At 41.2% G+C, this 72,089-nt stretch overlaps 1 protein-coding gene across 1 annotated transcript; it reads left to right on the plus strand.

The window, feature by feature from the left end:
- The first annotated feature begins 18,333 nt into the window (after window positions 1–18,333).
- On the plus strand, window positions 18,334–57,024 carry LOC132394948 (trichohyalin-like). The gene is made up of 11 exons (XM_059971296.1): window positions 18,334–18,353; window positions 20,032–20,070; window positions 24,111–24,149; window positions 28,916–28,954; window positions 30,502–30,540; window positions 32,325–32,363; window positions 39,450–39,488; window positions 43,565–43,594; window positions 47,848–47,892; window positions 56,773–56,838; window positions 56,948–57,024. The coding sequence occupies exons 2-11, from the start codon at window positions 20,037–20,039 to the stop codon at window positions 57,022–57,024; spliced, it is 447 nt and encodes a 148-aa protein (XP_059827279.1). The 5' UTR covers window positions 18,334–18,353; window positions 20,032–20,036.
- The last annotated feature ends 15,065 nt before the right edge of the window (window positions 57,025–72,089 follow it).

A 72,089-nucleotide genomic window follows, 5' to 3' on the forward strand; every position in this document is an offset into this window, starting at 1 on the left:
ACTGAACCTCTGCAAGGGTAGCCCCAGACCAGCAAAGGAAGATAACTCATTTAAATGGAATGCAATAGTAATTATAATGTATAAACATTTTCAATTGTATGTTTACTTTAATATTTAAAGTATGTAAATATGAAGTTATTTCCAACCATGCTGTATCATGCAAAGTCTCGTTGTGTAGGATCCAGAGCAAATCAATGTTGGGAATCGGGGAAAAAAAGGCTGTGAGGTTGAAAATGAGAAAATCATCTTTCTGAGCAGGTTCCAGCTCACTGCTTCTCATTTTTCTCTGTTAATCTCTAACTAAGATATATAAATATCTACATATTTCACTACTCTTGTGTTTGGTAGTTTCAGCATATTTGTTTTTCAATTGTTTACCATCAGGGAGAATGCACAGTGAATCTACTAATATTAAAAGAAGTAAGTAACAGAAGAGCAAAACAAGCATCATTTGATTTATAGTTTGATCCATGGTCAACCCACATTAACTTTCATTCATTCAACTTTAAAATTCTATTCCGTTCATTTGTTACAATCCATGTTTTTGCATTTAAATAACCCACATCATTTACAACATTGTAAAATTTGTCCAATAAAAATAACAGGATGAAGTAGTAGCACACACCAAATGCGGGAGGAACTCAGCAGGTCAAGCAGTATGTAGGAAAAGAGTACAGTATGGTCCTTTTGTAGGGTTTCAGCCCGAAACATCAATGTTTCCAAAGGTGCTGCTCAGAATTCCAGCAGCTGCAGATTTTCTTTTGTTTTTTTGAGGTAGATTCAACATTGGCTTAGCAGGAGAAGCAGAGTCATAGAAGATGACTGCTTCTCTTACTGGAGGCCTGTGATTTGAGTATGCCACAGGGATCAGTGTTAGGTCCATTGCTGATAGTCATCCACAGTAATATGTAATTTGGATGATAATGTAGTGAAGTGGAAAAGCAAATTTGCAGATGCCACCAAGTTTGGGGGTGTAATGGACAGTGAGGAAGACTATCAAAACATACAACAGGGTTGGGGCTAGCTGTAAAAATGGGTTGAAAACGGCAAGTGGAATTTATTGCTGACATGTGTCAAGTGTTGCACTTTGGGAGGGCAAACCAGGTTTAAACTTAAATAGGCAACAGCAGGGCTGAGGAGTGTAGAACAAAAGGAATCTGGGAAAACAGATCTGTAATTTCTTGAGAGTGACGTCACAGACAGATAGGGTCATAAAGAGAACTTCCGGCACATTAACATTCATATACCAAAATATCTATGTACTTATCCAAACTTCCTTTAATGTTGCAATCGAACCCACATTCACCAGTTCCACTGGCAGCTCATTCCACATTCACACCAACCTCTGAGTGAAGTTCTTTATCAGATTCCTCTTAAATATTGCTCTCCTAACCTATGACCTCAGTGGAAAAAGCCTGCTTGCATTCACCCTATCTATACCACTCATGATTTTGTATACCTCTATCAAATCTCTCCTTATGTTTCTATGCTCAAGGGACTATTCCTATTCCTTCCCCAGAGCTCAGGTCTTCAAGTCCCAGCAAAATTCTTGTAAATTATCTCTGTACTCTTTCAATCTTATAGATATCTTTCCTGTAGGTAGGTGACCAGAACTGCAAACAATACTCCAAGTTTGTCCTCACCAATGTCTTATACAGCTTCAAAATAACATCTAAATTCCTAATGTGCCAAAAGTTCTTTTACAAATTCTCTTTACCACTATTTCACCCCATCCAATCACATTTTATATAAAGTTGCAAATCTGATTAAAACATGAAACTGTATGGCTTTTTAGAAAATTGTTGTATCATACGTGGAAACACTTGCAATGCTCTTTAATTAAGCAATTTTATTCTTAAACAGAAAAGGTACAGGAACAAAAGAGTGTTCAAGGTAAGCTCAACATCAGTTAAAATTTTACCAAAGTTGTAATTGCAGGCATTTTATCTGAATACCTTTATTCAGATAATTTCAGATCTGCCTAGATTAGAGAACACGTCTTATGAGGACAGGATGAGCAAGCTACAGATTTTCTCTTTAGAGCAAATAGGATCACAGGTGACTTGTTACAGGTGTAAAAGCTGATACGAGGCATAGATAAAATAGACAGAGGTTTTTTCCACAAGTGGAAATGGCTAATAAGAATCAGAATCAGGTTTATTATCACCAGCATGTGTCATGAAATTTGTTAACTTAGCAGCAGTTCAATGTAATACATATTACAGAAGAAATTAAATAAATTACAGTATACATATATTGAAAAGATTGTGTGTGTGTGTGCAGGCCTCCATTAGTCTCACTAGACCATGGATTTGTGCCTTGGGAAGTTTCCAGGGCGCAAGCCTGGGCAGGGTTTTTTTTAAGGGAGACCGGCAGTTGCCCAAGCTGCAAGTCTCCCTCCCCTCTCCACACCACCGATGTTGTCCAAGGGAAGGGCATTAAGAATCGTGCAAAAACAGAAATAATATAAATTTTAACAAGGATGGTAGTATTCATATGTTCAATGTCCATTTAGGAATTAGATGGCAGAGGGGAAGAGAAGGCATAGTTTTAACATAATTGGAGGAAAATATTGGAAGGATGTCAGAGGTAGGTTTTTTTCTTAACACAGAGAGAAGTAGGTGCACGGAACATGCTTCCAGGAGTGGTAGGATCCATCAGGGACATTTAAGAGACGCTTGGATAGACACATGGATGAAATTAAAATGGAGGGCTATGTGGATAGAAAGGGTTAGATTGACAGAGTAAGTTAAAGAGCTCCAAGGAGTCCATACTGTACTGTAAAGTTCTATGTTCTAACTTCAGCAGAAAAGGCACAAGAGCAAAGACTCATTAAAGGTTAGTTCAATATAATGTATTACAATGTAAAATTCTTGTTTGACTATCAGACTGTTATTAACCACTTCACAGACACACAAAGTGAGAATATTTTATATTCTAAGATAAATATGTCATGAAAGTTTAATATTTTGTTCAGAGAGGACATGATATGCATAATTTCATTGATTATGTAATTTCTTATCAACAGAGAAGGCACAAGTTCAACGATACGAAAAGGGTAAGGATGCCAATAAGTTCAAGTTCAATTTATTGTCATTCAACCATATACTTGTATACAGCCAATCAAAACTACACTCCTCAGACCAAGGTGCACAACATAGTACATACAGTATAACTCACACACAACGCAAAGAAATGTTACCACAAATAAATTAACAAACAATAAGGTGCATTTACGACACAAGTTAAAAAGTAAACAGTACAATGCTACTGGCACTTCATGCATGACAAGATCTGGGTGGTGAAGAGGCTGAGGCGGCACATGTTCATAAGATCTTAGTTAGGAATCAAAAGGATGAGCATTGTGTGACTAGTGTCCTGAGCTGCATATATTTCAATGCAAGAAGTATCATAGGAAGGGTGGGTAATTGTGCAAAATGACGTAGCTGGTTTACAAACAGAGACAATGTGTACTGAGGAGAGGCTGTTGATAGGGTAAAAGTGTAGTCAACAGGATGAGTTGCAATGTAAAAGGTGGAGAAAATCAAAAAGGATGAATACAGGGCTGAAGGTGCTATATTTTAATGAACACAATACATGAAATAAGGTAGATGAACTTGTAGCACATTTGCATATTGGCAGGTATGATGTTATAGGTATTATTGAATCATGGCTGAAAGACGATTATAGTTGGGTGCTTAAGGTCCAAGGGTACATATTATATCGAAAGGATAGGCAGAATAGCAGAGGGGGTGGTGTTGCTCTGTTGGTAAAAATGATATCAAATCATTAAAAAGTGGTGACATAGGGTCAGAAGGTGTTGAGCCATTATGGATACAGCTATGGAACTGCTAGGGTACAAAGACAAGACCCCTAACAGTAACAAGAATATGGCCTACAAATTACCATAAGACATAGGAGCAGAATTAGGCCATTCAGCCCATCAAGTCTGCACTGCCATTCCAACATGGCTGATCTCAGATCCCACTCAACCCCATTCACCTGCCTTCTCGCCATATCCTTTGATGACCTGATCAATCAGAAAACTATCAACTTCCACTTTAAGCATACCCATGGACTTGGCCTCCACTACAGTCTGTGGCAGAGCATTTCACAGATTCACTACTCTCTGACTTTAAAAAAATTCTCCTTACCTCAATTTTGAGGTTACGCCCTCTAGTTCTGAATACCCCCATCACAAGAAACATCCTCTCCACATTCACCATATCTAGTCCTTTCAATATTAAGTAGATTTCAGTGAGATACCCTGCATTCTTCTAAATTCCAGTGAGTACAGGCCCAAAGCTGCCAAATGCTCCTCATTTCCAGAATCCTCCCTATGAACCTCCTCCGAACTCTCTCCAATGGCAACACATCCTTTCTGAGATATGGGGCCTAAAACTGTTAACAATACTCTAAGTGTGGCGTGACTAATGTCTTAGAAAGGTTTGGCATTATCTCCATGCTTTTATACTTGATTCCCCTTTTAGTAAATGTCAACATTGCAATTGCCTTCTTTACACAAGACTCAACATGTAAATTAACCTTCTGGGAGTCTTGCACGAGGACTCCTAAGTCCCTTTGCACCTTTGAATTTTGAACTTTCTCCCCATTTAGATAAGTCCACACTATTGTTCCTTTTACCAAAATTCATTATGATACATTTCCCAACACTGGATTCCATCTGCCACTTTTTTGCCCATTCTTCCAATTTGTCTAAATCCTGCTGCAAGCGCATTGTTTCCTCAGCACTACCTACACCTCCAACTACCTTGGTATCATCTGCAAACTTTGCCACAAAGCCATCAATTCCTTTATCCAACTCATTGACAAACAATGTGAAAAGCAGCGGTCCCAATACTGACCCCTGAGGAACATCACTAGTCACTGGCAGCCAACTAGAAAAGGCCCCTTTTATTCCCTTTTACTGCCTCCTGCCTGTCAGCCATTCCTCTATCTATGCTAGTATCTTTCCTGTAACACCATAGGATTTTATCATGTTAAGCAGCCTCATGTGTGGCAACTTATCAAGTGCCTTCTGAAAATCCAAGGACATGACATCCACTGCCTCACCTTTGTCTACCCTACTTGTTACGTCCTTGAAGAACTCTTAACTGATTTGTCAGACAAGATTTCCCTTTACAGAAACCATGCTGACTTTGACCTGTTTAATCATTAGTCTCCAAGTACTTCAAAACCTCATCCTTAATAATAGACAGTATCCTCCTCCAATCCAGCTGGGCAAACTCCTCTCTCATGCCTCTGTCATTCCCTTTATTTCATTGTGATACTGATATATGTGACTTATGTTTCTCTCCCTGAAATTGCAGTATGAATTCAATCATATTATGATCATTGCCTCTGAAGGGTTCCTTTACATTAAGCTCCCTAATAAGATCCCAGCACCCAATCAAAGAAAGCCTTTCCCAAGTGGGCTCAAGCACAAGATGCTCTAAAAAGCCATCTCCTAGGCATTCAACACAATTCCCTCTATTGCGATTCAACACTAACCTGATTTTCACAATTCTCTTGCAATTGTGTCGTTACCTTTATTACACACCTTTTCCTGCTTCCTTTACAATCTCAACGCCACATCTTTTAGCCATTACTCAGTGGTGCCCAGAATATCATACCAACCAAATGGAGAAAGAAAATGCATGTCAAAAGGGGAATTGTACAATAGTCATGGGGTCTTCAAAATGCAGGTAGACTGGAAAAATTACATTGGTGCTGGATTCTAGGAGGGGGAATTTCTAGAGTCCTTAGGAGATGGCTTTTTAGAGGTTGACCCTACTAGGGTATCAGCTATTCTAGAATGGGTGTTGTGCAATGAAGCAAAATTGATTAGAGAGCTTAACGTAAAAGAAGCCTAAGGGGCAAATGATCATAATATGATCGAATTCACTCTGAAATTTGAGAGGGAGAAGCTAAAGTCAGATGTATCAGTATTATAGGGGAGTAAAGGGAATTACAAAAGTGTGAGAGAGGAATTGGCCAGAACTGATTGGAAAAGAATACTGGCAGAGATGACAGCACAGCAGCAATAGTTGGAATTTCTGGAAGTAATTCAGAAGGCATAGGATACATACATCCCAAAGAGGAAGAAGTATTCTAAAGGAAAGTTGAAGCAACTGTGGCTAATAAGAAGTGTAAGCCAACATACAAACCAAAGAGAAGACATATAATAGAGCAAAAAATAGTGGGTAGTTAGAGGATTGGGAACTTTTAAAAACCAACAGAGGCAACTAAAAAGTCATTTAGAAGGTAAAATGGATTATGAAAGTAAGCTAGTCAATAATAAAGTGGATACAATGTTTTTTCAGATACATAAAGAGTAAAAGAGAGGCTAGAGTGGATATCAGACCACAGGAAAACAATGGGGAACAACAAAATGACGGATGAATTGAATAAGTATCTTGCATCAGTCTTCACTGTGGAAGACACTAGCAGTACGATGGAAGTTCCAGGTGTCTGGGGACATGAAGCGTGTGAAGTTACCATAAGTTCTTGAGAAACTGAAGGGTCTGAAGGTAGATAAGTCAGCTGGACCATATGGTGTACATCCCAGGGTGCTGAATTAAGTGGCTGAAGAGAACATGGAGGCATTAGTAATGATTTTTTTTTAAGAATCACCAGATCCTGGAATGGTTCCGAAAGAATGGGAAATCGCAAATAACACTTGACTCTTCAAGAAGGGAGAGTGGCAGAAGATATGAAAACAATAGGCTAGATGGTCTGACCTCAGTGATTGGGAAGATGTTGGAATTGATTATTAAGGATGAGGTCTCAGGTTATTTGGAGGTACATAGTAAAATAGGCTGTTGACAGTATGATTTCCTCAAGGGAAAATCTTGCCTGACAAATCTGTTGAAACTCTTTAAAGAAATAATAAGCAGAATAGACAAAGGAGAATTGGTTGATGTTGTGTACTTTGATTTCCAGAAGGCCTTTGACAAGGTGCCACACATGAGGCTGCTTAACAAGCTACAAGCCCATGGTATTACAGGAAAGATTCTAGCATGGATAAAGTAATGGCTGATTGACAGGAGGCAAAGAGTGAGATTAAAAGGAGCCTTTTCTAATTGGCTGCTGGGGTCTAGTGGTTTTCTACAGGGATCTGTGTTGTGACCAATTCATTTTACGTTATATGCCACTGATTTGGATGATGGATTTGTTACAAAATTTGAGGACAATTTTGAAGATAGTAAAGAGCCAAAAGAAGGACTTAGACAGATTACGAGAATATGCAAAGAAATGGCAGGTGGAATATAGTGTTGGGAAGTGTATGGTCATGCACTTTGGAAAAGAAATGAAAGGGCTGAATATTTTCTAAATGGAGAGAAAATACTAAAATCTGAGAAGCAAAGGGACTTGGAAGTCCATGTGTAGGATTCCCTAAAAGTTTATTAGGAGGTTGAGTCTGTAGTGGGGAAGGCAAATGCAATGTTAGCATTCATTTCAAGAGAATATAAATGGAAGGATGTAACTAATGTTGAGACTTTATAAAGCACTGCTGAGGTCTCACTTGGAATATTGTGAACAGGACTGGGCCCTTTATCTTAGAAAGGATGTGCTGAAACTGGAGAGGATTCAAAAGAAGTTCACGAAAATGATTCTAGGATTGAATGGCTTGTCATATAAAGAGCGTTTGATGGCTCTGCATTCACCAGAATTCAGAATAATGAATGGTGACCACATTGAAACCTATGGAATAGTGAAATATCTTGACAGAGTGGATGAGGACAGGATGTTTTCTATGGTGGGAGATTCTAAGACTGGAGAACACAGCCTCAGAATTGAGGAGTATCTTTTTAGAATGGAGGTGAGGAGAAATGCCTTTTGCCAGAGAATGGTGAATCTTTGGAATTCTTTGCCACAGGCAGCTGTGTAAGTCTATGCATATTTAAGACAGAGATTGATAGATTCTTGACTGGTGAAGCATGAAGAGATCCGGGGGGAAGGCAGGAGATTGGGGCTGAAAGGAAAATTGGATAAGCTATGATGAAATGGTGGAGCAGACTCGATGGACCAAATGGCTTAATCCTGCTCCTATATGTTATGATCTAATGGTTTCTCATCCTAATAGTTCTTGTCGTAATGTTATGGTTCATCTTGCCTGATGGTAAGGGTTGAAAGAAATTATGGGATTGGATGCAAGGCATTATTGAAGATGCTAGGGGTCTTACATACGCAGCTCTGGTAAGTGGAAGAAAGACCCCAATGATCCAGTCAGCAGCCCTTGTAATCCTTTGTAGTTACTTGCAGGTCCTGAAAAGAGTCCAATGTCAATAACAAGACTATTTAAAGGATTAGAGTATTATTAGCATGGATGGGATGAGTGCACACAGATTTTTCCCCATAGGAAGCAGGACTAAAATCTAGAGAACCCTGTTTTAATGTGAGAGGTGCAAGATTTAAAAGGGACCCAAGCGATAACTTCTTCATGCAGAGTGATGCGACTATGGAATGGTCTGCCTAAAGAAAGTGGTTATACAATAACATACTTGGCTAACTACACAAGAGGGATTTAGAAGGATATGGGCCAAGCATATGCAAATGTAACTAGCTCAGTAGGCACCATGTTTAGCACAGATGAAATGGGCTAGATTGCCTTTTCCATGCTTTATTACTCTATGATATGGGTACTTATAAAGAAATATTTTCTATATTAGCAGACAGTTGTTGCTTTATTTACTGATCTGTAACATCATTAGCATCATGGCTAAAATAAGTGACAAGGCCTAGATACTACAGTGCACAATACAGAAGCAATGATTGGAGTTGGGCCACATCTGCACCCTTACACTATTATGATCTGAAAGATAATGTATTTCTATGTTTAACATGAACACCTGTTTTCCTTCAATAGACTGGCTGAAGTTTGAAGAGCAAGAGCTTCAACAAAGACGTAAGTTTCAATGGATTGCCTTTGATGCAGGTTGCTCATTTAGAAAGCAACATTACCTATACACAGGTTCTGAACACTCACTGGCCACTTTATTAGATACACCTACTCATTTATGTAAATATCTAACCAGCCAATTATATAGCAACAAATCAATGCATAAATGCACACAGACATGAGCAATAGGCTCAATTGTTCAGACCAAACATTAGAATAGGGAAGAAATGAGATCTAAATGATTTTGACTATGGAATGATTATTGGTGCCAGATCAGGATCATCAGGATTATTCAAAACATAAATTAATACAATGTTGAATATTAAAGGAATAAATGGGGAATAAACCACTATTCAGGTGGTTTGAATATCTTAGAATCTGCTGATCTCCGGGATTTTTATGCACAAGTCTCCAGGAGAATAGTGTGAGAAACAAAGAACTTCTGTAAGCGGCAGTTCTGTGGGCAAAAGTGCCTTGTTAATGAGAGAGGTCTGAGAAGAATGGCCAGACTGTTTCAAGCTGACAAGTTGGTGATTACCTGAAATATCCATACCTTATAACAGCAGCAGAAGAGCATCTCTGAACGTACAACATGCTAAACTTTGAAATGAATGGGCTACAATAGCAGACCACATTAGGCTCTATTCCTGTACTTAATAAAGTGGCCATTGAGCGTATATGGAGGCACAGAGGCATGCCTGTCTGTGTATGTGAGTGGGTAGGTGGGAGAGTGGGAAATGGGCTTAATTTTTGCTGTTATCTTATTTTCATCTGTTGTTGATGCTGCTTGCGTTGTTCTGCCAAGCACTGTGAGCACACTCAATTAGAGCCAGAATATGGCGAAACTTGCAGACTGCCCTCAGCACGTCTTTGGGTATGTCAGATGTTAATACATATGGCATATTTCATTGTATGTTTGATAAATATATCTGAAATCAGCTTAGAAGAATGAGAGGCCATCTGATTAGAGCATACAAGATTTTGATGGGGTTTGGTAGTAAAATGCAAGAGTAATGTTTTCACTGGCAGGAGTGCCCAGAACTAATGGTATTAGTTTCAAATCAAAGGATTAACCAGGATATCCAGTGGCCGGAGAATTTTTGGAATTCTCTAACCAAGATTGTGGGGGCTTCATCATCAGGATTATTCAAAACATAAATTAATACAATGTTGAATATTAAAGGAATAAATGGGGAATAAAGTTAATGCAGGAGTGCACTGTCATGATCAGCTTTGATCTCTTTGGATGTCAAATTAAATATGAGGAAAAAGAGTTCACACCTGCTCTCATATTCTGGTCTGCAACAATCTGTGCTGGACTGCAGACGAAATCTAGTCATTTCAAGATATCACTGGAATCTCTAAAAATTTTATGCTGATCTACAACTTCCTCAATGCTACATTCTTGTAAAACTAAGTGTTCAGATTCAGATTTATTTGTCACATGTACCTCAAAACATAAAGTGAAATGTTCTGTTTCCATTAACAACCAAAGATGTGCTGGGGCAGTTCAGAAGTGTCACCACACATTCTGGTGCTAATAGAGAACATAGAACATAGAATATTACAGCACATTTCAGGCCCTTCGGCTCACAATGTTGTGCCGACCCTCAAACCCTGCCTCCCATATAACCCCCCACCTTAAATTCCTCCGTATACCTGTCTAGTAGTCTCTTAAACTCCACTAGTGTATCTGCCTCCACCACTGACTCAGGCAGTGCATTCCATGCACCAACCACTCTCTGAGTGAAAAGCCTTCCTCTAATATCCCCCTTGAACTTCCCTCCCCTTACCTTAAAGCCATGTCCTCTTGTACTGAGCAGTGGTGCCCTGGGGAAGAGGTGCTGGCTGTCCACTCTGTCTATTCCTCTTAATATCTTGTACACCTCTATCATGTCTTCTCTCCAAAGAGTAAAGGCCTAGCTCCCTTAATCTCTGATCATAATGCATACTCTCTAAACCAGGCAGCATCCTGGTAAATCTTCTCTGTACACTTTCCAGTGCTTCCACATCCTTCCTATAGTGAGGCAACCAGAACTGCACACAGTACTCCAAGTGTGGCCTAACCAGAGTTTTATAGAGCTGCATCATTACATCGCAACTCTTAAACTCCATCCCTCGACTTATGGAAGCTAACACCCCATAAGCTTTCTTAACCACCCTATCTACCTGTGAGGCAACTTTCAGGGATCTGGGGACATGTATCCCCAGATCCCTCTTCTCCTCCACACTACCAAGTATCCTGCCATTTACTTTGTACTCTGCCTTGGAGTTTGTCTTTCCAAAGTGTACCACCTCACATTCTCCAGGTTGAACTCCATCTGCCACTTCTCAGCCCATTTCTGCATCCTGTCAATGTCTCTCTGCAATCTTCGACAATCCTCTACACTATCTACAACACCACCAACATTTGTGTCATCTGCAAACCTGCCAACTCACCCTTCTAACCTCACATCCAGGTCGTTAATAAAAATCACGAAAAGTAGAGGTCCCAGGACAGATCCTTGTGGGACACCACTAGTCACAACCCTCCAATCTGAATGTATTCCTTCCACCATGACCCTTTGCCTTCTGCAGGCAAGCAGCCAATTCTAAATCCACCTGGCCAAACTTCCCTGGATCCCAGGGAATCCAAACTTCTGACTTTCTGAATAAGCCTACCATGTGGAACCTTGTCAAATGCCTTACTAAAATCCATGTAGATCATATCCACTGCACTACCCTCATCTATATGCCTGCTCACCTCCTCAATGAACTCTATCAGGCTTGTTAGACACGATCTACCCTTCACAAAGCCATGTTGACTGTCCCTGATCAGACCATGATCTCTAAATGCCCATAGATCCTATCTCTAAGAATCTTTTCCAACAGCTTTCCCACCACAAATGTAAGGCTCACTGGTCTATAATTACCCAGACAATCCCTACTTCCTTTTTTGAACAAGGGGACAACATTTGCCTCCCTCCAGTCCTCCAGTACCATTCCCGTGGACAACGAGGACATAAAGATCCTAGCCAGAGGCTCAGCAATCTCTTCAGTCACCTTGTGAAGCAGCCTGGGGAATATTCCATCAGGCCCCGGGGACTTATCCATCCTAATGTATTTTAACAACTCCACCAGCTCTTCTCCCTTAATATCAACATGCTCCAGAACATCAACCTTACTCATATTGTCCTCATCGACATCAAGTTCCCTCTCATTGGTGAATACCGAAGAGAAGTATTCTTTGAGGACCTCACTCACTTCCACAGCCTCCAGGCACATCTTCCCACCTTTATCTCTAACCAGTCCTACCTTCACTCCTGTCATCCTTTTGTTCTTCACATAATTGAAGAATGCCTTGGGGTTTTCCTTTACCCTACTCGCCAAGGCCTTCTCATGCCCTCTTTTTGCTCTTCTCAGCCCCTTCTTAAGCTCCTTTCTTGCTACCCTATATTCCTCAATAGACCCATCTGATCTTTGTTTCCTAAACCTCATGTATGCTGCCTTCTTCCACCTGACTAGATTTTTTACCTCACTTGCCACCATGGTTCCTTCACACTACCATTCTTTATCTTCCTCACCGGGTTAAATTTATCCCTAATATCCTGCAAGAGATCCTTAAACATCGACCACATGTCCATAGTACATTTCCCTGCAAAAACATCATCCCAATTCACATCTGCAGGTTCTAGCCTTATAGCCTCATAATTTTCCCTTCCCAATTAAAAATTTTCCTGTCCTCTCTGATTCTATCCTTTTCCATGATAATGCTAAAGGTCAGGAAGCAGTGATCACTGTCCCCCAGATGCTTACCCACTGACAGATCTGTGACCTGACCCGGTTCGTTACCTAATACTAGATCTAGTATGGCATTCCCCCTAGTCGGCCTGTCAACATACTGTGACAGGAATCCGTCCTGGACACACTTAACAAACTCTGCCCCATCTAAACCCTTGGAACTAATCAAGTGCCAATCAATATTAGGGAAGTTAAAGTCACCCATGATAACAACCCTGTTATTTTTGCTCCTTTCCAAAATCTGCCTCCTAATCTGCTCCTCGGTATCTCTGCTGCTACCAGAGGGCCTATAGAATACCCCCAGCAGAGTAACTGCTCCCTTCCTGTTCCTGACTTCCACCCATACTGACTCAAAAGAGGATCCTGCTACATTACCCACCCTTTTTGTAGCTGTAATAGTATCCCTGACCAGTAATGCCACCCCTCCTCCCCCTTTTTCCCTCCTCTCTATCCCTTTTGAAGTACACACACTTTAGCCCTTCTACCTTACTACCTTTACACACTTTATTCTGCTGCTCTTTCCTCAAAGCCTCTCTATATGTTAGATCTGGCTTTACTCCATGCACTTCTTTCACTGTTCTATCGCTCCAGGTCCTATCCCCCTTGCAAATTAGTTTAAACCCTCCTGAACCATGCTAGCAAACCTACCTGCAAGTTCAGGTGCAACCCATCCAATCTATACAGGTCCCACCTTCTCCAGAAGAGATCCCAATGATCCAAAAATCTAAAACCCTGTCCCCTGCACCAACTCCTCAGCCACGCATTCAACTTCCATCTCCTCCAATTCTTACCATCACTATCACGTAGTACTGGCAGCAATCCTGAGAACGCCACCCTTGAGGTCCTGTTCTTCAGCCTTCTGCTTAGTTCCCAAAACTCACACTTCAGGACCTCATCCTTCTTCCTGCCTATGTCGTTGGTACCAACATGTATCACAACTTCTGGTTGCTTTCCCTCTCGTACCAGGATGTCATGCACTGGTCAGAGACATCCCGGACCAGGGCACCCCAGAGGCAACAAACCATGCGGGTGTCCTTCTCACGTTCATAAAATCTCCTGTCTGCTCCCTTGACTATAGAGTCTCCAATGATGACAGTTCGCCTCTGCTCCTTCCCACCCTTCTGCACCACAGGGTCAGACTCAGTGCCAGAGGCCCTGCCACCGTGGCTCACACCTGGTCGGTCATCCCCACCAACAGTATCAGGATGGTAAACTTATTATTCAGGAGAATGGCTACAGGGGTGCTCTGCACTACCTGTCTACTCACCTTCGCTTTCCCCCCTCGGACTGTCAGCCAACAAGCTGCTTCCAGCAGCCTAGGTGTGACTACTTCCCTGTAGCTCTCATCTATGACTGCCTCATTCTCCCTTTTGAGTCAAAGATCAGATTCCCCACACAGTCTTCCAGATCACCCAGCCGCATGCACTTCTGGCAGGTGTGACTGCGGGAGAGGGGAGCTCCCCCAAGTCTGCCACATCTCCTGGAGAGGCACATCACTATCTTAGGAGGCATCGTAAAAACTAACTGGGAACCTCCTCCGCCTCTTCTCATCGAAATCTCTCCTCAAAAGCTCCACTCCTTCACTAGCTGCTTTCCACAGCATGCCAACCAAACTCAGCAGAACAACACAGAACATAAAACAGAACATACCAATCAAGAAAGCAACAAGAGCAAATCTAGCCCCGTGGCTAATGAGGGAAGTTAAGGACTGAATAAAAGCCAAGCCAAGGAAAGGGCATATAAGGTAGCAAAAGTGAGTGGGAAGCTGAATGAGTGGAAAGCTCTTAAAATCCAAGAAAAGGCTACTAAAAAGCTACAAAGGGAAAGATGAAATACGAGGGCAAACTGGCCCATAATATAAAGCAGGATACCAATAGTTTTTTTTCAGTTATATAAAGAGTAAATAGGAGGAGAGCGTTGATATTGGACCACTGGAAAATGATACTGGTGAGGTAGTAATGGGAGACAAAGAAATGGCAGATGAACTTAATGGGCACTTTGCATCAGTCTTTACTGTGGATGACACTAGTAGTGTACCAGAGGTCCGTGAGTGTCATTGCTATTACAAAGGAACAAGTGCTAGACAAGCTCAAAGGTCTTAAGTTGGATGTTACCTGGACCAGATGGACTAAGTATCAGAGTCCTGAGAGAGGTAGCTGAAGAGATAACAGAATCACTTGATCTGGCATTGTCCCAGAGGACTGGAGGATTGCAAATGTCATTCCACACTTTAAGAAGGGAGGAAGGGAAAAAAAAAGGAGGAAGGCAAAAGAAAGGAAATTATATGCCAGTTAACCTAACCTCTGTGGTTGGGAAAGGGTTGGAGTCTATTATTAAGGATGAGGTTTCAGGGTACTTGGAAATTAATGATAAAGTAAGTCAGTCAGCATGGTTTCTGGAAAGGGAGATCTTACCTAACAAATCTGTTATGAGTTCTTCGAGGAAGTAACAAGCAGGGTGGACAAAGGAGAGGCGGTGGATTTCATTTACTTGGATTTTCAGAAGGCATTTGATAAGGTGCCATACATAAGGCTGCTTAACATTAAATCCTATGGTGTTACAGGAAAGATACTGGCATGGATAGAGGAATGGCTGACAAACAGGGGGCAGTGAGTGGAAATAAAAGGGGCCTTTTCTGGTTGGCTGCCATTTGACTAGTTGTGTTCCTCAGGGGTCAGTAATGGGACCACTATGTTTCACATTGTCAGTGATTTAGATAATGGAATTGGTGGCTTTGTGGCAGTTTGCGGATGATCCCAAGATAGGTTGAAGGGTAGGTTGTGCTGAGGAAACAATGCAATTGCAGCAGAATTTAGGCAAATTGGAAAAATGGGCAAAAAGGTGTCAGGTGGAATGTGTGATAATGCATTTTAGTAAAAGGAACAACAGTGTGGACTATTATATAAATGGGGAGAAGTTTCAAATGTCAGAGGTGCAGAGGGGCATAGGATTCCTCATGCAAGACTCCCAGAAGGTTAATTTACAGGTTGACTCCTGGTAACGAAAGGGGACTATGATATAAAAGCAAGGAGATAATGCTGAGCCTTTATATGACACGTATCTCAGAAAGGATGTGTTGTCATTTGAATTAGTCCAGAGGAGGTTCACAAGGATGATTCTGGGAATGAAGAGATTAACATATGAGGAACATTTGGCAGCTCTGGGCCTGTACTCACTGGAATTTAGAAGAATGTGAGGGGATCTCATTGAAATCTACTGAATGTTGAAAGGACATGATAGGGTGGACATGGAGAGGATGTCTCCTATGGTGGGTATATCCAGAACTAGAGGGCACAGCCTCAAAACTGAAGGGCAACCTTTTAAAATGGAGTAAGGAGGAAGTTTTTTAGCCAGAGAGTAGTGAATCTGTGAAATGCTCTGCTACAGGCTTCAGTGGAGACAAGTCCATGGGTGTATTTAAGGCAGAAGTTGATCAACTCTGATCAGTCAAGGCATCAAAGGATATGTTGAGAAGGCAGATATAAGGGGATGAGTGGGATCTGGGATCAGCTTTGATGGAATGGCGGAGCAGACTCGATGGGCTGAATGACCTAATTCTGCTCTTATGTTTTATGGACTTATAGTTCTTCCCTCCCAACCACACATACATCCTCTAACCTCTTTCACCTCCACCCTCCTGTAGACTCATGGATTCGAGAACATGTTTGCATTAACAACCAACACAATCTAAGGGTGTGTTGGGGACAGCCCACAAGTGTCACCGCACATTCCAGCACCAACGTAGTAGGCCCACCATGTTCAGCAGAACAGCAACAAAACAATAGTAAAACAAGCTCCTTTCAGCCATCTCACCTTCTAAGTGATTAAAATTATGTTGTTAAAAGCATCCATCTAATTAATGACCTATATAGCCATATAACAATCACAGCACAGAAACAGGCCATCTCGGCCCTCCTAGTCCATGCCGAACTCTTAATCTCACCTAGTCCCACCTACCCGCACTCAGCCCGTAACCCTCCACTCCTTTCCTGTCCACATACCTATCCAATTTTACCTTAAATGACACAACTGAACTGGCCTCTACTACTTCTACAGGAAGCTCATTCCACACAGCTATCACTCTTTGAGTAAAGAAATACCCCCTCGTGTTTCCCTTAAACTTCTGCCCCCTAACTCTCAAATCATGTCCTCTCGTTTGGATCTCCCCTACTCTCAATGGAAACAGCCTATTCACGTCAACTCTATCTATCCCTCTCAAAATTTTAAATATCTCGATCAAATCCCCCCTCAACCTTCTACGCTCCAATGAATAGAGACCTAACTTGTTCAACCTTTCTCTGTAACTTAAGTGCTGAAACCCAGGTAACATCCTAGTAAATCGTCTCTGCACTCTCTCTAATTTATTGATATCTTTCCTATAATTCGATGACCAGAACTGCACACAATATTCTAAATTTGGCCTTACCAATGCCTTGTACAATTTTAACATTACATTCCAACTTCTGTACTCAATGCTTTGATTTATAAAGGCCAGCGTTCCAAAAGCCTTCTTCACCACCCTATCTACATGAGACTCCACCTTCAGGGAACTATGCACTGTTATTCCTAGATCTCTCTGTTCCTCTCCATTCCTCAATGCCCTACCATTTACCCTGTATGTTCTATTTGGATTATTCCTGCCAAAATGTAGAACCTCACACTTCTCAGCATTAAACTCCATCTGCCAATGTTCAGCCCACTCTTCTAACCAGCATAAATCTCCCTGCAAGCTTTGAAAACCCACCTCATTATCCACAACACCTCCTACCTTAGTATCATTGGCATACTTACTAATCAAATTTACCACACCATCATCTAGATCATTTATGTATATTACAAACAACATTGGGCCCAAAACAGATCCCTGAGGCACCCCGCTAGTCACCGGCCTCCATCCTAATAAACAATTATCCACCACTACTCTCTGGCATCTCCCATCTAGCCACTGTTGAATCCATTTTATTACTCCAGCATTAATACCTAACAACTGAACCTTCTTAACTAACCTTCCATGTGGAACTTTGTCAAAGGCCTTGCTGAAGTCCATATAGACTACATCCACTGCCTTACCCTCGTCAACATTCCTCGTAACTTCTTCAAAAAATTCAATAAGGTTTGTCAAACATGACCTTCCACGCAAAAATCCATACTGGCTACTCCTAATCAGATCCCGTCTATCCAGATAATTATTAATACTATCTCTAAGAATACTTTCATTAATTTACCCACCACTAATGTCAAACTGACAGGTCTATAATTGCTAGAACTTGCAACATAAAATTACTTAATAAATGCTATTGTGATGCAAATTATCAAATCTATGGATCCAACTTTGCAGAGAAGGTTATATACAAATTTAACTACTTTTTCAGCTGACTATTATTGATTCTTTAGGGCAATAAAGTGACAGACAATCTGCTAGTCATATTTATAGAGATAAAAACTTGGACTGTTTTTATATGTAATTTATGGGATGCTTAAGTAATCTCATCACAGTACTGGATGTTTGTCATGAAAGAACTTAAATTCATCTTTGCTAATATTCCTTAACTCCCCTCAGTTAGCACTAGACTCGATGATATTGGTACGTTTTTAACAAGCAAAGTTTCACTTCAGAAAATCTATTATTTATTTACAGAGAGGTTGCTGGATGAGCGAGCTTCACAAATAGGTATGCAGTGGAATTTTTTTAAAGTTTTCTAAAATACTGCAGTCTAAGGCCAGTAGATTGCAATGTAGTTTAATCTTTTGGCTGCAATTCCAGCAATTTCTCCTTGTAGGTTTGTTGGCAGATGGTTAAATTTAATCAATTCTGTTGCATCCTGATGCTTTTATAATCCAAAGGTTCTTTCAAAGTGAAGAATAAAGCATAAAACTTGTTGCTTGAGATCACTTTAAGTCTTATAAAAATGGAAACCAAACAAGAGGTGCAGAGAGGACAAAGGAAAGACAAAAGAAAAAGCAGTTGGGGCTTTGTCATAGTCATAGAACAGATAACAAAGTCGTGGTTCGAAGGGCCAGAAGGGCCTACTCTGCTCTTTATATCAATAATAAATATTAAATTCCAATGATAACAATTAACCTATAAAATAGCCATATTCAAGTATTGTGACACCTGCTACTGTAAACTAACAAGTTTCTAGAGAAATAAAGAAACAATTGTACTGTAATTACTGGAAATTTTACTGAACAATTTCATGTATATTCAGTAGCTGATAATATGCAAACAAGCAAAGGAAAGTTAAACTACAAGAAAAATATAAGGAAAATAAGAATTCTACAGCCTCTTCAAAGAGTTTGTATGTCCTCCCCATGAATGAATGGGTTTCCTTCAGGCTCTCTAGTTTCTTTCCACACTCCAAAGACAATCCAGGTTAGTAGGTTAATTGTTCATTGTAAATTGTCCCATGATTAGGCTAGGGTTAAATCAGGGATTGTTGGCGACTCTGCTTGAAGGGCCATAAGGGCTTATTCTGCACTGAATAAATTAATGGATTAGGATAGGATTAAATTGATGGGCTGCTGGTCAGTGTGGCTTGTTGGACCCGTCCCATGCTGCATCTCCAATAAATAAATAAATAAATAAACAAACAAACAAACAAACAAACACTTCAAGGAGTTAGTTTAAAATTGTTCCCATATATAAACAAACTGTAATTTTCACCATTAAATTTTAGTGTTTATCTCTTCACCTTGTAATCAGCTGTTTATTTTGCTGGAGCAAACATTTTGAAATATTTAAGGCAGTAGAGAATAAAAGCAAAGGCAAAAGAAGTTCATTAATCCCCTTGAGTAGACTGCTGCAGTGAGTTCTGTTGAAAGTCCAGAAACAAGAATGCTACCTGCATTCTTGCTGGATACTTGAGCATGTTCTGTTAGTGTTCCTCATTGACACTGTCTGATCAATTATCCTAACTGCAAGTGCCACTTTTTTGAATTACCACCAAAATGCCCAGAACAAAATTATTTAGTAGTTAATAAACACAAGAAATTTTTCAAGTGCTGGAAGTCCAAAGCAGCACAATCCAAATGGTGGAGGAACTCAGCAGGTCAGGCAGCAGCTATGAAAAGGGAATAAACAGTCAAAGTTTTGGGATGAGATCTTTCACCAGGACTGGAAAAGAAAGGGGCAGAGTCCAGAATAAGGATGGGAGAGGGGAAGGTGTATAAGCTGATAGTTTTTGGTGAAGCCAGGTGGGTAAGTGGAGCGATGGGGAAGGGTGGTGAGATGTTGGGAGATAGTAGCTGGAAAAGGTAAAGGGCTGAAGAAGAAGAGGAGAGCAGTAAATAATTTGCTTATCTTATGAAAATAACATTAATCATTTTTGTATATTTTTCTTTGTTAATAGCAAATATGCTCCAGAATGAAACTGCTGAAATACAAAGTGGTAAGTTCCCATAAAATATTTAGCTTAAGCTGAATTTTTATGCATTATAAGGCATCTTTTATCCTGTTGTATCCATTTTTCCTTTTTACAACAACTCCCTCAGCCTATTCCGCCACTCTTTCCTGGAGTCCTGCAATATTTTTACATGTCTGTCCAGTTCTCTTCTAACATCCCAGATTGATACTGTTCTAATTCTTTACAAGAAGTGAGCTTCATATTCTGATCACTGTTGGCATTTAAAAGGATCCCACACCTTCCCACCTTATATCAGAATCAAATTTATTTTCACTTACTTCTATGAGGTGAAAGTTGTTGCTTTGTGGAAATATTCATGGATTGTTCAAAAATCTTGAAAGTGAAAAGGAAGGAGGATGTGGAAGTTTCAGAGAAGGTACTGAGGAGATTTACCAGTTTGCTACCTGGATTACAGAGCTTGTCTTATGAGGAAAGGTTGAGTGAGTTAGAGACTTTTTCTTTGGAGTGAAGGAGGATGAGAGGTGTACAAGATGATAAGAGGCTTAGAAAGTGGATAGCCAGAGACTTCTACCTGGGTGGAAATGACTAATATAAGGGGGCGTGATTTTAAGGTGATTGGAGGAAAGTGTGGAGAGATGTCAGAAGTAGGTTTTTTTTGAGCGGAGAACATTGTGTTGTGGAATGCCCTGCCAGGGTGGTGGTAGAGGCAGATACATTAGGGAAGTAGATGAGAGAAAAATGGAGGGCTAAGTAGGAGGGAAGAGTTGTATTTATGTTAGAATAGGTTAAAAGGTTGGCTCATCATGGGTTGAAGGACCTGTACTGTTGTAATGATCTATGTTCTACATTCTAAGCTACTCCTGAATAGTTGAGTTTGGGTTTGCAAGTTATTGTACCTCCTGCCTATGGCAGTAATGAGAAGGATGCATGCCCTTGATCTGCTAATAGGAACAGCCTGTTCAAATAGATTGTTGAAAGTTTTAAGTGACTTGGGTGTGTAATCGTTCAAATTTTCAAGTTGAATGACTGCATGAAGCTGAAATTAGAGTATTTTGACCACACTGCTGCAACTATTAGAACAGAATTTCAATTATAGCTGATACCTCTTGGGATTTTCAAACAAATAACTTGCAGAAATGATGGGAGCAACTTCTTAGAACTCCCTCAGTCCAAGTACAGTTTCAATGGTTTGGACTGTAGCACTGCTATTCGCAGAAAGCGAAAGAAACAGCAAATTGCAGGACACTGTTGACAATGTGCTGGAATCCATTATGAAGAATGTGGTGATAATTTAGAAGACTAACAAGATATGATATGGGTGTCAATAGATTTGAGCATAACAGTATTCAAAATATCTAATGAGAGCTTTTTTTGAAAACCTATCAAAAAGGTATATAAGGAAAGTCCAATAAGCTCTCAATCAGTTACCATGTAAAATGTTAAGGGCTCAAAGATGGGAGTAACATAGAGGTGTAGATAAAGATCAGAAACTGGAAAGAAATAAACATTCAGGTTAGCAAGTTGTTATTAGTTGATGCAAGAAGAATCTGAGCTAAGCCATGAGCTATTTGCAAACTATAGTAAAGCTTTGATAAAATGCACAGATATCATAGTTTGCTGGTGTTACTAAGCCTAGTAGAAATGTCTCAGAGGAGAGAATGTACAAAAATTCTGCAAAAGTTTCTAAACAGTTCAAACTTATGATCAGCAGGAAGGTGATCATAATGGAACAGAAGCATTTTGTTTCACATACTAAAAATTATACAATGATATTCTAATATGTTGGTGGAAATTTGTAGAAAAATAGAGGGCTATGGGTAATCCTAGGTAATTTCTAAAGTAAGTTCATGTTCAGCACAGCATTGTGGGCTGAAGACAATAGACAATAAGTGCAGAAGTAGACCATTCGGCCCCTCAAGTCTGCACCGCCATTCTGAGATCATGGCTGATCATTCACTATCAATACCTGCCTTGTCCCCATATCCCTTGATTCCCCTATCCATCAGATATCTATCCAGCTCCTTCTTGAAAGCATCCAGAGAATTGGCCTCCACCGTCTTCCGAGGCAGTGCATTCCACACCTCCACAACTCTCTGGGAGAAGAAGCTCTTCCTCAACTCTGTTTTAAATAACTGACCTCTTATTCTCAATCCATGCCCTCTGGTACTGGACTCTCCCAACATCTGGAACATATTTCTTGCCTCAATCCTATCAAATCCTTTAATTATCTTAAACGTTTCAATCAGATCCCCTCTCAATCTCCTCAATTCCAGTGTGTACAAGCCCAATCTCTCCAATCTCTCTGCGTAAGAGAGCCCTGCCATCCCAGGAATCAACCTAGTGAATCTACGCTGCACTTCCTCAATTGCCAGAGTGTCCTTCCTTAAACCTGGAGACCAAAACTGTACACAATATTCCAGGTGTGGTCTCACCAGGGCCCTGTACAAATGCAAAAGGACATCCTTGCTCTTGTACTCAATTCCCCTTGTAATAAAGGCCAACATTCCATTTGTCCTCTTCACTGCCTGTTGCACTTGCTCATTCACCTTCATTGACTGATGAACTAGGACTCCTAGGTCTCTTTGCATTTCTCCCTTACCTAACTCTACACCGTTCAGACAATACTCTGCCCTCTTGTTCCTGCTTCCAAAGTGGATAACTTCACATTTATTCACATTGAATGACATCTGCCAATTATCTGCCTACTCACACAGCCTATCCAAGTCTCCCTGTATTCTCTTAACATCCTCTTCGCATGTCACACTGCCACCCAGTTTAGTATCATCAGCAAACTTGCTGATATAGTTTTCAATGCCCTCATCTAAATCGTTGACATAAATCGTAAAGAGCTGTGGTCCCAATACAGAGCCCTGTGGTACCCCACTAGTCACCTCCAGCCAGTCCGAGAAACACCCATTCACTACTACCCTTTGCTTTCTATCTGCCAACCAGTTTTCTATCCATGTTGAAAGCCTGCCCCCAATGCCATGAGCTCTGATTTTACTCACCAATCTCCTATGTGGCACCTTATCAAATGCCTTCTGAAAATCTAGGTACACAACATCCACTGGCTTACCCTCGTCTAACATCCTTGTTACACCCTCAAAAAACTCCAACAGATTAGTCAAGCATGATTTGCCCTTGGTAAATCCATGCTGGCTCGGCCTAATCCTATTTCTGCCATCTAGGTGTGCCACTATTTCGTCCTTAATAATGGACTCAAGCATCTTCCCCACGACTGACGTCAGGCTAACAGGGCAATAGTTCTCTGTTTTCTCCTTCCCTCCCTTCTTGAAAAGTGGGATAACATTAGCCACTCTCCAATCTTCAGGAACTGATCCTGAATCTAAGGAACATTGGAAAATGATTACCAATGCATCCGCAATTTCCTGAGCCACCTCTTTTAGAACCCTCGGATGCAGACCATCTGGACCCGGGGATTTATTAGCCTTCAGTCCTACCAGTCTACTCATCACAGTTTCTTTCCTAATGTCAATCCGACTCAATTCCTCTGATATCTTATGACGCTGGCCCATCCATACATCTGGGAGATTGCTTGTGTCCTCCCTGGTGAAGACAGATCTAAAGTACGCATTAAATTCTGTTGCCATTTCCCTGTTTCCCATAACAATTTCTCCCAATTCATTCTTCAAGGGGCCAACATTGTTCTTAACTATCTTCTTTCTCTTCACATAGCTAAAAAAGCTTTTGCTATCCCCTTTTATATTCCTGGCTAGACTGAGCTCATACCTGATTTTTTCTCTCCGTATTGCTTTTTTAGTTAAGATCTGCTGTTCCTTAAAACTTTCCCAATCATCTGTATTCCCACTCATCTTAGCCTTGTCATTGTGCTGTAGTTCTTCTATTTTTCTATCTATGTTAAGTTTCTGATCATAGACTATCTTTCCTCATTTTCCTGTTGTATCTTTTGTCCATCACTTTGAAATGTTATCCTTGTAGGACTATTCATTATTACATAATTGTATCAGTTCAGTATCACCACATTTCAGTTTTGATTCTCAGTTTGTCAGTTTGACATATTATCACTTGTTCTTTAATAACAGAATGGCAAAATCTCCAACAAGAACTAGAAGAGGAAAAAGGTAAGTTATGGACTAAAGAATGTTGCCAAGCCCACTTTTCAAGCAACTTTTCATGTTAGTTGGATGCAATTCAGCTCGAGTAAGTAAGACAGTACAAACTTCCAAGGAGAAAAACTATTTCATATTTACCATGCAAACACGAGGAAATCTGCAGATGCTGGAAACTCAAACAACACACACAAAATGCTGGTGGAACACAACAGGCCAGGCAACGTCTATAAGGAGAAGCACTGTCGATGTTTCGGGCCGAGACCCTTTGTCAGGACTAACTGAAAGGAAAGATAGTAAGAGATTTGAAAGTAGTGGGGGGATCTTTCTTAATCTTTCTGTCTCCATCTCTGGAGACGGCTTATCTACTGATATCTACTATAAGCCTACAGACTCTCACAGCTACCTGGACTATTCCTCTTCCCACCCTGACTCTTGCAAAAATGCTATCCCCTTCTCACAATTCCTCCGTCTCCGCCGCATCTGCTCTCAGGATGAGGCTTTTCATTCCAGGACGAAGGAGATGCCTTCCTTTTTTATACAAAGGGGCTTCCCTTCTTCCACCATCAATTCTGCTCTCAAATGCATCTCTCCCATTTCTCGCACATCTGCCCTCACCCCATCTGCCCGCCACCCCACTCGGGATAGGGTTCCCCTTGTCCTCACCTACCACCCCACCAGTTCCAGGTCCAACGTATAATTCTCCGTAACTTCCGCCACCTCCAAAGGGATCCCACTACCAAGCACATCTTTCCCTCCCCCACTCTTACTGCTTTCCGCAGGGATCGCTCCCTACGCAACTCCCTTGTCCACTCATCCCCCCCCATCCCTTCCCACCAATCTCCCTCCTGGCACTTATCCTTGTAAGCGGAACAAGTGCTACACCTGCCCTTACACTTCCTCCCTCACCATCATTCAGCGCCCCAGACAGCCCTTCCAGGTGAAGCAACACTTCACAAATGAGTCGGCTGGTGTGGTACACTGTGTCCGGTGCTCCCGGTGTGGCCTTTTATATATTGGTGAGACCCAACGCAGACTGGGAGACCATTTCGCTGAACACCTACGCTCGGTCTGCAAGAGAAAGCAGGATCTCCCAGTGGCCACACATTTTAATTCCACGTCCTACTCCTATTCTGATATGTCTATCCATGACCTCCCCTACTGTCAAAATGAATCCAAACTCAGGCTGGAGGAACAACACCTTATATACTGGCTGGGTAGCCTCCAACCTGATGTCATAAACATTGACTTCTCTAACTTCCGTTAATGCCCTTCCTCCCCTTCTTACCCCATCCCTGACATATTTAGTTGTTTGCCTGTTCTCCATTTCCCTCTGGTGCTTCCTCCCCCCCTTCTTTCTCCTGAGGCCTCCCGTCCCATGATCCTTTCCCTTCTCCAGCTCTGTATCACTTTCACCAATCACCTTCCCAGCTCTTAGCCTTCCCACCCCCTCCAGTCTTCTCCTATCATTTTGCATTTCCCCCTCCCCCACTACTTTCAAATCTCTTACTATCTTTCCTTTCAGTTAGTACTGATGCAGGGTCTTGGCCCGAAACGTCGACAGTGCTTCTCCTTATAGATGCTGCCTGGCCTGTTCCACCAGCATTTTGTGTGTGTTGTTCATATTTACCACTATTTTTTTTCTCTCAAACCACACCCAGGCTCTGAACATCCTTTCTCTGAATAATAAGGTTCTGAAGGAATAAAATTCAGTCTCAATCCAACAGGAATCTAAGGCCTCTGTATCAAAGTGAAGACTGAAATCTCTCAGCCACCAAGCTCTAGTTTTATTAAATCTCATCGCTGTTCAACACCAGCCACTGTTCTCAAGTGGAGTGGCAGAAGTGAAGAGTGCTTGTCCATTTCTTTGTGAAAGAGGATATGTAAATGAGAAGTGATGCGATGCTGAAGTTTTATAAAGCACTGGTGAGGCCTCACCTTGAGTATTGTGAACAGTTTTGTGTCCCTCATCTTAGAAAAGATGTGCTGCCATTGGAGAGGGTCCAGAGGAGGTTCACAAGGATGATTCCAGGAATGAAGGTGTTAACATACAAAGGAAGTTTGATGGCACTGGGTCTGTACTCGCTTGAATTCAAAAGGATGACGGGGGATCTCATTGAAACCTTTTGAACATTGAAAGGCCTAGACAGATGTGGAAAGGATGTTTCCCATGGTGGGGGAGTCTAGGACAAGAGGGCACAGACTCAGGATAGAGGAGCACTCTTTCAAAACAGAGATGCAGAGAAATTTCTTTATCCAAAGGGTGATGAATTTGTGAATTTGTTGCCACCTGCAGCTGTGGAGGCCAGGTCACTGGTGTATTTAAGGCAGAGATTGATAGGTTCTTGATTGGACATAACATCAAAGGTTAGGGTGAAAAGGCTGGGAACTGAGGTTGAGGAGGAAATAAAAACAAATGGATCAACCATGATTGAATGGCGGAGCAGACTTAATGGGCCAGATGGCCTAATTCTGCTCCTACGTATTATGGTCTTATGGAACTATTTAAAATATTCTGAATTCTTAATCACTCATATCCCACACCAACATCCAGAGTCATATGTTAACAACCCATATTTGGTGACACACAAAAAATGCTGGAGGAACTCAGCAAGCCAGGTATCTATGGAAAAGAGTATAGATGATGTTTTGGGAAGGCTCTCAGCCTGACATGTCGACTGTACTCTTTTCCATAGATGCTGCCTGCCCCGCTGAGTTCCTCCAGCATTTTGTGTGTGTTGCTTGAATTACCAGCATCTGCAGATATTCTGTTTATGAACCCATATTTGGTGATAATTTCGTAGGGTGATGAATTTGTGGAATTCGTTACCAGACGAGTGTGAAAGCCAAATCATTGGGAACATTTAAAGTGGACATTGATAGGTTCTTAATTAGTAAGACCATTAAAGGTAATGGGGAGAATGGGCTTGAGAGGAAAAATAAATCAGCCATGATTAAATAGCAGAGAAGACTCAATGAGCTGAATGGCCTAATTCTTCTATATCTTATGATGAGGCCACTGTGTGCATTCTGGTCTCCTTAATTGAGGACGGATATACTGGCTTTGGGGGCTGTGCACAGGAGGTTCACCAGGTTGATTCCAGTGATGTAGGGGTTAGACGATGAGGAGAGATTGAGTCACCCGGGACTTGTCTAGCTGGAATTCAGAATAATGAGAGGAGATCTTACAGAAACATGTAAAATTATGAAAGGGAGAGATAAGATAGCGGCAGGAAAGTAGTTTCCACTGGTAGGTGAGACTAGAACTAGGGACATAGCCTCAAGATTCAGGGGAAGTAGATTTAGGACTTTTCCCAGAATTCTCTGCCCAATGAAGCAATGGAGGCTATCTCAGTAAATATATTTAAGACAAGATTGGATAGTTTTTTGCATAGTAGGGGAATTAAGGTTATGGAGAAAAGGCAGGCTTAGTGGAGATGAGTCCATGGCCAGATCAGCCATGACCTTATTGAATGGCGGAACAGGCTTGACAGGCCAAATGGCCAACTCCAGCTCCTATTTCTTAGGTTCTTATTGGTCTTATGATTACAGAAATGAATAAACAATGGTCTTTTGCAGTGTTCCTACCTTGCCAATGCAAATACGCATCCTTTCTGCATACCTGGGCTCTTCTCTACCCCAGGCTTCTACGTATACAGAGACAATCAATGCCAAGAATTCTCCAACTGCACCTGGGTGGGCACTCATACTTCACTATGTCCTCTTGGATATGAATCAGCTGGGAAATAACAAATCGCATGTCAGTAAAAGCAGGCAGTGTTGACGCAGACAGACGTGGAGATCACAGAGGCCATCGGTCATTACATTATCATAACAGAAGCAATTTAAATTCTCACTCACTTACTCGACACTAACTTCAGACTCAGAAGAATGACATATATCATGAAATGTATTGTTTTGCGACAGTACAGTGCAGTGCAAGACTAAAATTGAAATTTATTATGTTATAAATAATGCAAAAGATGAATACCGAATTGGTATTCATTGTAGTGATCCTAATCTGCCTCCATTTTTCATGACCAAATTCCTACGTGGGCACAGATGGAGTAGCCTTTCTGAGCCCTGCTGAAATTACAGCAATTGCACCACAAGGAAGCATTAGGAAAGGATTGTTGCTTACCAAAGTTATTCCCATTGGTGTATATGAAAATTTATGTTATCAAGTATGTTAATCACTTTTCTATGTTTCCTCTTCTTAGTTCCTGCCTAATAAAGTCCAGTTTCCCAATGTTGGTAAATTGTTTTATTGTTTTTATATGTATAGAGGTACAATGAAAAACCTTGTTTTGCAGGCCATAATTTCATCGCAACAGTGCATTTAGGTAGTATGGTGAAAACAAAATCAGAATGCAAGAAAAGTAGTGTTGGTTACAGAGAAAGCGCAGTGCAGACAGATAATAAAAGTGCAAGACTAAGGTAGATTGTCAGGTCAGGAGTCCATCATGTTATGGCAGGGACTATTCAACAGTCTTTTAATAGTGGGATAGAACCTGTCCATGAACCTGGTGGTACAGCTTTCAGGCTTCTGTACCTTCTACCTGATGGGAGTGGTAGGTTTTTGTAATTATCTGCCCCCAGTACCAACTTCATGGGGTCCTACATGTTATCACCTCTACTGAATGTTAACATTGAACAAATGTAGAAATCCCTCTAGCCACTTCAACTGATAACTACTTCTTGTGTACTTGTACTTTGAAAAAAGCATGCTTTCAGTCTCACAGTATTTTCAGCTGAAGTTTTCTATTTTTTATTAACAGAAAAACTACGACGTGACCGAGAATATCTTGAAGAAATAAGTAAGTCCTTGAATGAACTTCATAGAATTGACCTTATAAAGGTGTTTAAAATTATGAGGAATAGGTGGATGCAACAGTCTCTTCCGAAGGGTTGGAGAGCCCAAAGCTCAGGGGACAAAGTTCGGGCTGTGAGAGGAAAGATTTAAATTTGACCTGAAGAGTAACTTCAGAAGTTGGTGAGCATATGGAATGAGCTGCCAGAGGAAGAGTTGAGACAGGTACATTAGTATCAGTTAAGAGGCACTCATATAGGTACATGGAGAGGTGAGGTTTAGAAGAATATGAGTGAACACAGGAAATTGGGACCAGCTGGGTAGGCATCTTGTCTGGCATGGATTCATTGGGCTGAAGAACCTGTATCTATGCTGTATGACTTGATGGAATCCGAGTACATAACAAAATATAATGGTCTAAAATATAATGGTTTCTTGATAGATCAGTAGTATAATGATGTGTTCCAAGGCACTGTGAAGGGGGTTGAGTATAACAACAGTCAAACAATTTTATAAGCAAAACACACAAACGCTGGAGGAACTCATCAGATCAGTTAGCATCTATGGAAATAAGTAAACAGTCAATGTCTCAGGCTGAGAACCTTCATCAGGATTCATGTGCTTTTCATGTATGTGAAATAAATTTATAGTTTCTTTAAGGGCTGGAATCAATCTTTGGACCTTTTCAAGGTTTTACATAAATTTCCCAGTTAATTCTTCAGCACAGGTGTAACTACCTAGTAACATTACAGTAACAAGGGCACCACGGTAGCATAGTGGCTAGTGTGATAATATTACAGCTCAGAGTATTCCGGAGCGTGGAGTTCAATTCCAGCACCATCAGTAAGAAGCTTGTTTGTTCTCCCTGTGAACTGCTTAGGTTTCCTCTGGGTGCTCCGGTTCCCTCTCACATTCCAAAGACATACCATTTAGAAGATTAATTGGTCATTGTACAAAGGGTCTCAGCCCGAAACATTGACTGCTCGTTTCGACGGATGCTGCCCGACCTGCTGAGTTCATCCAGCTTGTTTATATGTGTTTGATTTGACCACAGCATCTGCAGTGTACTTTGTGTTTACAATTGGTCATTGTAAATTTTCCTGTGATTAGCCTAGGGTTAGATTGATGGGTGGCAGCTCATTAGGTCAAAAGGGCCTGTTTCACACTGCATCTCTCAACAAAATAATACATTTGCTACAAATTGACCCTATACAGTGCTTCAGTGAAACTGAGTAGTTTGTTGTCAATAAATACCTCAGCCTTAAGGTTAATTTTGAAAAATGAATCCTTAGTTTTCTTAAAGCAATGTCATGTTCTGAACACATGACAAAGAACCTCAACATAGTTAACAGAAATGATCATTTTCTGTTCTCCTCTCATTGGTTGTATTTAATTCAATAATTTCAAATGAGGAAAAATTATGGGTGTAGTCAATATAAACCTGAATATCATTCTCAGCAGTAAATCACATGTCTAATATAAACTCGATCATGCTTCATGTTACATAAAGCATTGATGAAAAGTTTTGATCTACCCTCTGCTATTTGTTAATAGGGGCAGAACAACGTGAACTGGAAGACTTTGAAAAACATGGTAATGAAAGCAAAACAACAATGAAAATATTATCTAAGCTTTGCTTTTAAGATGACCCATTGGCATCAGCATTGTTCTTGCACACTCACTTCCTCATGTCACCTGTTTTCCCTGTTCTATAGCCACTAATCATACTGCCACCTAACTATTGCATCAAAACCTCAGTATATTCTAAGCAATTCCATCAGATCCTCCAACATCTAGTTTACCTCATCCTTCCATTGTAATGGAAGTCATTTCTATTTCCAGACTTTCCAAAATTGGTGTTACAAAACTGTCTTCAAACCCTATACACAGATCACTTCCTTCTTCCCTCACCAACCCTACCTTGTAAAATATATACAAGCCCACAGAAGACTTCTGTATTTTCTTTTATATATTTCACATCTTCTTTTCAAACTTCCTATCTGTCCACCTTGTTTCCTTTTCACCTCATCCATGGATCCATAATTTCTTTGTTGTCTTCCAGGGATCTTTAGCTCTGGCACCCTTAGAATTCCTCCTCATTGGAGCATACCAGTTTATCCCCACATTTCTCTGCAGCATTTTTGATCTATCTTATTTCTGAGGTAAAACTTATCTAAATGCCATTGATAACTGAGCAACTGGCAAAGTTCAGTGACTGTGAGATTTCCAAGCTCATTGGTCTGAAACAAACAACAGTCCTATATTTAAGTCAACAAAGTCTGCATTGTTCCTGTAATATATCCCTACTTATCATGTGAGTTCCCTCCTTGTCTCTTACCTCTCATCCAAAAGACTTTATCCTTGACCTGTCAAAATATTCTCTCCCCAGAACTGTAATATGTTCAATTACTAATTTGGTTTCGCTTTTCAGATTTTCTGAACAACTTGTATCTAGAATATTAAATCCCTAGTCCTGCTATTTAGAGCTATATTTTATATTACAATTATAGTAATGTTTTCATAATACCACAGATATTTATACTTGCAGTTTACCAAACTCATTCATCAACTTTGTTCCTGTATATATATGTATGTATGTATTCTAAACCAGTTTTGATAAAGTAAAATTAAATCATCAAGTTTATTTATTATTGTCATATGTACTGAGGTATAGTGAAACCTTGTTTTGTATGCCATCCAGATAGATCATTTCATTACAACAGTGCATTGAGGTACAAGGGAAAACAATAACTGAGTGCAGAATAAAGTGTTATAGTTTCAGAGAAAGTGTGCAGCTAAGCAATAAGATGCAAGGCCATAACAAGGTGAATTGTGAGGTCAAAAGACTATCTCATCCTACTTCGGGACTATTCAAAAGTTTTATAGCAGCAGGATAGAAGCTGTTCTTGAGCCTGTGGTACATGCTTTCATTCTTTTGTATCTTCTGCCTGATGGGAGGGATGAGAAGAGAGAATGTCCGGGGTGAGTGAGATTTTTGATTATTTTGGCTGCTTTACTGAGGCAGCAAGAAATGTAGGCAAAGTCTATGGAAGGGAGGATGGTTTCCATGATGTGCTGAGCTGTGTCCACAGTTCTCTGCAGTTTCACGCAGTAACAAGTTGCCACGCCAACCCATGATGCATCTGGATAGGATGGTTTTTATGGTGAATCAATAAAAATTTAGAATCAAAGAGGACATAGTAAATTTCTTTAACTTCCTAAGGAAGCAGAAACACTTGTGAGTGTTGCATAAATTGTTTTTAGGTTCAATTATTGTTTCCAATACAAGATCATTCCACGTAGATAAGGAAGATTCTTAGAGTTAAGACCCTTTAAATATGAAGTTGTAATTTGGAATTTCTGATTTTTGTCATTAGAGAAAGAGATGATAGAACTGCAGGAGTTTGAAGACCTTGGTAAGTATGAACTGAAATCATTTGATGCATAAATTCAAACCATGGTATCTAACTTTAGATGAGGGATATCAGTGTTGGTCATCTAATTGAATAGAGCTTTTTAAAAACTTTTTAAATAATTAGGGGTGACATGAGGTAGCAGTTAGTGTGACGCTATTACAATCTGAGTTCAATTCTTACTGCTGCTTGTACAGTACTTGTATGTTCTTCCTGTGACCATGTGGGCATCCTCGGGTACTCCAGTTTACTCCCACATTCCAAAGACAGGCATGTTAATCATCGGTTAATTGGTCACTTGGATGTGATTGGCGGTGTAGGCCATTGGGATGGAAGGGCCAGATACTATGCAGTAACTCTAAAAGAAAATAAAAAATAAAGTGACAACAAACACTTTACAGTGCATATTATAATTGCTATTGCAATATTCAAGGGCAACAGGGTCTACACAACACCCTGCGTGTTAGGGTGAACACACTCAGTCTTTTTCCCAGGGTTGGGAAAAGAAGGACTGGAGGGCATGGATATAAAGTAAAAGGGGAAAGGTTTAATAGGAACTTGAGGGGCAACATTTTTACACACAGGTTGGTATTTATGTGGAATGAGCTGGTTGAGGTACAATAACATCTTTAAAAGACAAGTGGACAGATACATGGATTGGTAAGGTTCAAGATTCAAGTTTATTTATCACATGTACATCGAAATATACAGTGAAATGCACTGTTTGCATTAACAACCAATACACCTAAAGAGTGTGCTTTGGTCAGCTCACAGATGTCAACACACATTCCAGTGCCAGCATAGCATGCCCATGGTGCTAGGCAGAACACAACAAGGAACAAGGTTTAGAAGGTTATGGGCTAAATGCTGGTAAATAGGGCTAGCTTGGATGAGGCATCTTGGTGGACATTGGCCAGCTGGGTTGAATTGAGTTGAATTGAATTGACTTTATTCCTTACATCCTTCACATACATGAGGAGTAAAAATCTTTACGTTACATCTCCATCTGAATGTGCAATGTGCAAATTATAGTAATTTGTAATAAATAGTATATACTGTAAAATATACAACAGAACAGTCCATATAGCTTAGAGATACAATTGTGTCAGCGTGAATTAATCAGTCTAATGTCCTAGTAAAAGAAGCTGTCCCAGAGCCTGTTGGTCCTGGCTTTTATGCAATGGTACCATTTCCTAGATGGTAGCAACTGGAACAGTTGGTGATTGAGGTGACTCAGTTCTCCAATGATCCTTCAGGGCCTTTTTATGCACCCGTCGCTGTAAAAGTCCCAAATAGTGGGAAGGTCACATCCACAGATGTGCTGGGCTGTTTGCACCACTCTCTGCAGAGTCCTGCATTGGGGGAAAGTACAGTTCCCATACCAGGCAGTGATGCAGCCAGTCAGGATGCTCTCAATTGTGCCCCTGTAGAAAGATCATAGGATCTGGGGACTCATGCCAAACTTCAACTATCTGAAGTGAAAGAGGCACTGTTATGCCTTTTTCACCACACAGCCGGTATGTACAGACCAAGTGAAGTCCTACCAAGGAACTTGAAGCTGATCACCCTCTCAACCCCAGATTCATTGACGTCAATAGAGGTTAGGCTGTCTCTGTTCCTCCTGTAGTCCACAACCAGCTCCTTTGATTTTGTGACATTGAGGGAGAGGTTGTTTTCTTGACACCACTGTGTCAGGGTGATGACTTCTTCTCTGTAGGCTTAATGGTCTATTTCTGTGCTGTACAACTCTAAGACTATCTAGGGCTCTGTGATCTCAATCATTAGTTCAAAGTTGAAAGAGTTCAAAGTAAATTTATTATCAAAGTACATATCTATTACCATGAACGATCCTGAGATTCATTTTCTTGTAGACATTCACAGTAAATACAAAGAAAAACTGCACACAAGACAGACAACAACCAAAGTGCAAGAGACAAACTACAAATACAAAAAGAAAAAAACAACAAAATAACACTAATAAATAAGCAATAAATATCAGGAACATGAGATGAAGAATCCTTGAAAGCGAGTCCACAGGTTGTAGGAACAGTTCAGTGATGATGTGAGTGAAGTTGAGTAAAGTTATCCCCTATGGTTCAAGAGCCTGATAGTTATGAAGATAGCAAGCCAAATTGGATACCCCTTAAAAACCATATAACCATATAACAATCACAGCACAGAAACAGGCCATCTTGGCCCTCCTAGTCCGTGCCGAACCCTTAATCTCACCTAGTCCCACCTACCCGCACTCAGCCCATAACCCTCCACTCCTTTCCTGTCCATATACCTATCCAATTTTACCTTAAATGACACAACTGAACTGGCCTCTACTACTTCTACAGGAAGCTCATTCCACACAGCTATCACTCTTTGAGTAAAGAAATACCCCTCGTGTTTCCCTTAAACTTCTGCCCCCTAACTCTCAAATCATGTCCTCTAGTTTGAATCTCCCCTACTCTCAATGGAAACAGCCTGTTCACGTCAACTCTATCTATCCCTCTCAAAATTTTAAATACCTCGATCAAATCCCCCCTCAACCTTCTACGCTCCAATGAATAGAGACCTAACTTGTTCAACCTTTCTCTGTAACGTAATTGCTGAAACCCAGGTAACATCCTAGTAAATTGTCTCTGCACTCTCTCTAATTTATTGATATCTTTCCTATAATTCGGTGACCAGAACTGCACACAATATTCCAAATTTGGCCTTACCAATGCCTTGTACAACTTTAGCATTACATCCCAACTTCTGTACTCAATGCTTTGATTTATAAAGGCCAGCGTTCCAAAAGCCCTCTTCACCACCCTATCTACATGAGACTCCACTTTCAGGGAACTATGCACAGTTATTACTAGATCTCTCTGTTCCCCTGCATTCCTCAATGCCCTACCATTTACTCTGTATGTTCTATTTGGATTATTCCTGCCAAAATGTAGAACCTCACATTTCTCAGCATTAAACTCCATCTGCCAACGTTCAGCCCATTCTTCTAACTAGCATAAATCTCCCTGCAAGCTTTGAAAATCCACCTCATTATCCACAACACCTCCTACCTTAGTATCATCGGCATACTTACTAATCCAATTTACCACCCCATCAGCCAGATCATTTATGTATATTACAAACAACATTGGGCCCAAAACAGATCCCTGAGGCACCCCGCTAGTCACCGGCCTCCATCCCAATAAACAATTATCCACCACTACTCTCTGGCATCTCCCATCTAGCCACTGTTGAATCCATTTTATTACTCCAGCATTAATACCTAACAACTGAACCTTCTTAACTAACCTTCCATGTGGAACTTTGTCAAAGGCTTTGCTGAAGTCCATATAGACTACATCCACTGCCTTACCCTTGTCAGCATTCCTCGTAACTTCTTCAAAAAATTCAATAAAGTTTGTCAAACATGACCTTCCACGCACAAATCCATGCTGGCTACTCCTAATCAGATCCTGTCTATCCAGATAATTATTAATACTATCTCTAAGAATACTTTCCATTAATTTACCCACCACTGATGTCAAATTGACAGGTCTATAATTGCTAGGCTTACTTCTAGAACCCTTTTTAAACAATGGAACCACATGAGCAATACGCCAATCCTCCGGCACAATCCACGTTTCTAATGACATCTTAAAGATCTCCGTCAGAGCTCCTGCTATTTCTACACAAACTTCCCTCAAGGTCCTGGGGAATATCCTGTCAGGACCCGGTGATTTATCCACTTTTAAATTTCTTAAAAGCGCCAGTACTTCCGCCTCTTTAATTGTCATAGATTCCATAACTTCCTTACTTGTTTCCCACACCTTACACAATTCAATATCCTTCTCCTTAGTGAATACTGAAGAGAAGAAATCGTTCAAAATCTCTCCCATCTCCCTCGGCTCCACACATAGCTGACCACTCTGATTCTCTAAGGGGCCAATTTTATCCCTCACTATCCTCTTGCTTTTAATATAACTGTAGAAACCTTTCGGATTTACTTTCACCTTATTTGCCAAACCAACCTCGTATCTTCTTTTAGCTTTTCTAATCTCTTTCTTAAGATTCCTTTTACATTCTTTATATTCCTCGAGCAATTCCTTTACTCCATGCTGCCTATATCTATTGTAGACATCCCTCTTTTTCTGAACCAAATTTCTAATATCCCTTGAAAACCATGGTGCTCTCAAACCTTTAACCTTTCCTTTCACCCTAACAGGAACATAAAGATTTTGTACCCTCATAATTTCACCCTTAAATGACCTCCATTTCTCTATTACATCCTTCCCATAAAACAACTTGACCCAATCCACTCTCTCTAAATCCCTTCGCATCTCCTCAAAGTTAGCCTTTCTCCAATCAAAAATCTCAACTCTAGGTCCAGTCCTGTCCTTCTCCATAATTATATTGAAGCTAATGCTATTGTGATCACTGGACCCGAAGTGCTCCCCAACACATACATCTGTCAGCTGACCTATTGCATTCCCTAACAGGAGATCCAACACTGCCCCATCTCTAGTCGGTACTTCTATGTATTGTTGCAAAAAACTATCCTGCACACATTTCACAAACTCTAAACCATCCAGCCCTTTTACAGAATGAGCTTCCCAGTCTACGTGTGGAAAATTAAAATCTCCCACAATCACCACCTTGTGTTTACTACAAATATCTGCTATCTCCTTACACATTTGCTCTTCCAACTCACGCGCCCCATTAGGTGGCCTATAATACACTCCTATCAGTGTTACTGCACCTTTCCCATTCTTCAATTCCACCCAAATGGCCTCCCTAGAGGAGCTCTCTAATCTATCCTTCCAAAACACCGCCATAAGATTTTCTCGGACAAGCAATGCAACACCTCTTCCTCTGGCCCCTCCTACTCTATCACACCTGAAGCAACTAAATCCAGGAATATTTAGTTGCCAATCACACCCTTCCTGCAACCATGTTTCACTAATAGCTACAACATCATAATTCCAGGTATCAATCCACGCTTTAAGCTCATCCACCTTTCTTACAATGCTCCTAGCATTAAAATAGATACATTTAAGATACTCTCCATCTCCTCCTCTCTTTCCATCCCTAACAATGCATTCAAATTTATTATCCTTTTCTTTCTTCTCCCCTACATCTTCGGACTGAGCGCATCCCTTCTCCATCACCTGCCTTTCCTCCCTCACACACTGACTATTTACTTGCTCCACTGGTGAACTAACCTCCTCTCCCATAGTCTCCTCAAATAGTCTCCCGCCCCCCCATCTTACTAGTTTAAAGTCCGCCCTGTAGCCCTAGCAAACCTCCCCGCTAGGATATTGGTCCCCCCACGATTCAAGTGTAACCCGTCCTTCTTGAACAGGTCACTCCTGCCCCAGAAGAGGTCCCAATGATCCAGAAACTTAAATCCCTGCCCCCTGCTCCAATCCCACAGCCACGCATTCATCCTCCACCTAATTCTATTCCTACTCTCACTGTCGCGTGGCACAGGCAGTAATCCCGAGATTACTACCTTTGCAGTCCTTCTTCTTAACTGCCTTCCTAACTCCCTATATTCTCGTTTCAGGACCTCTTCCCCTTTCCTTCCTATGTCATTGGTACCTACATGTACCACGACCTCTGGCTCTTCACCCTCCCACTTCAGGATATCTTGGACGCGATCAGAAACGTCCCGAACCCTGGCACCAGGGAGGCAAATTACCATCCAGGACTCCCGGTCACCTCCACAGAAACGCCTGTCTGAGCCCCTGACTATTGAGTCCCCTATTACTATGGACCTCTTTCTTTTAACCCTACCCTTCTGAGCTACAGGCCCGTCCTCTGTGCCGGAGGCTCGGCCACTGTCACTTCCACCAGGTAGGCTGTCCCCCCCAACAGTACTCAAACATGAGTACTTATTGTCAAGGGGTACAGCCACAAAAACAGCGGTATTACAAACTTTATGACACCAAAGAAGATGAAGAAGTGTTCAGATCTGATCTAGCAGTACTGTCAATTCTTTTTCATGTGTGTTCTTCTACATTCTGTGGGAAGAAGAAGATAGCAAACCCACCAAACTAACCCTTTCAATCTCTGCCTAACTCCACCTCTATTTTCAAGAAGTCCACTCAGGGCAGACATACAGGAATGATGTGGAGGATTTGGAGGGGTTGCAGAAGATGCTGCAATGATGCTGCCTGGGTTGAAGTATATTAGCTATAATGAGAGTTTGGGCAAATTTGGATTGCTTTTTTTCTGAGTGTCAAAGGTTGAGGGGCAAATATAAGATTAAGAAGGCATAGATAGTGCAGATCGTCTTTCTCCCATGGTGGAAATGTTAAACACCCAAGGACATTGGTTTTACATGAGAGAGGTAAGCTTTAAAGGAGATGTGCAAGGCAAGCTTTGCTGAAGTTGCTTTGTCGTTTGGTATGTTCTGTTTGTCATGTTCTGAGTTGATTGCTAGGCACGCTATACTGCCGCTGGAATGTGTGGCAGCCGCCAGCATATCATTGAGCGTGTTGGTTGTTAGTGGAAATCACTCAATTCATTGCGCGTTTTAATGTACATAAAACAAATAAATCTGAATTGGTAAGTTTTTTTATACGGTCCAACAGCAGACTAGAATTTATTACCACTAGAGTCAGAAGAAGCAGATATGATAACAACATTTAAAAAACATTTAGACATACACAAGAACAGACAGAGAAAGGAGAAATATGGACTATGTGCAGGAAAGTTGGATTAGTTTAGATTGGCATCGTGGTCAGCACAGACATACTGGGCTAAAGGACCTGAACCTATGCTATACTATTTTATGTTCAGACTTCCGTAGGCAAGAGTTAACATCTCCAACAAAACAGGAAATGTAAAATAAAAACATTATATACTGGAAATAAACAGTAGGTCAACAGAAACAATGCTCTAGTTCAGAGGTCCTTCATCAGAAACAAGATTCTAAAGTTCAAGTCTTGCTGTTTTTTGCTGCCTGGACTGCTCCACACTGGATTCTCTGTTTTGTTTCAGAGCTTTGATATCTGTAATAAACTGAGCTTTAATGAGTATAAATTGAATTAACAAGATTGTTTAATTATGTGGTTTGCTCCTTAAATTACTGTTATTTATCAACAGAGAGAGAAATAGGAGAAGAAGAGGGAGCTGAGGAACAGGGTAAGTAGTGAAGTAAGAGTCAATCTGAAAATAAATCTGATTTTTTTTTTGTCAGGCAGCTTACACCCAGACTGCTGATCTAAAGAAATATAATGTTTTAAATGCTTCTCAAGTCACGGATGTGACCACAGTAACAGCATTAGATCTATAAAGAAAGATTTTACATGATTTATTTTGGACCCTCAGCTCAACCCTTCCTAGTGTACTTCCATATTTTCACTTTCCCTGTGAGAGTGGCACTCATCTCATCAGCCAGACCCATTTACCTCTGTGCACCTTCTATGCCACATTCAGTGCTGGGACTTATTTCCCTGGATTGGAGGCTGAAGGGTGATCTTGCAGAAGTACAATGCCTATAAAAAGTATTCACCCTGCCCCCCCACTGGAAGTTTTCACACTTTATTGTTTTACAACATTGAATCACAATGGATTCAATTTGGCTTTTTTGATACTGATCAACAGAAAAGAGCCTCATGGCTAGGTGAAAATAAATTTCTACAAATTGGTCAAAATTTATTACAATTATTAAATGCAAAATAATTGCATAATCACTCATCCATTTCAAGTCAGTATTTAGTAGATGCACCTTTGGCAGCAATTACAGCTGTGTGATAGGGGTCTCTATCAGCTTTATACATCTGGATGCTGCAATTTTTCCCATTCTTTACAAAACTGCTCAAGCTCTGTCAGATTGCATGGGGATCGTGAGTGAACAGCCCTTTTCCAGTCCAGCCTCAAATTCTCAATTGAATTGATGTCTGGACTCTGACTTGGCCACTCCAGGGCATTAATCTTGGTGTTTTCAAGCCACTCCTGGGTAGCTTTGGCTTTATGCTTAGGGTCATTGTCTTGCTGGAAAACAAAACTCCCATCACTGTTCTCTTGCAGACTGCATCAGGTTTTCCTCCAGGATGTCCCTGTATTTTGTTGCATTCATTTTACCCTCTACCTTCACAAGTCTTCCAGGGCCTGCTGCAGCATGATACAGCACCATCATGCTTCACAGTAGAGATGGTGTGTTTTTAGATGGTATGTGTCTGATAGCCAAAAAGCACAATTTCAGTTTCATCAGACCATAGAATCTTCTTCCAGCTGACTTCAGAGTCTCCCACATGCCTTCTGGCAAACTCTAGCTGAGATTTCATGTGAGTTCTTTTCAACAGTGGCTTTCTCTTTGCCACACTCCCATAAAGCTGCCATTGGTGCACCCGGGCAACAGTTGTATGCGCAGTCTCTCCCATCTCAGCCACTGAAGCGTGTAACTCCTCCAGAGTTGCCATAGGTCTCTTGGTGGCCTCCCTCACTAGTCCCCTTCTTATACGGTCATTCAGTTTTTGAGGACAGCCTGCTCTAGGCTAATTTACAGCTGTGCCATATTCTTTCCATTTCTTGATAATTGACTAACTGAACTCCAAGGGATATTCAGTGACTTGGAATTTTTTTGTATCCATCTCCTGATTTGTGCTTTTCAATAACCTTTTCATAGAGTTGCTTGGAGTTTTCTTTTGTCTTCATGGTGTAGTTTTTACCAAGATACTGACTCACCAGCAGTTGGACCTTCCAGATACACATGTATTTTTACTACAATCAATCAAAACATCTTGACTGCATACAGGTCTCCAATAACAGATCTCCATTTAACTAACTATGTGACTTCTAAAATCAATTGGCTGCTCCAGTGATGTTTTGGTGTGTTATATTAAAGGGAGTGAATAGTTATGCAATCAATTACTTTGCATTTTATATTTATAATTAATTTAGATCACTTTGTAAAGATCTGTGTTCACTTTGACAAAAAAGTCTTCTTTCTGTTGATCAATGTCTAAAACAGCCAAATTAAATCCACTGTGATTTAATGTTGTAAAACAATAAAACATAATCTTCCAAGGGGATAAATACATTTTATAGGTACTGTATATGAAATCATTAGACGCATTGATAAGGTGGATGGCCACAGTCATTTTCCTAGGGCAGGGAAACTAAAACTGGAAGGCATAGGTTTCAAGTAAATTGGTAAATTGATTTATCGTCATCACATGTACCAAGGTACAGAGAAAAACTGTGATTTAGAACATAGACCATAGAATGGTGCAGCACAGAATGGGCCCTTCAGCCAACAATGTTGTACTAACCTTTTAACCTACTCCAAGATCAATCCAATCTTTCCTTCCCACATAGCCTTCCAATTTTCCTTCATTCATATGCCTAAGAGACTCTTAAACATCCCTAATATATCTACCTCTACCACACCACCCCCCACCACCCCCAGTAGTGCATTGTACACACCGATCACTCTGTGTAAAATACCTACCTCTGACATCACCCCTATACCTTTTTTCCAAACACTTTAAACTTATGCTCCCTTATATTAGCTATTTCTGCAGTGGGAAAAAAGTCTCTAATTGTCTGCTCTGTCTAAACCCCTAATCATCTTATCTATCAGGTCACCTTTCATCCTCTATTACTACAAAGAGATAGGCTACTCGTGCAACCTCTCCTCATGAGAAATGGTCTCTAATCCAGGCAGCATCCTGGTAAATCTCCTCCGCACTTTCACTAATAAAATGAAATGATCTGTATGGACTGCTTTGCATGCCATCCATACAGTTGGTTCATAAAATTAATGCAGTGAAGTAATACAAGGCAAAACAATTAATAGAATGCAGAATAAAGTGTTATAGTTACAAATGGCAGTGCAGGAAGACAGGAAGGTGGAAGGCTATAATGAGGGAAATGAAGTCCAAGAGTCCACTTTGTTGTACAAGAGGACTATTCCATAATTTTAAAATAGTGAGATATAAGTTGTGATTGGCCCTGGTACTACATCCTTCCAGGTGTTGATTATGCTTGGAATTATAGAATTGAAGTGGAGCTGTAGTTAATAAACGATAGTCTAATATACTGACAGACAGACATCCTTTATTGATCCTGAGGGAAATTGGGAAATTGAATACTGTAGGTTTATTTACTGAGAGGAGTAAGAATTTAAAAGGGAACTGAGGAGTTTTTTTTGCATGGAACAAGCAATTTAACTTTCCAGTCTAGCCTCCCATTCGGGATTTTGTCAAAGGCCTTGCTCAAGGCAATATATAGACAACATCCACTCATCTACCCTCTTGGTTACAATATGATCCTTAAAGAAATAAAAACTTTTACAGGGACATGGGGGGAAAGGATTAGAGGTTCAGTCTTGTATAGAACAAATTCCTTTCATTCTTGGCTTAACCATTTCCAGTTTCCAAACCACATCCGTCTTTCCGTGTAGGTCATTGGTGACCAGTTGAGTTATATCAACAACATGGCAGTTTTACATGTTATTCTCCACTTATTTCTAATTAACTGAATTTTAATTCCCTATCTGCTATGGTAAAATTTGAGCTTCTGCCTCCAGATCATTAAAACAAGCCTCTTAATTACTGGAGCTAATACTCAGCCATTCTACAGATGCATCTCTTAATTATTTTGATAGAAGTGAAACAGCTTTCACACTGTTTTAAAATTAAATAGGACCATAAGATATTGGAGCAGAATTAGGCCATCTGGCCCATCAAGTCTGCTCTGCCATTTGATCATGGCTGATCCATTTCTCTCTCAACCCCATTCTCCTGCATTCTTCCCATAACCTTTGACACCCTTACTAATTAATAACCTATCAATCCCGCCTTAGATATGCTCAATGACTTGACCTTCACAGCCACCTGTGTCAACAAATTCCATAGGGTTGCAACCCTCCGAAGAAATTCCTCTTCATCTCCAATCTAAATGGACACCCCTCTATCCTGAGGCTGTGCCCTCTTGTCCTACACACTTCCACCACGGGAACCATCCTTTCCACATCTACTCTGTCTAGGCCCTTTAACATTTGAATGGTTCCAATGAGATCCCCCTCATCCTTCTAAATGCCAGTGAGTACAGACCCAGAGCTATTTCGAAATACTGTTCTAAATTATTACTTAGTGCTGTTTCAAAATTAAATCTTCATGATGGAATTTGTTATTCTTATATTCATTATTTTCAGTAATTAGGCATTCATAAGTGCCTTAGAACAGTTACATGATTATATTCTCTTTTTGCAGAAGCACTTCAAAGTGAAGTTTATGAAAGGGGTAAGTTATCAAATTGAAAATTACAGTGTGAAACATAGCCATAGTGTTGATTCCAAATATATATTGTTCTTTAGACAATTCTGGCTCAAAATATTTTAACATTCAATGACAATATGATGTATTCAAACAGTGCAAGTGGTTGTTACAAATTAAGTTTCATTAATTTAGTTCATTGTCTAATGAACTCAGGAGTGCTGGAGAAAGATGGCAATGGTAGTGTTAAATTAAATGTGGATTTCTATCACAGGTTCACATTAAGGTTTCCAGATTGCACAGGAGTGCACTGAAAGCACAAACCCACCCACTGAAGATACACAAAAGTTTCTTGGCCTGTGTATTTCCCTCCATAATTGCTGAGCTGCTGAGTTCCTCCTGCATTTTGCATGTGGTACACATCACTGATCCAACTGTCTCTGGCAATATTTCTTCCCTTGTTTCTCTACTGCCTTCTAGTAGGTGACTTGCCACTGAGGCTGACTGATAGCTCACACCCACCACTTATGATTTCTACATCTGACTCCTTGAAAGATGATTTTGATGTGAATTTGAGGCATTTTCTCTGACCGCCAGGGAAAAAAGGACCTAACAACTTCACACAAATTCTTGTTCAATGGAGTTAGTGCTTGAAGATCAGTGGCTCAATGCTAGTGATGACAGCTACACTATGGATATTGATAGTAGCTTGATGACCTTTTCACGAGATGCAAAGGGTTTTCTAGTACTCCCTCTCTGAGGTGCAGAAGACAAATAGAGTGAAGGATGTTTTTCTGGAAGTTGGAGTTGGATGTATCTAAGGCAGAGGTTGATAGATTCTTGATTAGTCATTAAAGTGTGAATGGTTATGGGGAAAGACAGAAGAATAGGGTTGAGAGGGAAAATGGATCAGCCATGATGAAGTGGCAGAGCAGACTCTATGGATCAAATGGTTTAATTCTCCTCGTGTCTCTTAGTCTTATGGCCCAATCACAGAACAATTTACAATTATCAATTAACCTACCAACTGTACATTTTTGGGCTATGGGAGGAAACCAGAGCACCTGGAGAAAACCATGCACACACGTGAAGGAACATACAAACTTGCTCAACAGATGGGGACATTAAGTGCAGGAATTGGGATATTGATAAGTCACACTTAAAATATTATGTGCAATTCCAGTCTATATGCTATGGGAAAGATGGGATTAAGATAGAGGTGTAGAACAGTTTAATAAGGATGTTAACAGGATTAAAGAGCTTGAATTATGAGGAGAGACTGCAAAAGCTCAGACTGCTTTCCCTGGAACAAAGGAGGCCAAGGTTTTAAAGGGACATAGATAAGGTGGATGGTCACAGTATTTTTCTCAAGATAGCTGATTATGAAACTAGAGGACAGGTTTAAAGAGATAGGGGAAATATTTATAGAGGACCTGAAGGGCAGGTTTTGCACACTGAGAGTAATACATATATGTAATAGACTGCCAGAGGAAGTTGTAGAGGCAGGTACAATTACAACATTTCGAAGACATTTGGACAAGTTCATGGATAAGAAATGCAAACTTTGTTATTTGAACTGGCACCAATTTCTTAGAATAAAGGAAAATGGGGCTAATGAAGGAAAGTGGAGCTGTGATATTTTAAAAAAATCATCTCTTCAGCCATGACCTTGCAGAGCAGCAGGCATGAAGGGATGATTGGTCTGCTCTGGTTTCTATTTCTTATCTCCAGTTGACTGGCAAGGCCATCAGGGTAGCTCTGACATGAGTTTCAACAAGATCATTGTGACTAGTTAAAGGATGGTTCAATCTCAGCAAAGCAGCTTCACATACGGGTATATTGTTTCTCGTTCTAGGAAGTGTGATTTTGACTGACAAACAGCTGGGATTCTGCAAGTGTATCACTATCCTTGAGGGTATCCACCTCCCCCCCCCCCTGTACTTCTCCTGCATTCTCTTCCACCTCACTGTTAGTACTCTGATCACGATTAGAAGGAATGTTGCAGAAGGAAATAATTTAGAAGAAGAATAAGCAAGATAATAAATGAACTAAAACCAGTGGAAATGATCAAGGTTCTGACATTCAATATGAGGAAAGTGAAATAGTTGGTAAAAATTATTGTTGGGAGAGTATGGGATCCAGCACCAGCCTGTGAATTTCACTGGAATTGTACCATGTTCAGTGAGGAATTTTCTGCAGACACATATCATTCTGCAAAGGTTTGGTGGGGTTAATGGGTGAATTCAACAGCAGCCAAAAGGCCTTCAAGCTACCAGGGTCATAACCACATATCTCATCCTCACCAGTATCAAAAAACTATCTTTACAATCGTCAACATACACAATGTCAAAAATTAATCTCGACTCCAATGATAATCTGAGCTTCTGCGGTCCACTGGACTGAAAAAGCATGTGAACTCTTCTGAGAATTCCATGACATTGCTATTCCTAATATTAATCTTTTGCCTGGTTGGTGAAAAAATATACATGAGTAAACTGTCTTTGACAAATTATTGGGGAAAGTACTCAAAAAGATTGAAGATTGTTTAGTATTATTTCCTTTACACAAGTGTAAAGGAGAATTAAATAATTGTAACTCCAAATCTGATGCAGCATAGAAAAAAACATGAGATAAAGAACACAACAATACTAAAACAACACACAATAAATATAAATACATAAGTTAGATTATATGCCTACATTGATTGTATATCCATAAAGTGGCATTAAGCTGTACCTAAAGTGACTGACAGGAAATAATAAAGTAGTGGTGGAGTTAGGTGGTGGAAGTGTTGATCAGCCTTACTGCTTGGGGTAAATAACTGTTTTTGAGTCCTGGTGTGGATGCTATGTAGCCTCCTCCCTGAAGGGAATGGTACAAACAGTCCATGAGGAGGGTGGGTGGGATCCTTCGTGATGTTACTGGCCCCTATCCAATACCTTCCTGTATATGACTACTTGATGGTGCCAATGATGTGTTGGTCAGATCTGTCTACAACAGATCTACCTGTTGTAGAGTCTTTCTGTCTGCTGCAATGCAGTTTCCGTACCATGCAGTGATATAGCATGTTAGGGTGCTGTCAACTGCGCATCTGTGGAATGACATGAGTATAAATGTGCATCCTCAGAAAGTAAATAAAGTTTACTTTAGAGTGTATGTTTTCGGAGTCCAGTTAATCAGTGAGACAACCCTTTCCATAAAACACTAAATTAATACAATTTTTAAAAAAGTTTTATTGATCCTTATTCTCTTGCCTTCTCCCAGAGATCTTTAACCCAAAAATATCAGCCTTGAATGGCAGAGCAGACTTTTCACATTCTTTTTAGGATATTTAAAGTGTTCTACAAACTGTGACATAGTAACATTTGGTAACTTTTTGCACTTTGGTAGGATGAATAAAGGGATAAACTATTTTCTTCATGGGAAGAAAATACAAAAATCAAAGATGCAAAGGAATGTGGGAGTCCTAGTTCAGAAATCCATCAAGGTGAACTTGTAGAGTTGAGTCAAGAAGGCAAATGCAATGTTAGCTTGCACTTTCAAAGAACTAAAATATAAAAGCAAGGGTGTACTGCTGTTTAGAATATTCTGAACAATTTTGGGCCTGTATCTGAGGAAGGCTGTGCTGGCTGGGGAGAGGGTCCAAAGGAGGTTCATAAATATGATTCCAGGTCTGTATGAGGACTGCTGAATGTCTCTGGATCTGTACTTTATGGAGTTCAGGAGGATAAGGGACAGGGGATATCATTGAAACCCCTAATGGATACTGAAAAGTCCGAGATAAAGTGGATGAGGAGAGGATGTTTCTATCAGTAGGCGAGTCTAGGACCAGAGGGGTAACCTCAGAAAAAAGGGACTGTGATGAAGAAAAACTTTGTCAGCCATAATGTAGTGAATCTAAGGAATTCATTGCCACAGATGACTGTGGCGGTCAAATCATTGGATATACTTAAAGTGGAGATTGGTAAGTACTTGATTTGTAAGGGGGTTAAAGATTTCTGGGAGAACAAGGATGAAAAAATATCAGCCTTGAATGGCAGAGCAGACTCAATAGGCCATATGGAGCTTTATCTTGTGGTCTTTTGAAGGTGCAGTCACTGTTGTAATGCAAGAAAATGAACAGATTAAAGATGAGGAATTTCCCTTCCTTAGCATATTCATCAATCAGCATTGATATCCTGTATATACCAGAATAATCCACCATTTACATCATATTAGTTGTCACATTCTTGTAGTGCTTATAATTACAAATATTCCCATTTTTGTGTTCCTGTTTGCAGCCTTTGACCCATCAGTGCCTGTTGATCTGACTGCAAACTATCAACGTAAGTTCTTTAAACAAAAGCTTAAAAACAGCTATGCTTGATTTTTTAAGAAGTGTATGGGTAATTTTTTCCTGCAAGAATGCTTATTCCTACAAGAATGCTCAAGTCACTTGTAGTAAATACTTCTAACAGGAACATTAACAGTTCAAAAAAATTAAATCGGTATTTTGCTTTGCACGTGATATCAGTGCTCCAAGATCAGTGATTGCTAGCATGATATTAAGTCATGATTCAACAGAACTGATTAGAATAGGACATACAGGGAACTAGAAGGAAAGGTGCAACTCAGGAAAATACAGTCACTAGAAAAGTGGGAGTGAACTGTTGGAGTTAAGAGATGACAAGTTTCCAAATCTGAATGGACTTCATTCTAGAGTCTTAAAATTGGAATTGGTTTATTATTGTCACATGTACTGAGATACAGTGAACAACTGTTTTGCATTCAGTCCACACAGATCAAATCATTACACAGTGCACTTAGGTAGAACAACAATAATGGAATGCAGAACAAGGTACCATGGCCACAGAGGGAGCTCAGTGTGGTACAATATAAGACACAAGATCTTTACAAGACAGTTTGTGAGGTCTCAAAAATCCATCTATTGAACTAGGGAACCATTCAACAGTCTTATAACAATAGGGTGGAAGCTGTCCTTGACCCTGGTGGTCTACACTTTCAGTCTTTTTTTATCTTCTGCCGAATGGAAAGGGGAGAAGGGAGAATGTCCAGAGTGGGAGAGGTCTTTGATTATGCTGGTTGCATTACCAAGACCGCAGGAGTATAGACAGAGTTTACGGAGGGGAGGCTAGTTTCTGTGATATGCTGAAATGTGTCCACAGATCTCTGTGGTTTCTTATGGTCAGGGGAAAAGCAGTTTCTGTACCAACCTTAAAGGAAGTAGTTGATGCATTGCTTTTAGTTTTACAAACTTTCTTTGAATCAGTGAATGACAGGACCCTGGGGAGTATTGTAGAACATGGTTCCCATGGCAACAGTGGCATCACAGATAGGCAGGGTAGACAAGAAGGATTTTGTCATGCTGGCCTTTATCATTTAGGGCACTGAATATAGAAACTAGGATGTTGTAGTTGTTCAGGATATCAGAGTAATTGGAATATTATGTATGTTCTCACTGCCATAGCAAGGATGCCATTAAGCTGGAAAGTGCGCAGTAAAAAAAAAGTTGCTGTCAGGACTTGAGGGACTGAGTTATGGAGAGAGGTTAAGCAGCCTAGGACATTATTTATTGGAGCACTGAAGACTGCTAGTGTAGTAAATGGTCATTGCATGTTCTTATGCCAGATGTTGGAGCCCCAGGAGACCCAGAGTCTTCCAGGGAACTACAGCTGCATGGAGTCCATCCAGCTACAGTTCCTTGAAGACTGTGTTAGGGATCTGTAGCAGCAGTTGGTTGACCTTCAGCTTGTACGAGAGATAACCGATTAGAATTACAGGGAAGTAGTCCCCCTAAGTTGCAGGATGTGATTAGCTGGGTGACTGACAGGAGAAATGGAAATTTGAATAGCCAGTTAATGCAGAGCACCCCTGTGGCCATTCCCCTCAATAATAAATATATTGTTGTGGCGGATGACCTTCCAGGGAAATGCAATGGAGACTAGGTTATTGGCACTGAGCATGTGTCCATAGTGCAGAAGGAAAAGAGGGAGAAGAGGGAAGCAGTAGTGAAAGGGGACTCAATAGAGGAACAGGAGATTCTGCGGACATGAAAAGAACACCTGAATGGTATGTTGCCTCCCAGGTGCCAGGGTCATAGATCACATCCACAGCATTTTGGAAAGGGAGATGTCTTGGTACATACTGGTACCAATGACATAGGAAGGAAAAGCAAATAGGTCCTGACAAGAGAATTTAGTGAGATAATCAGAAAGCTGAGAAGCAGGACCGCCAGGGTAGTAATTTCTGGATTACTCCCTGTGCCTCGTGCCAATGAGGGTAGACACAAGAAGATTTGGCAGGTTGATACATGGCTTGAGAAGCTGGTGCAGGGGGCAGGCCTTCAGCTCTTTGGATCATTGGGATCTCTTCTGGGGAAGGTATGACCTGTTCAAAAGTGATGGGTTTCACCTGAATCCAAGGGGGACTAATATTCTTGTGAGCAGGTTTGTTAGAGCAGTTGTGATGGGTTTAAACTAATTTGGCAGGAGGTAAGAACCAGAGTGAAGGAATTCAGGGGAGGACTGATGGCAAGAAAGCAGAGAAAGTATGCAGTCAGAGTGTCAGGAAGGGCAGGTAGATGATAGAACAAAATTGCAGCCAACAGGGTGAGTATCAGTGCATTAGGGATGCAGAGTCAAGGTTAGCAAATGCAGTACTCAAAGTGTAATATCTCAACGCACTGAGTATAAGAAATAAGGTGCATAATCTTGCTGCAGGTATGATGTTTAGCCATCATCATTAAATCATGGCTGAAGGATGGTTGTAGTTCGGAGCTGAATGTCCAAGATTACATGTTGTACTGGAGGGATTGGAAGTTAGGCAGAGGGGGTGGAGTGGCTCTGCTAGTAAAGAATAGCATCAAAACAGTAGAAAGGTGTGACATAGGATCAGAAGATGATGAATCCTTGTGTATTGAGTTAAAAAGCTGCAAGAGTAAAAGGACCCTGATGACAATTACGTACAGGCCTCTCAACAGTAGCTGGGATGTGGACCAAAGATCACAAAGGGAAATAGAAAAGGTGTGTCAAAGGGGCAATGTTATGATAGTCATGGAGATTTCAACTTGCAGGTGGATTGGGATAATCAGGTTGGTAATGGATGCCTACAAGATGGCTTTTTAGAACAGTTTGTCATTGAGCCTACTAGGGGATCAGCTATACTGGACTGGATGTTATGTAATGAACCAGAGGCAATTAGTGAGCTCAATAGCTAAATACGTATACTTAATGTCTGATTAATATACAATATACATCCTGAAATTGCTTTTCTTCTCAAAAAAAAAGTAAAAGAACCCTTAGGAGGCAGTGATCACAATATGACTGAGTTCAACTTGAAATTTGATAGGGAGAAAATAAAGTCTGACATAGCAGTATTTCAGTGGAGTAAAGTACATTAGTATTAGAGAGGAGTTGGCCCAAGTAAATTGGAAGGAGATGCTGCCAGGGATGACAGCAGAACAGCAAAGGTGTGAGTTTCTGAGGAAAATGAGGAAAGTGCAGGCTAGATGTATTCCAAAACTGAAGAAATACTCAAATGGCAAAATAGCACAACCATGGCAGACAAGAGAAGTCAAAGCTATTGTAAAAAGAAAAGAGAGGGCATAAAATGAAGCAAAAATCAGCAGGAAGATAGATTGGAAAGCTTTTGAAAACCTACAGAGAGCTTCTAAAAGAATCTTTAAGAGGGAAAGATGAAATATGAAAGCAAGCCAGCTAACAATATCAAAGTGGATAGTAAAAGCTTTCTCAAGTATGTAAAAAATAAAAGACATAAGAGTTGATATAGGACTGCTAGAAATTGAGGCCAGAGAAATAATAACAGGGGACAGGGAGATGGCAGATGAACTAAATGAGTATTTTTGCATCAGTCTTCACTGTGGAAGTCACTAGCAGTGTGCCAGATGTTGAAGGGTATGATGGATGAGAAGTGAGTGCAGTTATTATTACAAGGGAGAAGCTCAAAAAGCGGAAAGATCCAAGGGTACAGAACTCACCCGAACCAGATGAACTTAGGGTTCTGAAAGAGGTAGCAGTAGAGATTATGGAAGCATCAGTAATGATCTTTCAAAAACATTAGACTCTGGTATGGTGCCAGAGGACTGAAAAACTGCAAATGTCACTCCACTCTTTAAGGAGGAAGACAGCAGAATTGAAATTATAGACCTAATCTATATCTTATATCTATATCAAGGTTATCTTGACCTCAGTGGTTGGGAAGATGTTAGGATCAATTGTTAAAGATGAGGTTATGGAATACTTGGTGACAAAGGACAAGATAGGACAAAGTCAACATGCTTTCCTTCAGGAAAAATCTTGCCTGATGAACCTGTTGGAATTCTTTGAGGAGATTACACATAGGATGGATAAAGAGGGTGCAGTGGATGTCGTATATTTGGACTTTCAGAAGGACTTTGACATGGTGGCACACATGAAGTTGCTTATCAAGTTAAGAGCCCATGGTATTACAGGAAAGTTACTGGCATGGTTAGAGCAATGGCTGATTGGTAGGAGGCAGTGAGTGGGAATAAAAGGATCCTTTTCTGGTTGGCTGCCAGTGACTGTGGTATTCTGCAGGGTCAGTATGAGGACCACTTCTTTTTATGCTGTATGCCAAAGATTTAGATGATGAACTAGATACCTTTGTTGCCAAGTTGCAGGTGATATGAAGATTGATTCATAGGCCTAGACAGATTAGATGTGGAAAGGATGGTTCCCGTGGTGGAAGTGTCTAGGACAAGAGGGCACAGCCTCAGGACAGAGGGGTGTCCATTTAGAATGGAGCTGAGGAGGAATTTCTTTGGAGGGTTGTGAATCTGTAGAATTTGTTGACACAGGTGGCTGTGGAGATCGTCATTGAGTGCATCTAAGGCGGGATTAATAGGTTCTTAAATTGTAAGGGTGTCAAAGGTTATGGGAAGAATGCAGGAGAATGGGGTTGAGAGAGAAATGGATCAGCCATGATCAAATGGCAGAGCAGACTTGATGGGCCAGATGGCCTAATTCTGCTCCAATATCTTATGATCCTATTTAATTTTGAAACAGTATGAAAGTTATTTTATTTCTATCAAGACAGTTAAAACATTTTTGACAATGAAAACCTCATTGAAACCTTTTGAATGTTGAAAGACCTAGACAGAGTAGATGTGGAAAGGATATTTCCCATGGTGGGGGAGTCTGGGACAAGAGGGCACAGACTCAGAGTAGAAGGGTGTCCATTGAAAACAGATGTGGAGAAATTTATTTAGCCAGAGGGTGGTGAATTTGTGGAATTTGTTATCACAGGCAGCTGTGGAGGCCAGGTTGTTGAGTATTTAAGGCAAAGATTTGTATGTTCTCGGACATGTCATCAAAGGTCACAGGGAGAAGGTCAGGGAGTGGAGCTGATGAGGGAATAAAAGGATCAGCCATGATTGAATGGCAGAGTAGACTCGATGGGCCAAATAACCTAATTCTGCTCCTATGTCTCATAGTCTAAAAGAAGGTGGGTAATCTTATAGAGGCGCATAAAATCATGAGGGGTATAGATAGAATGAATGGTCATACTCTTTTAGCTCAAGGTTCTGATCTAAAACAGAGTGAATAGGTTCAAGTTAAGAGTAGAGTGATTTAATTGGAACCTGAGGAACAACGTGACAATTAATTCCGTAGATTCACTGCCCTCTTTATCCAGCGAGTAGAGAATCTATGGAATTCAGTGCCACAGATGGCTGTGCATACTACATCATTGAGTATCTTTAAGCAGGAGATTGTTATGTTTTTAATTAGTAAGGGTGTCAAACATTACAGATGGAAGGCAAGAGAATGGGGTTGAAAGGGAAAATAAATCAGCGTTGATAGAATGGCAGAGCAAATCCAATGGGTCAAATGACCTTAATCTGCTCCTACGCCTTATGGTTTTATAAGAACTTTTTTACCTAGAGGGTGGTCCATACATGGATTGAGGAGCCAGAGGAAGTGGTTGAGGTATGTATATTAACAACACTTAAAGACACTTTGACAATATGGGTAAATGGAAGTAGTTTTGATTTGAATCATGGTTGGCATAGACCAGTTGGTCCAAAGGGCCTAACTCCATGCTGTGCGAATATGACATGTTAAGTTTCAGCAAATTAGAGAGTTGCAACTATAATTCTTTTACTCGGTAAAGGAGACACAAAGCAGATGAATATAGACCATTAATATCTGTTATGGAGAAAATTGTTAGCTGTAGTTAAAGGATCACTAACACCTCTGGAGACACTTTGAGATTAGTTCATTACTTAATATTAGCATGCATGTTGAAACTATTGTTTGCAAATCGTCACTCAGAGCAGCCTGTAAATGATAAAAGGAAAAGCTCAAAGATTGGTCCTTAGGTAACAATACTGTATATACGATTAATATTTACTTGGGGAAATGCAGTCTTTTTCTCAGGGTTGGGGAATCAAGATCGAAAGGGGATAGGTTTATGGTAAATGGTGTTGGACAATGTCTTTTTTTAGAAAGGATGGTAACAATGTGGAATGATTCAGATTTATTTACCACATCTACATTGAAACATACAATGACATGTGTCATTTGTGTTAACAACCAACACATTCAATAATGTGCTGGGAATCGCCTGAAGGATAATCCAAACTGCTTCTAAAGGTATATTAAGAGCAAAAGGATAGTAAGGGATAAAATTGGTCCTTTTGAAGCTCAGAGAGGTCGGCTATGTATGGAACCAAAAGAAATGGGGGAGATCTTAAATGGGTTTTTTGTGTCTGTATTTACTAAGGAAATTGGCATGGAGTTATTGGAAATAAAGACAAACAGGTAGTGAAGTCATGGAATCTATACAGATTGAAGAGGAGGAGGTGCTTGCTATCTTGAGGCAAATCAGAGTAGATAAATCCCCAGGACCTGAAAGGGTATTCCCTCGGACCTTGAAGGAGACTAGTATTGAAATTGCAGGGGCCCTGGCAGATATATTTAAAATGTCAGTATCTACAGGTGAGGTGCCGGAGGATTGGAGGATAGCTCATGTTGTTCCTTTGTTTAAAAAAGGTCCTAAAAGTAATCTGGGAAATTATAGGCTGGTAAATTTGACATTGGTAGTAGGTAAATTATTGGAAGGAATACTAAGAGATAGGATCTACAAGTATTTAGATAGACAGGGACTTATTAGGGGAAGTCAACACGGCTTTGTGCGTGGTAAGCCATGTTTAACAAATATTAGAGTTTTTCGAAGAGGTTACAAGGAAAGTGGATGAAGGGAAGGCAGTGGATGTTGTCTACATGGACTTCAGTAAGGCCTTTGACAAGGTCCTGCATGGGAAGTTAGGAAGATTCAGTCGCTAGGTATACATGGTGAGGTAGTAAATTGAATTAGACATTGGCTCAATGGGAGAAGTCAGAGAGTGGTAGTGGAGGATTGCTTCTCTGAGTGGAGGCCTGTGATTAGTGGTGTGCCACAGGGATCACTGCTGGGTCCATTGTTATTTATCATCTATATCAATGATCTGGATGATAATGTGGTAAATTGGATCAGCAAATTTGCTGATGATACAAAGATTGGAGGTGTAGTGGGCAGTGAGGAAGGTTTTCAAAGCTTGCAGAGGGATCTGGACCAGCTGGAAAAATGGGCTGAAAAATGGCAGATGGAGTTTAATACAGACAACTGTGAGGTATTGCACTTTGGAAGGACAAACCAAGGTAGAACATACGAGGTAAATGATAGGACACTGAGGAGTGCAGTAGAACAGAGGGATCTAGGAATATGATGATGCCTAAAAGTGGCATCACAGGTAGATAGGGTAGTAAAGAGAGCTTTTGGTACATTGGCCTTTATAAATCAAAGTATTGAGTATAAGAGTTGGAATGTTATGGCGAGGTTGTATAAGACATTGGTGAGGCCAAATTTGGAGTATTGCGTGCAGCTTTGGTCACCAAATTACAGGAAGGATATTAATAAGGTTGAAAGAGTGCAGAGAAGGTTTACAAGGATGTTGCCAGGACTTAAGAAACTGAGTTACAGAGAAAGGTTGAATACATTAGGACTTTATTCCCTGGAGCATAGAAGAATGAGGGGAGATTTGATAGAGGTATATAAAATTATGATGGGTATAGATAGAGTGAATGCAAGCAGGCTTTTTCCACTGAGGCTAGGGGAGAAAAAAATCAGAGGACATGGGTCAAGGATGAAGGGGGAAAAGTTTAAAGGGAACATTGGGAGGGGCTTCTTCACATAGGGAGTGGTGGGAGTGTGGAATGAGCTGCCAGATGAAGTGGTAAATGCGGGCTCACTTTAAACATTTAAGAAAAACTTGGACAGGTACATGGATGAGAGGGGTATGGAGGGATATGGGCTAGGTGCAGGTCAGTGGGACTAGGCAGAAAAATGGTTCGTCACAGCCAAGAAGGGCCAGAAGGCCTGTTTCTGTGCTGTAATGTTCTATGGTTCTAAAGTGTGGCCAAACATCCTAGTGTCAGTACAGCATACCACAATGTTCAACACAAGCAGCAGCAGCAACAACAGTAAAACAAGCCCCTTTCACACTCAGGCACTCACAGACAAGCCATCTCCGGGACTCCAGTCTCTGTCCCTGGACTCTCAGAATTGCAGTAGTCAGTAGTAAAGTCTCTTTTCATATTTGACCTCAACATTATGCCCTTGAAAATGTCAGCTGTTATCTTGACCAGCTGACATCCTTCTCCTCCTGCTAGAATAAGCTGCCAGAGGAAGCAGTAGAGGCAGCTACAAGCATGAGAAAATCTACAGTGCTGCAAATCCCAAGCAACACATTGATGCAGCTTGGCCTGCTGAGTTCCTCCAGCATTGTGTGTGTGTGTGTGTGTGTGTGTGTGTGTGTGTGTGTGTGTGTGTGTGTGTGTGTGTGTGTGTGTGTGTGTGTGTGTGTGTGTGTGTGTGTGTGTGTGTGTGTGTGTGTGTTGCTGAGGCAGCTACTAGAACAATTTTTAAAAGACAGTTGGACAGGTTCTTGGGGATTGGAAAGATTTTAAATGTTATAGATCAAACACTGGCAAATGGGACTAGCTTGGATAGGGCATTTTGATGATCACGGACCATTTGGGTCTGTTTGCATGCTGTACAACTCTTTTACTCTACTTGGAGTATGGATTTGGAGATCAAGTGGTGAAAAGATTTGAGTAAGGAAGGGAATCAGATAATACTGATAAACAAGATGGATAACGAGTCTTAAATTTCTGCTTTTTTCACAGCAATTCCTCCTGTTAACTTCATGCCCAGTGATGCTGATACAGATGAGTCATTCTGCATTTATCCAGGTAAGTTCTGGGTTGAGTCATATAACTTCCTGTTTTGAAATATTCTAATAATAAACATCCTACCGATGTACAATGGAAAATTTGTTGCATCACAGCCTGCAATGCACAGGAATGCGAGTAGCTGCAGAGAGTAATGGATTCAACAAGTTCCATCAGCTCTCTCCACTTGTAGAGGACTCTACATGAGGTAATATTTCAGGAAGGCAAAATCCATGATCTTGGACCCACCCCCATGTGGTCTATTTCCTTTTATCAATGCTACCATCAGGCAGGAGACCCACACCTCCCTCAAGGTTCAATAACAGTGCCATCAGTTCTTGAAGTGAATGAAAATCCCAGTTGACGTTTCGGGCTGAGACCCTTCGTCAGGACGAACTGAAAGAAAAGATAGTAAGAGATTTGAAAGTGGGAGGGGGAGGGGGAAATCCGAAATGATAGGAGAAGACAGGAGGGGGAGGGGTGAAGCTAAGTCCTGGAAAGTTGATTGGCAAAAGGGATACACAGCTGGAGAAGGGAAAGAATCATGGGACGGGAGGCCTCGGGAGAAAGAAAGGGGGAGAGGAGCACCAGAGGGAGATGGGGGGGGGGGGGGGGGGGCTGGGAAATAAATAAATAAGGGATGGGGTAAGAAGGGGAGGAGGGGCATTAATGGAAGTTAGAGAAATCAATGTTCATGCCATCAGGTTGGAGGCTACCCAGATGGAATATAAGGTGTTGTTCTTCCAACCTGAGTGTGGCTTCATCTTGACAGTAGAGGCGGCCATGGATAGACATATCAGAATGGGAATGAAACATGGAATTAAAATGTGTGGCCACTGGGAGATCCTGCTTCCTCTGGTGGACCAAGCGTAGGTGTTCAGTGAAACGGTCTCCCAGTCTGCGTCGGGTCTCACCAATATATAGAAGGCCGCACCGAGAGCACTGGACACAGTATATCACACCAGCCGACTCACAAGTGAAGTGTCGCCTCACCTGGAAGGACTGTCTGGGGCCCTGAATGGTGGTGAGGGAGGAAGTGTAAGGGCAGGTGTAGCACTTGTTCCGCTTACAAGGATAAGTGCCAGGAGGGAGATCGGTGGGAAGGAATGGGAGGGAACGAATGGACAAGGGAGTCGCGTAGGGAGCGATCCCTGCGGAAAGCATGGGGGGGGGGGGAGGGAAGATGTGCTTGGTAGTGGTATCCCGTTAGAGGTGGCGGAAGTTACGGAGAATTATATGTTGGACCCAGAGGCTGGTGGGGTGATGAGGTGCCAGGCACTTTACAAATCAATATCTAAATAATGAATTTATTTTCTACTTTCCAATTAAAACTGGAAGACTTGTTTATATATTGGGTTTATAAACTAGATAAGAATAAATACTCCACAGTGCAAGAACTAGAGTATCCAAAGGCTAAGATTATTCAAAAAAAACTGATCACTGAGATTTGCCACCACCTTTTGACTGAACTTCTGGACTCATGTCTAGGCTGCTCTCAATGAACTGGTAGTTCTTACTTTCAATCATTTCAGAGCAGCGATTATATATTAAAATGCTGGGAATACTTAGTAGGTCAGGAAGTCTGCAAATGAGAAATACAATTAATATCAATCTCACATCAATCGCTTTCCAGTTAATGAATAGTTATCAGTTTCTGTTGCTCTTCCTGTCAATTCCAGCATTTTCAGTTTTCATTTCAGATTTTCAGCACCCATGGTGTTTTGCATTCTGTTAACAACCAATATATGCTGCCCATCACTGTTGCACGTGGAGAACTCAAGGGAAGAGGAATTTATCCCCCTTACCCTTGAACATATAGAGCTAGGCAATACTGACATTTAGGTTTGCCTACGTGTAGGTAGCTGACCTCCCGGGTAGTAAATTTGGATTGCTACCTGTGCCGACACACCAGTGAGGGTAGAAACAGGAAGATCTGGCAGATCAACGTGTGGCTGAGAAGCTGGTGCAGAGGGTAGGGTTTCAGGTCCTTGGATCATTGGGATCTCTTCTGAAGGAGGTATAACCTGTACAAAAGTGATGGGTTGCAATTGAATTTGAAAAGGATTCATATTCTCGTGGGCAGGGTTGTTAGAGCTGTTGGTGAGGGTTTAAACTAATTTGGCAGGGAAGTGGGAATCTGAGTGAAAGGACTCAGGTTAGGACAAATGGTAAAGAAGCAAAGAGCTTGTAGTCAGACTGTCAAGAAGGGCAGGGAGATGATAAGACAACATTGCAAGCCAGCAGGGTGAGTTTCAGTGCATTCCAGTTGCAGAATCAAGAAGGGTAGCAAATACAGTAATCAAAGCGTCATATCTCAATACATGAGTAAAAGGAATAAGATGGATGATCTTGTTATGTTACTACAGATTGTCAGGTATAATGTTTTAGCCATTGCTGAATCATAGCTGAAGGATGGTTGCTGTTGGAAGCAGAATGGCCAAGGTTACACGTTAAATTGGAGGGATAGGAAGGTAGGCAGAGGGGATGGCGTGACTCTGCTAGTAAAGAATGGCATCAAACCAGTAGTGTGACACAGGATAAGATGATGTTGAATTCTTGTGGGTTGAGTTAAGAAACTGCAAGGGTAAAAGGACCTTGATGGCAGTTATATACAGGCCTCCCAACAGAAGCTGGGATATGAACTACAGATTACAACAGGAAATAGAAAAGGCATGTCAAAAGGAGATTTTAACATAGACCTAGTGGGAAAATCAGGTTGTTAACGGATCTCAAGATTGTGAGTTTGTTGAATGTCTGTGAGATGCCTTTTTAGGAAGGAAGCAAAGTCTGACAAAGCAGTATTTCAGCTGAGTGAAGGAAATTACAGTGGTATGAGTGAGGAGTTGGCTAAATTACATTGGAAGAAGTTGCTGGCAGGGATGACAGCAGAGCAGCAATGGCACAGGTTTCTGGGAAAAATAAGGAAAGTGCACGATAGATGTATTTCAAAAATGAAATTTCATTTGTATTTCAAATGGCAAAATAGTACAACCATGGCTGACAAGAGGTCAAAACTAATGTAAAAGGAAGGGATGGCATACAACAAAGTAAAAATTAGCAGGATTGGGAAGTTTTTAAAAACCCATAGAGAGCAACTAAAAGAATGTTAGTTGCTAAGCAACTAGGAATGGGAAGAGGGAAGAGAAGAGAGTGGTAGTGATAGGGTATTCTATAGTCAGGGGGGCAGATAGGAGATTTTGTGGGGAAGATTGGGAGTCTCGGATGGTATGTTGCCTCCCTGGTGCCGGGGTCCAGGACATCTCAGATCGGGTGCAGGTTATTCTCGAGAGGGAGGGCAAGAACCCAAATGTTGTGGTCCATGTAGGGACCAATGACATGGGTAGGACGAGTGAGGGGGTCCTACGTAGTGAGTTCAGGGAGTCAGGTGCGAAGCTGAAGGGCAGGACCTCCAGGGTAACAATCTCCGGATTGCTACCTGTGCCACGTGCGAGTGAGGCAAGGAACAGAAGGATTATACAGATTAATATGTAGCTGAGAGGATGGTGCAGGAGGGAGGGTTTCAGGTTTTTAGATAATTGGGCTTTGTTCCAGGGAAGGTGGGATCTGTTCCGATGGGATGGTTTACACCTGAACTGGAGCGGTACTAACATTCTTGCAGGAAAGTTTGCTAGTGCTCCTCAGGGGGGTTTAATCTAAATTTACGGGGGGCAGGGATCCAGAATGCGAGAGAGGATAGCAAGATGAAGAATAAAGGACAGGTGGGGACTACACGGTTCCGGAATATTAAGTGTGTAGTAGAGAAAGGTGAGGCGGAACAAGTGATAAGGAGGACACATGTACAGAGGGATGATCTGATGAATCATAGAGTTAAATGTGCAGAAAGAATAAGTAAATTTGGGAAGGGCAACAAAATTCAAGGGGCGTATAGCCTGATGGGAGTTCGGGGAGCTGGGTTAAGCACAATAGACAGCGATTCAAACAGAGAGAGGAGAAATGGGCTAAAAATTCTATATCTGAATGCACAAAGTGTCAGAAATAAGGCGGATGAGCTTGAGGCTCAGGTGCAAAAGGGTAACTATGATGCTGTTGGGATAATGGAGACATGGCTGCAGGAAGATCAGACCTGGGAAATGAATGTACAAGGGTATACGTGCTATCGTAGGGACAGAAATGTGGGCAGAGGGGGTGGGGTGGCCCTGTTGGTGAGGAATGAGATTCAGTCCTTTGCAAGGGGGGGACATAGGAGCAGGAGAAGTAGAGTCTGTGTGGATAGAACTGAGGAACAGTAAGGCCAAAAAGACCCTAATGGGTGTTGTCTACAGGTAACCAAACAGTAGCATGGATATTGGGTGCAAGTTGAATAGGGAGTTAACATCGGCATGTGGCAAAGGTAATGTCGCAGTAGTTATGGGGGATTTCAACATGCAGGTGAACTGGGAGAATCAGGTTGGTGCTGGACCCCAGGATAGGGAGTTTGTAGAGTGCCTACCGGATGCATTCTTGGAACAGCTTCTACGAGAGCCGACCAGGAACAAGGCTATTCTGGATTTAGTGTTGTGTAATGAACAGGAATTGTTAAGTGATCTTGAAGTAAAGGAGCCATTAGGAGGTAGTGACCATAATACGATAAGTTTTTATCTGCAATTTGAGAAGGATAAGGGCAGATCGGATGTGTCAGTGTTGCAGTTGAACAAAGGAGACTATGGAGCCATGAGGGAGGAGCTGGCCAAAGTTAATTGGACAGATATCCTAGCAGAAAAGACAGTGGAACAGCAATGGCAGGTATTCTTGGGAATAATGCACAAGGTGCAAAATCAGTTCATCCCCCAGAGAAGGAAGGATTCAAAGGGGGGAAAGGGGCCACAGTGGTTGACAAAGGAAGTCAGAGATTGCATAGCATTAAAAAAAAAGGAAGTATGACAGAGCTAAAGTGAGTGGGAGGACAGATGATTGGGAAATTTTTAAGGAACAACAGAACTTAACAAAAAAGGCAATACGGGGAGAAAAAATGAGGTACGGACACAAGTTAGCCAGGAATATAAAGGAGGATAGCAAAAGCTTTTTTTAGGTATGTGAAGAGAAAGAAGATAGTTAAGAACAATGCTGGGCCCTTGAAGAATGAATTGGGTGAAATTGTTATGGGAAACAGAGAAATGGCAGAAGAATTTAATAAGTATTTTAGATCTGTCTTCACTAGGGAAGACACAAGCAATCTCCCAGATGTATGGATGGGCCAAGGACATAGGGTAACAGAGGAAATGAAACAGATTGACATTAGGAAGGAAACGGTGATGAGTAGACTGATGGGACTGAAGGCTGACAAATCCCCAGGTCCAGATGGTCTGCATCCTAGGGTACTAAAGGAGGTGGCTCTGGAAATTGCAGATGCATTGGTAATCATTTTCCAATGTTCCTTAGATTCAGGATCAGTTCCTGAGGATTGGAGAATGGCTAATGTTATCCCACTTTTTAAGAAAGGAGGAAGGGAGAAAACAGAGAACTATCGTCCTGTCAGCCTAACATCAATAGTGGGGAAGATGCCAGAGTCCATTATTAAAGATGAAATAGTGGAATATCTAGATAGCAGTGATAGGATTGGGCCGAGCCAGCATGGATTTACCAAGGGCAAATCATGCTTGACTAATCTATTGGAGTTTTTTGAGGATGTAACCAGGAAGTTAGACAAGGGAGATCCAGTGGATGTAGTGTACCTCGATCTTCAGAAGGCATTTGATAAGGTCCCACATAAGAGATTGGTGGGTAAAATCAGAGCTCATGGCATTGGGAGGAAGATATTGACATGGATAGAAAACTGGTTGGCAGATAGAAAGCAAAGGGTAACAGTGAATGGGTGTTTCTCAGAATGGCAGGTGGTGACTAGTGGGGTGCCACAGGGCTCGGTATTGGGACCACAGCTGCTTACGATTTACATCAATGATTTAGATGAATGCATTGAGAATAACATCAGCAAGTTTGCTGATAATACTAAGCTGGGTGGAGTGTGACCTGTGATGAGGATATTAGGAGAATTCAGGGTGACTTGGATAGGCTGGGTGAGTGGGCAGATACTTGACAGATGACGTTTAATGTGAATAAGTGTAAGCTTATCCACTTTGGGAGTAAGAACAGGAAGGCAGATTATTATCTGAACGGTGTAGAGTTAGGTAAGGGAGAAATACAAAGAGATCTAGGAGTCCTTGTTTATCAGTCACTGAAGTTGAATGAGCAATTACAGCAAGCATTGAAGAAGGCTAATGGAATATTGGCCTTTATTACAAAGGGAATTGAGTATAAGAGCAAGGAAATCCTTTTGCATTTGTTCAGGGCCCTGGTGAGACCACACCTGGAGTATTGTGTACAGTTTTGGTCTCCAGGGTTAAGGAAGGACATCCTGGCTATAGAGGAAGTGCAGCGTAGATTCACAAGGTTAATTCCTGGGATGTCCAGACTGCCTTACGCAGAGAGGTTAGAGAGACTGGGTTCGTACACACTGGAATTAAGGAGATTGAGAGGGGTTCTGATTGCAACATATAAGATTATTAAGGGATTGGACAAGATAGAGGCAGGAAATATGTTCCAGATGCTGGGAGAGTCCAGTACCAGAGGGCTCGGTTTGAGAATAAGGGGTAAGTCATTTAAGACAGAATTAAGGAAAAACTTCTTCTCCCAGAGAGTTGTGGGGGTCTGGAATGCACTGCCTCAGAAGGCAGTGGAGGCCAATTCTCTGGATGCTTTCAAGAAGGAGCTAGATAGGTATCTTATGGATAGGGGAATCAAGGGATATGGGAACAAGGCAGGAACCAGGTATTGATAGTAGATGATCAGCCATGATCTCAGAATGGTGGTGTAGGCTCGAAGGGCTGAACGGTCTACTTCTGCACCTATTGTCTATTGTCTATAATCATTAGGAGGGAAAGGATGAAATATGAAAGCAAGCTGGCAAATAATATCAAAGTGGATAGTCAAAATCTTTTTCAATAATGTACAAAAATAAAAGAGAGCAGAGTGCATACAGGACTGCTAGAAAATGAGGCCAGAGAAATAATAACGACAGACACGGAAATGGCAGATGAACAAAATGAGTATTTTGCATCAGACTTCACTGTGGAAGACACCAGCAGTGTGCCAGGTGTTGATGGGTATGAGGAAGAGAAGTGAGTGCAGTTACACTTACAAGGGAAAAGGTGCTGAAAAAGCTGAAAGACCTAAGGGTACATAAGTCTCTTGGACCAGAGGGTTCTGAAAGAGGTAGTAGTGGAGATTGTGGAGGTATTAGTAATGATCTTTCAAAAATCATTGGTCTCGGGCTGAAGACTGGACAATTGCAAATGTTACTCTACTCTTTAAGAAAGGAGGAAGGCAGCAGAATGGAAATTTTATAGACACATTAGCTTGACCTCAATGGTTGGTAAGATCTTGGAATCAATTGTTAAAGATGAAGTTACAGTGTACTTGGTGACACAGGACAAGATAGGACAAAGCCAGCATGGGTTCCTTCAGAGAAAATCTTGCCTGGCGAACCTGTTGGAATTGATGCGATGACAAGTAGATTAAAGGGGATGCAGTGGATGTTGTATATTTGGACTTTCAGAAGGCATTTGACAAGGTGCCACACTTGAGGCTGCTTACCAAGTTAAGAGCCTCTGGTATTACAGGAAGGTTACTGGCATTGTTAGAGCATTGGCTGATTGGTAGGAAGCAACGAGTGGGAATAAAATGATCTTTTTCTGGTTGACTGCCAGTGACTAGTGGTGTTCCACAGGGGATCGATGTTGGGACTGCTTCCTTCTATGCTGTATATCAATGATTTAGATGATGGAATAGATGTGGCTTTGTTACCAAGTTTGCAGATGATATGAAAATTGGTGGAGGGGCAAGTAGTGTTGAGGAAACAGGTAGGCTGCAGAAGGACTTAGGCAGATTAGGAGAACGGACAAGAATGTGGCAAATGAAATACAATGTTGGAAAGTGCATGGTCATGCATTAGTAGAAGAATTAAGGTAGAGACTATTTTCTAAATAGGGAGAAAATCCAAAGATCTGAGATGCAAAGAGACTTGGGTGTCCTTGTGCAGAACTTGCAGGTTGAGTCAGTGATGAGAAAGGCAAATGCAATGTCAGCATTGATTTCAAGAGGTCTAGAATACAAGAGCAGGGATATGATGTTGAGGCTTTATTAGCCACTTGAGTATTGTGTGGAGTTTTGGTTGATATTGGAGCCAGTTCAGAGGAGGTTCACAAGGATGATTCCAGGAATGAAAATGAAAATGAATATGAGGCTCTAGGTCTGTATTTGCTTGAATTTAGAAGGATGGGTGGGGGGGGATTTCATTGAAACCTTTCGAATGTTGAAAGGCCTAGACAGAGTAGATGTGGAAGGATGTTTCCCATGGTGGGGGAGTCTAGGACAAGAAGGCACAGCCGCAGGAAAGAATGGTATCCTTTTAAAAATGAGATGCAGAGAAATTTCTTTAGCCAGAGGGTGGTGAATTTGTGGAATTTGTTACCACAGGCAGCTGTGGAGGCCAGGTCATTGGGAGTATTTAAGGCAAAGATTGATAGGTTCTTAATTGGACATGCCATCAAAGATTACGAGAAGAAAGCCAGAAAGTAGGGCTGAGGAGGGGGAAAAGGATCAGCCACGATTGAATGGGGGAGCAGATTCGATGGACCCAATGACCTAATTCTGCTTCTGTGCCATAACCTTATGGTCTATGGCCTAAATCCTGCAACTCCTTACCCAACAGTACTGTGATGTACCTTCACCAGTTGTCTCTAAGAACATGTAGGGCTAAGCAATAAGGTTTGGTCTGCATAAATCTTGAAAAATAAGTTGACGAACAAAAAATTCTCCCATTGTTAAGATGGGATTCAATTGTTGCCTTGATCAAAAGTGCTGTCAGACACAGTATAGTACCATACCCCAATTTATATGACTACGATACACAGCGTCATAGAGCACAATAGCACAGAAACAATTCAGTCAATTCAGTCCATGCTGAACTGTTATTCTGACTACCCCTGTCATCAACATATTTATCCAAATTTTTCTAAAATGTTGAAATCGAACCTGCAGCCACCACTTTTGCTGTAAGATCATTGCACACTCTTACCGCTCTCTGAGTGAAGAAGATCCCCTTCAGGTTCCCTTTAAATCTTTCATCTTTCACCCTTAATCTATGACCTCTAGTTCTAGTTGCATCCAACCTTAGAATCATGCTTGCATTTGCCTTATTCTTCATAAATTTGGATAGTTCAATCAAATTTCCCATCATTCCCTTGCAAAGTCACATGAGTGACTTCTTCGCATAAATGTTGTCTAATCAGGGATATGTAATAGGTAAGACATGATCAGCTGTTTAACTATTCAAAAAGAGTTTCAGTTTTGGATACAGTACAGATCTGTATAATGAATGATACATATGTCAGTGTGACTGAGAAATTGTGCATCATTTTTGCAACTGATATTTAAAACAATGTTGGAATCATAAAACCAAATTAACACTCATTCCACTGCCATCTGAAAGCATATCAACAGTCAGCACCACTGGAGTTCAGTTAATGCAACAATATTCTTAGAATCTATTCTTTGTCTTCCAACATCTTTTTAAATTTGTTTTGAATTGGTATGCAATCATAGATGACAAAGAAAGAAAAAAAATATGTACATAATATATTTACTAACATAAATGTTGACGTTCTTCAGGTCTTTGAAAATGAAAGCAGTGGCATTGACATGGACTGTCAATTCATTAGCTCATACAACAGCTGAGGAACTTGACTACTGCAGATACTTCATCAGGGAAGACCTTGGTCTGCAATAATGTTAGTGACCTATCATGAATCTAGCAAAGACGGTGTTCAACAAATCTGAGGGACACGGTGGCACTGCGGAACTGTCTCAGAACAACTTCAGAGATAAGGCCTCACCAGCATTCACTGGAATACCTCCTGACATTTAGATGTTACCACAAGCAACTTTCAACCAATAAACAGTGATAGAATGCCCTAATTATGTTGTATTTAATGTTGCAAGTAGTTGTGATATGTCCAACATCTCTACTAACAGTAGTTTTGTCTAAGAGACTGCTAGACAGGTATATAGAGGAATTTAAGGTGGGGGGATATATACAAGGCAGGGTTTAAGGGTCAGCACAACATTGTAGGCCAAAGGGCCTGTACTGTGCTGTACTATTATTATATGTTATAAAGAACATGAATGAAACTAATGTCAGATGGTGCTGGTGGGGCCATCTGCTATATCCAGTGCTTCCTGTGCAACCTTCTCTACATTGGGTACTGCTTTGTCAAGCACCACCATCATAAGACCATAAGATGTAGGAGCAGAATTAGGCCATTCAGCCTATTGAGTCTGTCCTGCCATTCCATCACGGCTGATCCCAGATCCTACTCAACCCCATACACCTGCCTTCTCGCCATATCCTTTGATGCCCTGACCAATCAGGAAACGATCAACCTCCTCCTTAAAAATCCCCATGGACTTGGCCTCCACTGCAGTCTATAGGAGAACATCTTACAGACTTACTACTCTCTGGCTAAAAATATTCCTCCTTACCTCTGTTCTGAAAGGTTGTCTTTCAATTCTACCTCCACTATGGAAACATCCTCTCCACATCCACCCTAACTAGTCCTTTCAACATATGGTAGACTTCAATGAGATCCCCACACATTCTTCTAAATTCCAGTGAGTACAGGCCCGAAGCTGCCGAACACTCCTCATATGTTAACTCCTTCATTCCCAAAATCATCCTTGTGAACCTCCTCTGGACTCTCCAACAACACATCCTTTCTGAGAAATGGGGCCCCAAACTATTGACAATACTCCAATTGCAGCCTGACTAGTGTCTTATAAAGGCTCATTATTCCACCAAGAGTATAATTTCCCGGTGGCCAACCATTTTAATTCCTATACCCATTCTGACATGTCAGTCCATGGCCTCCTCTTTTGCCACAATGACAATATGCTCAGGGTCAGACAGCAACACCTCATATTCCATCTGGGTAGCATCCTACCTAATCATACGAACATCAATTTCTCCTTCTGGTAATAATTTGCCACCCCTTCCCTTTTCTATTCCCCACTCTGGTCTCTTTTCTCTTCTTCAGTTTAAAAGATTTCTCTCCCCCTCCCTTCTATTCTCCACTCTGACTTTTCCCTCTTCTCACATGCCTATCACTTTCCCTTAGTGCCCATCCTCCTTCCCTTTCTCCCATGGTTCACTTTCCTCCCGTCATATTCCTCCTTCTCCAGCCCACCTGATTTCACTTTTCACCTTCTAGCTGGACCTCCTTCCTATCCCCCCGAGCTTTTTATTCTGGCATCTTCTCCCTTCTTTTCCAGTCCTGAAGAAGGGTCTCAGCCCAATATGTTGTTTATTTTCATAGATGCTGCCTGATGCTTCATAGATGGGGCCACTGCACAAGATCACAAAAAGCTCCAGTGGGTTGCAAATTCAGCCAGCTTCAACATGGTTACTAGCTTCCCCAGCATTGAGGACATCTTCAAAAGATGATGCCTCAAAAACAGCATCCATCATTTAAGAAGGAGGAATCTGATAGGAGGGTGGGCCATAGGAGAAAGAGAAGAAGGAGGGGACCCAGAAGGAAGTAATGAATAGGTGAGAGAGAAGTAAGAGGCCAGAGTGGTGAAGAGAGGGGAGGGAATTTTATTTTACTGGAAGGAGAAATCAATATTCATGACATCAAGTTGGAGGATACTCAGATGAAATATAGGTGTTATATTCCTGAGGGTGGCCTCATCTTGGAACAAGAGGAGGACATAGACCCACATAAGAACGGGAATGAGAAATGGAATTAAAATGCTTGGCTTTTTGCTTGTATTTCTGCTTTTGGCAAAAGGAGCTGAGGTGCTTGATGAAGCAGTCCCTAATTTATGATGGGTCTCACCAATGTACAGCAGGCCGTACCAGACACAATAGATGGCCCCAAGAGGGTTACAGGTGAAGTGTTGCCTCAACTGGAAGAACAGTTTGGGGCCCTGAGGTGAGGGAGAAGGTGAATGGCAGGTATTGCACCTAGGCCACTTGTAAGGATAAGTGCCAGGAGGGAGATTAGTGGGGCAGGGGCGAATGAACAAGGGAATCATGGAGGGAGTGACCACTGCAGAAAGCAGAAGATATGTTTAATGGTAGGGTCCTTTTGGAGATGGCAGAAGTTGCAGAGGATGATATGTTGGATGTAGAGGCTCATGAAGTGAAATGTCAGTACACAAGGAACTCTTGTTAAGGCAGCAAGATGGGTGAGCAAGATGTTCAGGAAATACAGGAGATGTGGGTAAGTGCAGCATAACAGTGAAGGAAGGGAAACACAATTCTTTGAAGGAGAAGGACATCTCTGATAACCCAAACATCAGCACTCACCCCACCTTCTCATCGGCTTAACAGTAATACAATTTTTCTTGTCCTTGCATACTGCCCCATGAGCATCTCTGATATGTTGGAAAGCAAATCCTCATCCTGGCAACAGATGTGGCAGAAGCAAAGAAAATGAGAAAAGAAAATAGCATTTTTACATGAGATAGAAGAGGTAGAGGTACAGTCAAGATAACCATGAGAATCGGTAAGTTTATATTAAAAAAAATCAGTTGACAGTTCGTCTCCAGAGATGGAGACAGAGAGATAGAGAGGATGGTGGTATCAGAGATGAACCAAGTGAATTCGTCAGGGGGGAAGTTAAAGGCAAAAATTGATTATTTCAGCATGAGTGCATGAAACAAGACCAATTGTCAGTGTAGTGGAGGAAGAGTTGGTGAGTATTACCGGGGGTAGCCTTGGAACATGGACTGTTCTATATAGCCTACAGAGAGGCAGGCATAATTGGGGCCCATGCAGGTGTGTGCGTGCCCTTAACTCCTGGTGGAGTTGTTGGGGCACTGTCATGACATGCTCATCATACAGCGTGTATTGAGCATCTGAAAACCTGGTGGAACCCATTCCTCTCCAGGTTTTTTGCTAACTGTGTTGCTAACTTGACACTCAACCCAGGCACAGATGGACAATGTGCAAGGGAGCCGGCCGGATTCGAACTCGGGACCTCTCATCCCGAAGTCCAGTGCTGATGTCATTACGCCACCAGCCAAATGTCCATAGCTATATCCCACCCCTGGATTCTGGAGAAAGTGGGAGGAGCCAAAAGGAAAAATTAAGGGTAAGGACCAGTTCTGCCAGGTGGAAGAGGGTAGTGGTGGAGAGGAACAGCCATTTATTTCATCAAGCTATCTACAGGGCCACCTAGATGAGTTGATACAAGTCAAAATTACCGGATGGAAGATGCTAGGGACTATTCAATAGTCACAGCAAAAGCACAGTACCACTTTGGTCAAAAAAGTACGAACAGCAGCACATTTATCAATTTCTTTAGATGTGTTATAACAATCCTTTCATTCAGCCTTCTTGGTTGTTCTATACACGTCATTTTACACACCAACTCAGTTTACATATGGACTCATACCTTTGCACTTCCACACATCTCTATCAATCTGACTCTAGACATTCATCTTTAGAAATATATAATCTGTCCCTCTAGTTACCCTAAATATCCTGTAAGTTCAATATACATGAACTCAGTGATTTCAGGTCCTTTTAAGAAACCAGAGTGTTACTCATTTCAGGTGATTTCATTATGAAGTTGATTAAATTGCCTGCACCCTCAACCAAGCCAGCAATGACCTAACTCATTTGTATTGCTGACTGTGAAATACAGGGGATGTTTTCCGCAGAACTCTGGAACAATCCTAAAACAATGGATAACAGATGGTAAGCAGGTCCTGTTCTACAACTTGCCCCACATATCGCAAGAATCCTGGCTTCCTGTAGTACCATGGTCAAACGTGCTTATTCTCCAGTCTATTTCATGTGCATGTAGCAACCTGTAAAGTTTACAAACTAAACTTGAAAATTTATTAAGTTAATTCTAATATATTCCATAACTCAGTCCATTAAGCCCTGACAACATCCTCATAAATCTTTCTTCATTCCTTCCAGCTTAATGGCATCTATCGTCTAACTGGGCAACCAAAACTAAAATGATACTCCAAATGCAGCTTCCTCAATGTCTTGTACATCAATAAAATCTCAGCATCTATACTCTGCCTTGACTGATGAAGGTCAGAGTGTCACCCTGTCAACCCATGATGCTATTTTTAGGGAACCCTGTACTTGCATTCCTAGGTTGCTCTGTTCTACAACTCTCTTGCATGGTAGCGTAGCAGTAACTGTAATACTATTACAGCACCAGTGATCTAGGTTCAATGCCGCTGTTGTCTAAGAAGTTTGTATGTTTTCTCTGTGACCATGTGCATTCCTCTGAGTGCTCTAGTTTCAGCCCACATTCCTTAGTGTTTGTACTATTCTCAGCCTGTGTTGGTCATTAACACAAACAATGCATTTCACTGTATGTTTTGACATTTTTATGTACATATGAAAAATGAACTCAATCCTAATCTCCCCAGGGCCTTGGTGTTTACCTTGAAAATCTTAACCTCATTTGTTTTCCCAAAATGCAGAACCATTCAATTATCTCATTTAATCTCCATTTGCCATTCCTTGGGCCACTTATTCTGCTGATCAAGGACCCTCTGTAATCCCTGAGAACCATCTTCACTGTCTACAACATTCTCTTATTAAATATCATCTGCAAACCTACTAACTGTTCTTTGAACATTCTCATCACATTTCTTGATATGGGTGACAAACGATGGGCCCAACACTGATCCCTAAGACACCAGTAATCACAGTCCTCCAGCCCAAAAACAACCTTCCCTTTGCTTCCAACCATTGAGTTAATTCAGTATCCAATTATCTGGCTCTCCCTGGATCCCATACGGCATCTCTAAAAATCTTCTCCAATAATTCCCCTACCACTGATGTAAGGTTCACCAAGTCTATCACTTCTAGGTCTGTTTTGTTGAACAGCTCTGGCTATTTTTCAGTCCTCTGGGATCCTCCTATGACTCAAGAAGATCAGTAATTTAAGCAGCTGAAGACAGCATTGTACTCAGCCCAATACATCACACCTCACCAATCCAGAGTACCTGAAGGAGAAGCTGACTCATCAAAGCAACACCCATCATCAAAGATCCTGACCATTCAGGCCATAGTCATCTTTTTCCACAGTATTCATCAGGCAGGAGACACAGAAACCTTCAGTCCCACATGATCAGGTTCAAGAAAAACTCCTTCCTTTCAGCAATACTTTCTTGAACCAACCTGCACAACCCCAACTGCTACCTCAGTATAGCAACAGAATGACTACTTTACACTACTATGGTCT

This window comes from Hypanus sabinus, chromosome 6, assembly GCF_030144855.1.
Source record: "Hypanus sabinus isolate sHypSab1 chromosome 6, sHypSab1.hap1, whole genome shotgun sequence".
NCBI lineage: Eukaryota > Metazoa > Chordata > Chondrichthyes > Myliobatiformes > Dasyatidae > Hypanus > Hypanus sabinus.

Coding starts and splice junctions, on each gene's coding strand:
- LOC132394948 (XM_059971296.1), top strand. CDS start 20,037: ATGCTCCAGAATGAAACTGCTGAAATACAAAGTG. Junction 24,150..28,915: donor AGAACTAGAAGAGGAAAAAG/GTAAGTTATGGA, acceptor TTTTATTAACAG/AAAAACTACGACGTGACCGA. Junction 30,541..32,324: donor GGAAGACTTTGAAAAACATG/GTAATGAAAGCA, acceptor TTTTGTCATTAG/AGAAAGAGATGATAGAACTG.